Consider the following 72,089-nt stretch of genomic DNA (forward strand, 5'->3'; position numbering starts at 1 on the left):
AAGTGCAATAAAGAGGAGTGCAATATAATGAGGTATGTTTGTATATAAAAATCTGTTTTCTGTACACTATCAGTAAACAAATTGAAAAATAATATAAAAATATACTTAAAGTGATATTAAGAATAATCATATATTGAACGTAACAAATCTAATGAAAGTTAAGCAAGACCTGTAGACAGAAAAACATAAAATATTATAGAAAAAATATTGAAGAAGCTCTAAATAGATGGAGGGATACACCATGGTCATGTAGTGTAATGAGAGTTTCAATAATTTAAGCTGTCAATATTATTGAAATTGCATTGGGGTTTAAGGCAATCCCCATCGAAAATCTGACAGAGACAGAGACAGAGAGTAAATTAACAAAGTTAATCTCAAATTTATATGGAAATGAAAGGTCCAAAAATAGGCATTATCATTTTGAAGTACAAGAACAAATTGGAAAGATTTAAGCTACCAATTATCAAGAATTATAATAAATTATAGTTATTAAATAGTATAGTATTAAAAAATAAAAGGAGGAATTTTTACATGTGCTTATCCCACTTATTGAAATTGAGCAGGACCCTGTGGGATCCTCTTGGGTACAAAAACCTTTCTGTGTCTCCTTTTTCTTATTTGTAAGAAAAAGTCTTTCAGCCTCCTTTATCTTCCCTGAGTTTCAAAGAGCAGATTCATACAGTTACCAATTAGAGGAGTGAGGGAATGCAGAAAGAAACAAGATTGCAGTTATAGGGCACAGTCCTGGTTTCTCCTTCAGGGGATGTGGATAACAATTTGATATATATCTCTGAGTTCCTCTATAAGAAACAGGGAACCCCCACCCAGGAGGAGGATGGTAACTTCAGGCTGAGAACAAGCACATGGACCCAGACTGGTTTGAATTAGAAAGCCGATTCCCATAACTCCACCCTGTTACCTCACAATCACCAACAATCAGAGGAAGGTCACACACCATGAAGCCCTCCCCCAAAATTTTGCCTATAAAAACTCTTCCTGGAAAACTATTGGGGAGTTTGGGTGTTTTGAGCATAAACTTCCTGTTCTTCTTGCATGGCCTTTCTTTGCTCGAAACTCTGATGTTTCAGTACGTTTGGCCTCACAGTGAGTCAGACACATGAATTTGGGCTTGATGAAATTATGGCAAAGTAAACACCAAAATCCAAATGGAAAATAATTATGTTTTAATACACGTATCCACCTGGATATTTCTAAGGGGTAGGAGTTGGGGGCAGGGGGAATGAACCTTAATCACTACCTAATAGAATCCTTAAAAATCAGTTTTAGATGGATTGTCAATTTAAATGTGAAAGCTAAACAAAGAAAGCTTTTAATTGAAAACACAGAATATCTTCACTAAGATATAGCCTGAAAATTTATGTTCCCCAAAATTCATATGTTAAAATTCTAATGCCAAAGGTGATGGCATTAGGATGTGGGGCCTATGGGATATGATTAGGCCATGAGGATGGAGGCCTCATGAATAAGATGAATGCCATTATAAAAGAGGTGCAAGAGAGCTACCTGGCCCCTTCCACCATGAGAGGATACGAAGAGAAGTCTGAAACCCAGAGAAGACCCCTTACCCAACTACCCTAGCACTCTACTCCAATCTCAAACATGAGAAATAAATATCTGTTGTTTATAAGCTACCCAGTCTGTGGTGTTTTTTTTATATAGCACATATAATGTAAAACACTAGGAGCAGGTAAAGGTTATTTAATAGGACATGAAAAGCACAACTGTAAAGAAAGAGTTAATAAATTCCATGTACATTAACATGAGAACTTCTAAAAAATAAAAACTAAATTAGAACTTCTTTTTATCAAAGACCACACAAAAAAGTACAAAGGCAAGACACAGCATGGGGAAAGATACTTATGTACTGAGTTGTATGTTATATTTTAACCAAACATTTAAATTAAAAAAAAAAAAAACTATACCTTTAAAAGTTTTAAAAATATGCATATTGATATATGTTTAGACTAGAAAACAATAAATAAAACAACACAAGGTCTCAGTTCAAAATGGCAATGAAGGAAGATCCTAAACTCACTTACTCCCAAGGACACACTGAATCTATAGTTATATATGGAACAATTTCCAAAAAAAAAAAAAAAAAAGGAAAAACTAGCTTAGTGACTCATACATATCAGGCAAACAAGGAAGAAAAAAACACATCAAGCAGGTAGAAGAGGCTGAGAAACAATCTCATTATTAACCGCACCTCCTGCATGGTGCCACACACTTCGGAGGGAACCCAAAATCCAGAGCTTTTTCCTGAGGAGTAAAGGGCTTGATCCCACATCAGGCACTCCAAGTTTTAAGACCTCCACCTGAGAGATGAGCACCCAAAATATCAAGCTTTTTAAAGCCAGCAGGACTTATGTCCACAAGATCCACCTCTTGCCCAACTACCCTAGCACTCTATTCCAATCTCAGACTGGAACTAAATATCCGTTGTGTATAAGCTACCCAGCCTGTGGTGTTTTGTTATAATAGCCCAAATAGACTAAAACACTAGGAGCAGGAAAAGATTCTTTAATAGGTCATGAAAATCAACAATCTAAAGGGCTCGCACACACTCAGACTTACCTGCCACAGGGCCCAGCACAGAGGCAGCCTATTGAAAAGCACCCAGACTTCATGTGAAAGAAACATATTTGCTTATCTTAAAGCATTGGCCCGAAGGGCGGTATTTAATTACACACTTCTGGGGGCCTGCTATAATAATCTCTGGGACTGGAGACTAGCAGGTGTTATCTTTGCACTGTCCCTCTGCCTCCCTCAACCAACTTACCTGTATCTACCAAAAAGTAGCTAATACCCTCCTCTGGCACTCTGATATTTGTGGCTGCCACCAGGGAATACCTCTAGTTTACCTGGATCTGGTGCCTAGAGTGGTTTACACTCATGGATACCACAGGAATGTAAAAAATGGAGAAAGAGTTATATACCAGCTACCACTCTCAGAGCACAGCAAGAGACTAAAGAACCAGGAGTCCAGTCTTTCTGTGCAAAAGCCCTATTAGCTTAACTTCGTAGTGGTGGCCTGAGGGGCAGGTTTCTAATTAAACATACATAAATGGACTGATTTATAATCCTTTCCAGAGACCGTGGAGGGCAGGCATTATTTTTGCAATCTCCCTCTGCTGTGTTTCAGAGTGCCAGTATCCTAAAGAGAAGATTTTACACATGTCTGAAGACCTTGTTTTTATCAATATATCTGATGCCCAGGGTTTTGTGGCTGCTGCCCAGGGGACACCGTTTGATGTCCTGTCTCTGCTGGTCAGTAGAGCTTGTGTTCCTGGATTCCATGGGACTGTAACAATTGGAGAGACAGTTTTTCACCAGCTACCATCACCGGGGCACTGCATGGACAACAGACACAACTCCAGTCTTTCTGTGATAGAGGCCTATTTGCTTTGACCTGAGGGAGAGGCATCTGGTATGATATACATCTAGAGGCCTACAAAGGTGTTCTCAAGGAACAAGGATCAGTGGACATCATCTTTGCTATTTCCCTTTGTCTTTTATTAGCTTACTGGTGTCTACTGGAAAGGACCTTCTACCCTCCTCTGGCACCCTGATTTTTGCATCTGCCTCCCAGCAGATATCTCTAGGTAACCAAGCTCTGGTGGCCAGCAGGACTTACGTTTGCAGTCCCACAGGACTGCGTATATATGTATACTTTAAAACTTGCTTCCTGAGGGTCTGGCTTTCAATCAATCAGGCTTACCTAAGTGCTAACTGATATCCTCCCCTTTGGGACACTGACAGGTCTTGGCAGGAAGGTGAAAAATTCTTTACTAAAAACTATAAGACACTGATGAAGTAAATTGAAGGAGACACAAATAAATAGAAATATATTCCAAGTGCATAGATTGGAAAATTAATACTGTGAAAATATCCATACTACCCAAAGCAATGACAGGTTCAATGCATTCCCTATCAAAATTCCAATAAAATTTTGCACAGAAATAGAACAAACAATCCTAAAGTTTGTGTGGAACCAAAAAAGACACTGACTGCCAAAGCAATTTTGGAGAAAGAACAAAGCTTGAGACATCATGCTTCCAGATTTCAAAGTACATTACAAAACCATAGTAATAAAAAAGAGTATGGTATGGCATAAAAAAGAGACACATATATCAATGGAACAGAATAGAGAGCCCAGAAATAAACCCACACATACATGGTTAGTTAATTTATAACAAAGGAGCAAGAATATACAAAAGGGAAAGGACAGACACTTCAACGGTGTTGAGAAAACTGGGCATCCACATGCTAAAGAGTCAATCTGGACCACTATCACTAAACCATACACAAAAATTAACAAGTGGATTAAAGACGTGATGTAAGACCTGAAACCATAATACTCCTAGAAGAAAACATAGCCAGTTCGTCCTTAACATTGGTCTTGGCGTTGACTTTTTGAACCTGACACCAAAAACAAACACAACAAAAGCAAAAATAAACAAGTGAAACTACATCAAACTGAAAAGCTTCTCACAGCAAAGAAGACCATTAACAAAATGAAAAGCCAACCTACTGAATAGAAGGATACATTTGCAAGTCATATATTTGATGAGGGCTTGATATCCAAAAAACAAAGAACTCATAAAACACTGTAGCAATACTCAAATAATCCAATTAAAAAATGGGCAGGGGATCTGAATAGATATTTTTCCAAAGAAGACATATAGATGGCCAAAAGGTACATGAAAAGGTGCTCAACATCACTAATCATAAGGGAAATGCAAGTCTAAATCACAATGAGCTATCGTCTCATGCCTGATAGAATGGCTAGAATCAAAAAGGCAAGACATAAATGCTGGCAAGAATGTGGAGAAAAGGAAACCTTGTGCAGTGTGAGAGAAACCATAAATTGGTGCAGCCACTATGGAAAACAGTATTGTTCCTAAAAGAATAAATAAACTACCATAGGATCTAGCAATTTGAATTCTGAAGAAAAGAAAACAAAAACACAAACTCAAGGAGACAGCTGTATCCCCATGTTCATTGCAACATTATTTACAATAGGCAAGATATAGAAATAATCTAAGTGTTCACTGATGCACAAATGGATAAAGAAAATGTGGTATAATATACACAGCAAAGTATTATTCAGCCCTGAATAAGATGAAAATCTTGCCATTTGCAACAATGTGGATGAACCTCAAGGACGTTATGCTAAGTGAAATAAGTCAGAGAAAGACAAATACTGTATGCTCTCACTTATATGTAGAATCTAAGAAAACAAAACAAAACAAAATATAAAACTAAGTTTACAGATACAGACAATAGATAAGTGATTGTCAGAGGTGGGGCTGGGGATGGTTGAAATTGATAAAGAGGGTGAAAATGTAAAAACTTCCAGTCATAAAAAAATGTCATGGGAATGTAGTGTACAGCACAGTGACTGTAGCTAATAATTCTGTATTTCATATTTGAAAGTTGCTAAGAGATTAGATCTTAAAAGTTCTCATCACAAGAAAAAAAGTGTAACTATGTATGGTGATGGATATTAACTAGACTTACTGTAGTGATCATTTCACAATATATACAAATATCAAATCATGTACACTTAAAACTAACGTCATTTATAACTTAATTAAAAACACACACAAAAAATATTGTTAAAACCTTTATTTTAAACCACTGTTAAAATTTGCATGTTTCTTTATGTCTTATTTCTATATGCAGACTTTTGTAAAATTAAGATCCTACTGAATAAATAGATTTTCATTCCCCTTTTTCCATTTGATATTTCAGCATTATTTACTATCTGTAAATACTCTTAAACCCATCATCTAATAAATGTGTAATAATTTATCATATGGGAATACCCCCTTTAAATTTTATTGATGGTGGGGCATTTTATCACAGCTCTATAAAAATATAGAGTAAAAATATATAATACAAATAAGTAAATTCCTGATTATTAACATAAAATAAAATTCCAGGAGAAACCTGTGTTTGAGGATGTGCTATAGTATAATATAAGGATAATTTTACAATTTATAGAGTCACCCCCTAAAATTGTGCCAATTTAATTGCAACAGAAAAGAGGAACACTTTCAATGTTTGCTCATTTGGTAAGCATAAAATTATACCCTTTTTATATTATCGGTTGTATGTTTATTTTTGTTCTATAAGTTTATTCTTATATTTACTGCTTATTAATTAATTTGTAAATTATTTTCTGAAAAAGTTTGGCCATTTTTTTTTTTTTTTTTTTTTTTTTTAGTTTGGCCATTTTTAACTTGGATTGATCATCTATTTATTGTTCATTTGAATATACATTTATTTGTTGTATACATTACATATATATGCAATTTAATTTTTTTGCACATATATGCAATTTTCTATTTTATAAATGTATTTTCTTTTTAAGAAATTCTTCATTTTATGTATTCGAATTTATAACAGTTTTATTTTGTGTTCTTTTTCATTATTATGTGCCTAGAAAAATCTTTCATGTATGAGAATTAAGAATTTTTTATTAATATGGTTTTACCAATTTTATGATTTCCTAGTTTGTGTTTTGCTTGACATTGAATTAGTAATCTATTGCTGGATATCAAATTACCACAAACTTAGTGGCTTAAAACAAAACACATTATGTCACATTTTCTATTGGTTCAGAGTCCAGGCACAGCCTAACTGGGTTATCTGCTTAAGTGTCACAGAAATGCAATGAAGGTAATGGCTGGGCTGTGTTCTCATATGAAGGCTTGACTGCCTGTTATTATTTGCCTTATATATTGAGGTGTTCCTATGTTGGATCCATACATATGAATTGTTTTTGTGGGCATTTTTGGATCAGCTCAAGATGGTGGAGTAGAAGAATGTGAGCACACACCTTCTTACATAAACATCAAAATAACAACCAACTGCTGAAAAAATACTGACCAAAAAATGCTGGAACCCACTAAAAAGATACCGTATATCTAAAGGCAAAGAAGAAGCCACAATGAGATGGTGGGAGGGTTGCAATAGCAATAAAATCAAATCCAATACATGCCGGGTGGGAAACCATCAAACTAGAAAACAACTATACCACAGAATTTCTGCCACAGGAGTGAAAGTCCTGAGCCAAACATCAGGCTTCTCAGCCTGGGGGTCCAGCAACTGGAGGAGGAGTCCCCAGAGAATCTGACTTTCAGAGTCAGTGGGGTTTGATTGCAGGAATTCCACAGGACTGGGGGAAGTAGAAACTCCACTCTTGGAGGGTGCACACAAAGTTGCATGTGCACCAGGACCCAAGGGAAAAAAGCAGTGACCTCATAAGAGACAGGGCCAGATATACCTGCTAGTATTATTGGAGGGTCTCCTGCAAGGCAGGAGGTGGCTGTGGCTCAAGGCAGGGACAAAGACACTGGCAGTGCCAGATCTGGGGAGCACTCATTGGCATGAGCCCTCCCATAGGTTGCCATAAGCCCCACCCTACAGCTTGTAGGCTCCAGTGTTGGGACACCTCAGCCAAGCAACAAACAGGGCATGAACACAGCCCCATCCATCAGTGGACAATCTGCTAAAAGTCTTCCTGAGGACAGCTCTGTCCACCAGAGGGAGAAGAACCAGCTCAACCTACCAGTAGGAAGGAACCAGCCCCTCCCATCAGGAAGCCTGCACAAACCTCTTAGACAGCCTCATTCACTGGAAGGCAGATAGCAGAAGCAAGAAGTACTATAATCATGCAGCCTGCAGAACAGTAAACACAACCACAGAAACTTACACAAAAGGAAATGGCAGAAGAATATGTCCCTGACGTAGGAACAAGATAAAACCCCAGAAGAACAACTAAGTGAAGTAGAGATAGGCAACCTAGTGGAAAAAGAATTCAGAATAATGATAGTGAAGATGATCCAATATCTCAGAAAAAGAATGAAGGCAAGGATAGAGAAGGTGCAAGAAATGTTTAACAAAGACCTAGAAGAACTAAAGAACAAACAAAAAGAGATGAACAACACAATAACTGAAATGAAAAATATACTGGAAGGAATCAATAGCAAAATAACTGAGGCAGAAGAACAGATAAGTGACCTGGGAGACAGAATGGTGGACATTACTGCTGTGGAACAGAATTTTAAAAAAGACTGAAAAGAAAGAAAAACAGTCTAAGAAACCACTGGGACAACACTAAAGACACTGACATAGGAGTCCCAGAAGGAGAAGTGAGAGAGAAAGGACCTGAGAAAATATTTGAAGAAATAATAGCTGAAAACTTCCCTAACATGGGAAAGGAAACAGTCACCCAAGTCCAGGAAGTGAAGAAAGTCCCAGGCAGGATAAACCCAAAGAGGAATGCACCAAGATACATAGTAATCAGACTGACAAAAATTAAAGACAAAGAAAAAAATATTAAAAGCAACAAGGGAAAAGCAACAAATAACATACAAAGGAACTCCCATAAGGTTATCAGCTGATTTATCAGCAGAAACTCTGCAGGCCAGAAGGGAGTGAGTGGCATGATATATTTAAAGTGATGAAAGGGAAGAATCTAAAACCAAGAATATTCTACCAGCGAGGCTCTCATTCAGATTTGACAGAGAAATCAAAAGCTTTACAGAGAAGCAAAAGCTAAGAGAATTCAGCATCACCAGACCAGCTTTGCAACTAAAGCTAAAGAAACTTCTCTAAGTGGGAAGAAAAGGCCACAACTAAAATCAAGAAAATTATGAATGGGAAAGTGCACCATTAAAGGCAAACATACAGTAGAGGTAGAAAATCATCTGTACACGAATATGATATCAAAACCAGCAATTGTGAGAAGAGGAGGATATTGGAAATGCATTTGAAATGAAAAGACCAGCAACTTAAAACAATCTTGTTTATATACAGACTGCTATATCAAAACCTCATGGTAACCACAAATGGAAAATCTACAATAGATACGCACACAAAAAAGAAAAAGGAATCCAAACACAACACTAAAATTAATCATCGATTCACAGAGAGGAGAACAAAACAGGAAGGGAAGAAAAAGACCTACAAAGACAAATCCAAAGCAATTAACAGAATGGCAGTAACTATCTATCATACATATAGATAGTTACCGTAAAGGTAAGTGAATTAAATGCTACAAACGAAAGACATACACTGGCTAAGTGGATACAAAAACAAGACCCATATATGCATTGTCTACAAGAGACCCACTTCAGATCTAGGGACACATACAGACTGAAGGTAAGGGTATGGAAAATGTATTCCATGCAAATTGAAATCAACAGAAACCTGGAGTAGCAATATTCATATCAGACAAAATAGACTTTAAAATAAAGACTGTTATAAGAGACAAAAAATGACACTACATAATGATCAAAGGATAAACCCGAAAGAAGATATAACAATTGTAAATATATATGACCCAACATAGGAGCATCTCAATATATAAGGCAAATACTAACAGCCACAAAGGGAGAAATCGACAATAACACCATAATAGTGGGGGACTTTAACACCCCAGTTTCATCAATGGACAGATCATCCAGACAGAAAATCAACAAGAATACACAGGCTTTAAATGACACATTAGAGCAGATGGAATTAGTTGACATTTATTGAGCATTCCATCAAAAAGCAGCAGAATATACATTCTTCTCAAGTGCACATGGAGTATTCTCCAGGATTGACCACATGCTGAGCCATTAAGTTAGCCTCAGTAAATTTAAGAAAAATGAAATCATATCAAGCATCTTTTCTCACCACAATCCTATGAGAGTAGAAATCAACTACAGAAAAAAAAAAAAAAACTTCAAAAACCACAAACATATGGACGCTATATAATATGCTACTAAACAATCAATGGATCACTTAAGAAATCAAAGAGGAAATTTTAAAAATACCTAGAAACAAATGAAAATGAAAACACAATCATCCAAAACCTATGGGACACAGCAAAAGCAGTTCTAAGAGGGAAGTTTATAGCAATAAAATCTTACCACAGGAAACAAGAAAAATCTCAAATAAACAACCTAACTTTACACCTAAAGCAACTAGAGAAAGAAGAAGAAAAAAACCCCCAAAGTTAGCAGAAAGAGAGAAATCATAAAGATCAAAGGAGATATAAATGAAGAAGACAAAAAGAATCAATGAAATTCAAATCTGGTTCTTTGAAAAAATAAATAAAATTGACAAACTTTTAGCCAGACTGATCAAAAAAAAAGAAAAAAAAAAGGGGGGAGAGAGGGCTCAAATCAATAAAATTAGAAATGAAAAAGAATTTACAACTGACACCACAAAAACACAAAGGATCATAAGAGACTACTACAAGCAATTATATGCCAATAAAATGGACAACCTGAAAGAAACGGACAAATTCTTAGAAAGGTTCAGTCTCCCAAGACTGAACCAGGAAGAAATAGAAAATATGAACAGACCAATCACAAGTACTGAAATTGAAACTGATTTAAAAACTCCCACCAAACCAAAATTCAAGACCTGATGGCTCCACAGGGGAATACTATCAAACATTTAGAGAAAAGTTAACACCTACGCTTCCAAAACTATTCCAAAAAATTGCAGAGGAAGGAACACTCCAAACTCATCCTATGAGGCCACTATCACTCTGATTCCAAAACCAGAAAAATATACCACGAAAAAAGAAAATTATAGACCAATATCACTGATAAACATACATGCAAAAATCCTCAACAAAATACAAGCAATCTAAATCCAACAATACATTAAAAGGATCATACACCATGATCAAATGGGGTTTATCCCAGGGATGCAAGGATTTTTCAGTACCTGCAAATCAATCAGTGTGATACACCACATTAACAAACTGAGGAATAAAAACCATATAATCATCTCAATAGACGCAGAAAAAAGTTTTTGACAAATTTCAACACCCATTTGTGATAAAAACTGTAGAAAGTGGGCATAGAAGGAACATATCTCAAGATAATAAAGGTCATATATGACAAACCTACTGCTAACATCATACTCAATGGTGAAAAGTTGAAAGCATTTCTTCTAAAATCAGGGACAAGGATGTCCACTCTCGCCACTATTATTCAACATAGGTTTAGAAGTCTTAGCCACAGCAATCAGAGAAGAAAAAGAAATAAAATGAATCCAAATTGGAAAAGAAGAAGTAAAACTGTCACTGTTTACAGATGACTTGATACTATACATAGACAATCCTAAAGAAGCTACCAGAAAACTACTAGAGCTCATCAATGAATTCAGTAAAGTTGCAGGATACAAAATTAATTCACAGAAATCTGTTGCATTTCTATACACTAACAATGAAAGATCAGAAAGAGAAATTAAGGTAACAATCCCATTTATCATCATATCAAAAAGAATAAAATACCTAGGAATATACCAACCTAAGAAGACAAAAGACCTGTTCTCCAAAAACTATAAGATGCTGATGAAAGAAATCAAAGATGACACAAACAGATGGAAAGATATAGCATGTTCTTGGACTGGAAGAATCAACATTGTGAAAATGACTCTACTACCCAAGGCAATCTACAGATTCAATGAAATCCCTATCATCCCTATCAAATTACAAATGGCATTTTTCACAGAACTAGAATAAAAAATCTTAAAATTTGTATGCAGACACAAAAGATCTGAATAGCCAAAGCAATCTTGAGAAAGAAAAACAGAGTTGGAGGAACCAGGCTCTCTGACTTCAGCTATACTACAAAGATACAGTCATCAAAAGAGTATAGTACTGGCACAAAAGCAGAAATATAGATCAATGGAAGAGGATAGAAAGCCCTATCCTTTGTGTGGGATACACACAAGGATAATTTTGTGTGGGAAATAAACCCACACACCTGTGGTCAATTAATCTGCGACAAAGGAGGCAAGACTATAAAGTGGAGGAAAGACAGTCTCTTTAATAAAAGGTGTTGGAAAAACTGGAGAGCTACATGTAAAAAAAATGAAATTAGAACATCCTTTAACACCATACACAAAACAAGCTCAAAATGGATTAAAACCTAAATGTAAGCCCGTACATTATAAGACTCTTAGAGAAAAACATAGACAGAACACCCTTTGACATGAATCTCAGCAAGATCTTTTTCAATCTGTCTCCTAGAGTACTGGAAATAAAAACAAAAATAAAGAAATGGGACCTAATTAAACTTAAAAACTGTTGCACAGCAAAGGAAACCATAAACAAAATGAAAAGACAATCCACAGAATGGGAGAAAATATTTTCAAACAATGCTACAGACAAGGGATTAGTCTCCAAAATATACAAACAGCTCATGAAGCTTGGCCAAGAGGCACATTAAAAGATGTTCAACATCGCTAATTATTAGAGAAATGCAAATCAAAACTACAATGAGGTATCACCTCACTCCAGTCAGAATGCCCATCATGAAAAAAATCTGCAAACAATAAATGCTGGAGAGGGTGTGGAGAAAAGGGAACCATCCTACAATGTTGGTGGGAATGTAAATTGGTACAACCACTATGGAGAACAGTATGGAGGTTCCTTAAAAAAAAATAAAAATAGAAATACCATATGATCCAGCAATCCCACTTTTGGGCATATAGCCAGAGAAAAATATGTTTCAAAAAGATACATGGGCACTAATGTTCACTGCAGCAGTGTTTACAATAGCCAAGACATGGAAGCAACGTAAATGTCCATCGACAGAAGAATGGATAAAGAAGATGTGGTACATATATACAATGAAATATACCATTTGTAGCATCATGGATGGACCTTAAGATTATACTAAGTGAATTAAGTCAGACAGAGAAAGACAAATATCATATAATATCACTTATATGTGGAATCTAAAAAGTGATACAAATTAACTTATTTACAAAACTGAAGCAGACTCACAGACTTAGAGAAAGAATGTTTTTTAAAAAACACATTTAAAAAAAATTCTGCTACCTTATTATTGATGTAGAAAAGTATGTTTTTACAAATGGATATAAAGCTATAATGGACTTTGCTAATATTCATTAAAAATATTTTTTAAATCCTCATCAAACAAAAAAATCAGTGTTGCTGTTTTTGTAGCAGTTTTAATTAGCCTCAGTCCCTTATCTCTAAAAGGGGCACTAACACTATATGCCATGTCCATGCAAGACACCCTTGGAAAAACCAGGGCATGGCCAGCTGTGAAAAGTTGCAGATGCTGGATGTAACCTTATTGTGATCACTGCCAAAGGTCCTATCCAGTGCTAATTTTCCATAACTCCAAGATTATGTGGTCCAGCAGTAAACAAAGATTTTACTTACATTCTACATTTTTCTTTCTGTCTGATTCTTATTTTTGCTATGTCTGAAAGAAACTTTAGAGAAAAAATGCAGTGTGTGTGTGTTTCTTCTTTTCTTATACTACAGCAGTCCTCCCTTACCCAAGGTTTCACTTTCTGAGGTTTCAGTTACCTGTGGTCAATTGTAGTCTGAAAATTTTAAAAGGAAAATACCAGAAATAAGTAATTCATTTTTTTAAAAAGAGAGTATATTTAGAATGAGTCTACTATCAGATGGGTTCTTATATATAAAGTAAGAGAATTGTGATAGTAAAATTTCATGAGTCCTTCCCACACTCAGTGGGAGGAGATTACACAAAGGAAAGAATACCAGGAGGCAGGGATCATGGGTAACCTTAAAGTCTGGTCAACAGGTTTTTTTGTTTTTTGTTTTTTGTTTTTTTGGTCAACAGATTTTAATAAAATATTGAAGAACAGAGAACTTTCGACTTATGACACTTTCATGTTTTTGTCTTCTACAGCTGTTCCTCTTCACCTCTCTTGCACATTATGTTGGCCCCTAAATGCTTTTCCTCAATCTTCTTTCAATAAAATACAAGTTGTAAAAACAATGCCAGCTAATTCACAAGGAAAATTTCTCTTTTGAGATAATTTTCCTGAAATTGAGGTAAAATTCAGGTGATATCCTCCCACAAAAGCCTTATTTTAAGAAAATCTGCGTTTTTTCTCCTAAGTTAGAAGGCTTCTTTGAAATTTCTCATACCCAGCATTCTCAAATAAAGGTTTATGTTAGCAGTAAACTGGTTGATTTCTTCCATAATCCATTGGTAAATTAATTCCCCTCACATTTTTAATTAGTCAAATTTTGCTGATTTTTTTTTTCTAATTTATTGAGATACACCTCCAAAAATTTATTTTTGTTCAGTATTTCTAAAATGAAATAATCTAAGGCTGTGTATTTTTCTAGTATGACTTGAGACACTTCTCATAAAATTTGATATGATATTCATTATTCTATGAATAACTTAGAAGTATATATTTTATGCTCTTTATCCAATATAAGGGCACAATTTAATTTCTACTTAGTATTTTTTTCCCAGAAATGTCTTACTGATTTCTACTTTCATTTTATAACAGTAAGAAATAAAGCTCATGAAGTTATACATTTTGTTATATCTAACTGATGCTTATTGTGGGGACAAATATAGTCAATTTTTGTGTATAGATTTTAGAAGAGATATTCTTTGATGGTTTGGTTCAAAATTAAATATATATTTGTTAATTCAACCTTGAAAATTAAATAATTTTAATCATCTGTGGCTTTTTTTAAATAGTGGTGGTGTTTCAAATCTATATTTTATTTCTGTTACTTTCCATCATAATGAAATAATTATTTCCATCATAATGAAATAATTATTTTTAGAACTGTATTTTGATGTTTTGTATAAATATATATTTGTCTTCTATTGTTTTGTTTTATGTTTTCTTTATTTTCCCAGTTACCTAGCCACATTTTAGGGCTGTTTTTTTTACTGTAATAGAAATTATGTGCCTTTCTGGATTGACGTTTATTCTTTTGTTTATATTTCTTTCATATTTATGTTTTCTTCAGTTTGGTATAGTGAAAACTAGACATATGTGCTACATATTCCACTTTACCAGAATTACTGGATAGTGTTTATTTCTGTGATAATTTGAAACAAATATATATTGTTTTTATTTCTATTTGTGGTCACATTAATGTGTATTATGCTTTTTACTTCTCAATATTGATAATGAAACAAATTCTACCTTCTCAGTCGAGAAGAGGAACTTGACATTTTTCTTTCTTAACTTTCCTTTTTCTAAGACCAATTATTTTAAAATGTAATCTAACTATATAATACCTTCTTATTAACAAATGAGACCCATTTTTAACATATCAACTTTCTTAAGAACCTTGACATTGCCTTCTATTATACACTATTAAAAGAAGTGTTTAGGACTTCAGCTTTCAATTCATATAAAGAGCTTGGAAGTTTTTACTCTTGTCCTTACAACAAGAAAAACAACAACAAGAAAAAAATCTATACTAAAAATCAATGACTTTTCTTGGACTCATCAGAAAATTAAGGTTCCGAAGGAAACCACCACCAACCCTGACCTGCAGAGACAGGTGAATATAGAGAATCATAGCTGATATCAGCTTACCTGGAGAAGATGACCTTGGAGCTATAAACTTGTATGAAGACTTGAATGGTAACTTTAATAAATTGTGGGAGGTTGAGCATAGAGTAGCATGACAGTGAAAATCTTAGGGGCCACACTCAGCTTCCTTCTCATTTTGGTGGGTTTTACATCTGGGAAACCCACAAGGTTCTCAGTGAAGAGCCAAAGAAAATCCTGTTTCTACCAAGATAGGAAAAAATTAACTAATTTGTAATTCTCTCAGAGCATTTTCCATAACAGAGGACAACTGTCAGTGGAAGACTTTACCAGAGCCTTGTCTGACCTGGGAGAAGGGCAATTGCAATTCCCTGACACACTGTCTCACCTTTGTGGGGGAAAAACTTAGAAATAGCTGTGAAGGTCAGAGTCCAAGCATAAAAGCCCCCTAAAGGATGAAGATTTAATCATAAGATTATAGAACAGCTTCTTTTCCCCACATCCTGCCACCACATCACCATGAAATCAATAAAATAACAGTGGATCACAGCTGAAAGAGCTGCAATGTGTAGACTATTTAAGAAGGGATTCCTAGGGAAAAAACCAAAGATGACAGAGCAGAAAAAGAGAAGAACTTGAAAGAAAATTGTAGCCTCTGACACCTGTAGCATATCAGCCATTAAACATAGGCCAACTCCTAACCAGCTTAACAAAATCTCATACTAAAGACCTATTTATCTCTGCTTCTATTATCTGGTACATCATGTGCATATTTTAAAAATCAATAAACTAGTTGTAGTCTGACATATAAAGAGCTTAGGTGTATCATTACCAACCTGAGAAGAAGAAAGACTGAACAAACTGAATATATATAACTTTTCTTAGATCCATCAGAGAACTCAGGCCACAGATCAAATTACTGGCTGAAAAACTGGAGAGATGAATATAGACATTTAGAGCATATAGGGAGCAGAAACTCTACATGGAGCCTATTGTGAACATTTAAATAGTAATCACCTAATTTCCAGAGACTGAGTGTGGATTAGCGTGAGAGACAATAACATCTGGGGTTTCAACCTTAGGGGTGCTCCCACATGTTCATGATTTTCAATTCCAGGAGCCCCACCAGGTTCTCAGGGTGAAGATGAGAGGAAAATCCCCTCCTATTTCCTATGGGGTGAGGGGTAAATTTAATGATTTCAAATATACCCAGAGTGTTCTGTTCTCAATAATGAAGGCCTGACCTCAAAAGAAACCATTTTATGAAAGCTTAACCAATGTGAGTTGTACTAGAACCTAACCTACATAGGGGAAGGGAAATACCCAAATTCAGCCTCCTGTAGCTTTTCTGTCTCATCTAAGCTGCAGGTGGGGTTGGGGGATGGGAGTGGAGTGGGGGTTAATAAGTAATTGTGAAAGTCACAGCCTAGAGATATTAGACCATTACAGACTGAGACATATTTTAAGAATTATAGAATGTTTCCCATACCCCCAAAACTTACCACAATGTCTACAGGGCTTCTCGACAATAACAGGGTTTTAAAACTGAAAGAAAATGCAAGGCTCGGACTCAATCTTAAGAAGTAGTCTATGGGAAAGCAACCAAACAACAGGGGAAGAAAAAAGAAGGAAATGAGAAGAAATTTTAGTCTCTGATAACTACAGCTATAGCAAATGGTAAACTCAGCCTAACTCCTAGCCAGATAAACATAAAACTCACATTCAACGTCTTATTTACATTTCTTACTTAACTAAATGCATTTAAATGTTATCCATGTAACATGGCTTAATGGTCCACTTCTTTTTTTTTTTTTTTTTTTTTTTAAGGATATATAAGCAAGAATATTTACTGCATCATTATTCCCTGGTGATAAAAAATGGGAAATTAAAAAAATGTAAACCATTGAGAGACTGAAAATTGTACCATAACATGGAATATAACACAGCTATTAAAAAGAATCTTATTGGAAGGATATTCATGAGGTACTGGTGAATGGAAAAAAGATGTAGAAAAGTATATAGTCCCTAGCTATGTGTGTATATAAATTATTTTAATATGATTGAGTTAGGGTGGAGCAAAATACATGAGGAAGTGTTAGGTTGGTTAAATGGATTATCTATTCAGGGAAGTGAATTATTTGGAAAGGGAATGAAGACAAATATAAAGGGTAAAAAAATCACACTAAAACAAAACAAAAAACCTAGAAGTATAATGTTCTTGTGCATTCATGTAAGAGATTATAGTGTGTGTATATATATTATACTATATACTATATGTATATGAATGTGTGTGTGTGTGTTTATATATAGTTTATAAAAAAAGGTGACAAAAAAGTGGTGTGGGTATAAGTTATCCTCTGATGAGAATGGCATGCTATCAGAGTTTCCCCTATTTTCCCTTCCATGTTTTCAAAAAAAATTCTTATTAGTCATCAGTTTTATTCACAGCAGTGTACACATGTCAATCCCAATCACCCAATTCATCAAACAACCACCCCCATCACCCCATGGCTTTCCCCCCTTGGTGTCCATATGTTTGTTCTCTACATTTGTGTATCAATTTCTGCCCTGCAAACTGGTTCATCTGTACCATTTTTCTAGGCACCACATATATGCGTTAATAGACTATATTTGTTTTTCTCTTTCTGACTTACTTCACTCTGTATAACTGTCTCTAGATCCATCCACGTCCCAAAAAATGACCCAGTATACTTCCTTTTTATGGTTGAGTAATATTCCATTGTATATATGTACCACTACTTCTTTATCCATTCGTCTGGCGATGGACATTTAGGTTGCTTCCATGACCTGGATATTGTAAAGAGTGCTGCAATGAACATTGCATTGCATGTGTCTTTTTGAATTACGGTTTTCTCTGGATATACGCCCAGTAGTGGGATTGCTGGATCATATGGTAATTCTATTTTTAGTTTTTTAAGGAAGCTCCATACTGTTCTCCATAGTGGCTGTATAAATTTACATTCCCATCAACAGTGCAGGAGGGTTCCCTTTTCTCCACACCCTCTCCAGCATTTGTTGTTTGTAGATTTTCTGATGATGCCCATTCTAACTGGTGTGAGGTGATACCTCACTGTAGTTTTGATTTGCATTTCTCTAATAATTAGTGATGTTGGGCAGCTTTTCATGTGCTTCTTGGCCATCTGTATGTCTTCTTTGCAGAAAGGTCTATTTATGTCTTCAGCCTATTTTTGGATTGTGTTGTTTGTTTTTTAATATTGAGCTGCCATAAGCTGTTTATATATTTTGGAGATTAATCCTTTGTCTGTTGATTTGTTTGCAAATATTTTCTCCCATTCTGAGGGTTGTCTTTTCGTCTTGTTTATGGTTTCCTTTGCTGTGCAAAAGCTTTGAAGTTTCATTAGGTCCCATTTGTTTATTTATGTTTTTATTTCCATTACTCTAGGAGGTGGATCAAAAAAGATCTTGCTGTGATTTATGTCAAAGAGTGTTGTTCTTATGTTTTCCTCTAAGAGTTTTATAGTGTCCAGTCTTACATTTAGGTCTAAAATCCATTTTGATTTTATTTTTGTATATGGTGCTAGGGAGTGTTCTAATTTCATTCTTTTACATGTAGCTGTCCAGTTTTCCCAGCACCACTTATTGAAGAGACTGTCTTTTTGCCAGTGTATATCCTAGCCTCCTTTGTCATAGAATAGTTGACCATAGGTGTGTGGGTTTATCTCTGGGTTTTCTATCTTGTTCCATTGATCTATGTTTCTGTTTTTGTGCCAGTACCATATTGTCTTGATTACTGTAGCTTTGTAGTATAGTCTGATGTCAGGGGGTCTGATTCCTCCTGCTCCATTATTTTCCCTCAAGACTGCTTTGGCTATTTGGGGTCCTTTGTGTCTCTATACAAATTTTAAGATTTTTTGTTCTACTTCCGTAAAAAATGCCATTGGTAATTTGCTAGGAATTGCATTGAATCTGTAGATTGCTTTGGGTAGTATAGTCATTCTCACAATATTGATTCTTCCAAACCAAGAACATGGTATATCTCTCCATCTGTTGGTATCAACTTTAATTCCTTTCATCAGTGTCTTACAGTTCTCTGCATACAGGTCTTTTGTCTCCCTAGGTAGGTTTATTCCTACGTATTTTATTCTTTTTGTTGCAATGGTAAACGGGAGTGTTTCCTAAATTTCTCTTGCAGATTTTTCATCATTAGTATATAGGAATGCAAGAGATTTCTGTGCATTAATTTTGTATCCTGCAACTTTACCAAATTCATTGGTTAGCTCTAGTAGTTTTCTGGTGGCATCTTTAGGATTCTCTATGTATAGTATCATGTCATCTGCAGACAGTGACAGTTTTACTTCTTCTTTTCCAATTTGTATTCCATTAATTTCTTTTTCTTCTCTGATTGCCATGGCTAGGACTTCCAAAGCTATGTTGAATAATAGTGGTGAGAGTGGACATCCTTGTCTTGTTCCTGATCCTAGAGGAAATGCTTCCAGTTTTTCACCATTGAGAATGATGTTTGCTGTGGGTTTCTCGTATGTGGTCTTTATTATGTTGAGGTAGGTTCCCTCCATGCCCACTTTCTGGAGAGTTTTTATCATAAATGGGGGTTGAATTTTGTCAAAAGCCTTTTCTGCGTCTATTGAGATGATGGTTTTTATTCTTCAATTTGTTAATATGGTGTATCACATTGATTGATTTGCATATAGTGAAGAATCCTTGCATTCCTGGGATAAATCCCACTTGATCATGGTGTATGATGCTTTTAATGTGTTGTTGGATTCTGTTTGCTAGTATTTTGTTGAGGATTTTTGCATCTATATTCATGAGTGATATTGGTCTGTAATTTTCTTATTTTGTAGTATCTTTGTCTGCTTTTGGTATCAGGGTGATGGTGGCGTCATAGAATGAGTTTGGGAGTGTTCCTTGCCCAGCAATTTTTTGGAAGAGTTTAAGAAAGATGGGTGTTAACTCTTCTCTAAATGTGTGATAGAATTCACCTCTGAAGCCATGTGGTCCTGGAGTTATGTTTGTTGGAAGATTTTTATCACAGTTTCATTTTCATTAATTGTGATTGTTCTGTTCATATTTTCTCTTTCTTCCTGGTTCAGTCTTGGAAGGTTATACCTTTCTAAGAATTTGTCCATTTCTTCCAGATTGTCCATTCTATTGGCATAGAGTGCTTTTGTAGTCTCTTAGGATCCTTTGTATTTCTGCAGTGTCTGTTGTAACTTCTCCTTTTTCATTCTAATTTTATTGCTTTGAGTCCTCTCCCTCTTCTTCTTGATGAGTCTGGCTAATGGATTAACAATTTTGTTTGTCTTCTCAAAGAACCAGCTTTTAGTTTTATTGATCTTTGTTATTGTTTGTTTTTGTTTCTGTTTCATTTATTTCTGCTCTGATCTTTATGATTTCTTTCCTTCTGCTAACTTTGGATTTCGTTTGTTCTTCTTTCTCTGGTTCCTTTAGGTGTAAGGTTAGATTGTTTACTTGAAATTTTTCTTGTTTTTTGAGGTAGGTGTGTATAGCTATACACTTCCCTCTTAGAACTGCTTTTGCTACATCCCATAGGTTTTGGATCGTCGTGATTTCATTGCCATTTGTCTCTAGGTAGTTTTTGATTTCCCCTTTGATTTCTTCAGTTACTAGTAATGTATTGTTTAGCCTCCATGTGTTTGTGTTTCTTTACGTTTTTTTCCCTGTAATACATTTCTAATCTCATAGAGTGGTGGTCAGAAAAGATGCTTGATATGATTTCAATTTTCTTAAATTTACTGAGGCTTGATTTTTTTTTTTTTTTTTTTTTTGGATCGGGATCATTTTTATTATTGGAATTCAGTAAGAAGGCTCTCTTGGAAATAGAGAACGCAAAAATTAAAAGTACAAATACACACTGGTAAAAACTCAACAGTTAAAAAACATTTCAATTAGAGCATGGGCAAAAAATATGAATGAACGTTTCACCAAAGAGGATATACAGATGTCAAATAAGCACATGAGAAGATATTTAACATCATTTGACATCAGGTAAATACACATTAAAGCCACAATGAGGTATCACTATATATCTTTCAGAATGCATTAAATAAAAAATAGTGACAATATCAAATGCTGATGAAGATGCAGAAAAACTAGATCACTCATACAGTGCTGGTGAGAAAGTAAAATGACACATCATTATGGAAAACAGTTTAATAGTTTCTTATAAAACTAAATATACAACTACCATATATGTAATCCAGCAATTGCACTCTTGTGCATTTACCCCAGAAATATGAAAATGTTATGTTCAAAGAAAAATCTGTACATGAATTTTCATAGCTGCTTTATTCTTTTTTTAAAATTTTTTTCCCACTGTAACAGCTCCTTTACTTTGCAGTGAAAATTGATTTGTATATTCCTTGCCTCTGAGTCCTTGTGGGATTTTTTTTTTTAATTCAAACAGAAAGTCACAAAAATTATAATCATCCTCATCAGTTCACTCAGTCCCATGTAATTTTTTTTTTCATCTTGATCTTTTGTTAGCCCTTTTATGAGTTCATCAGGGTTTCATCAGAGTTCTGAAAATGCTTATTCATTTAGTTCAGAAGTACAGTCAGTTACCAGAAACCTGTACTTGTCAGTCTTTTCCATGAATTCCTTGAAGATGAAACCATTTTATAGGAACATATTTGCAAAAGCATCAGAGTACACCCAGAACTGTCTGTAAATGACAAAAGACTTAAAAATGACCACGGTTAAAGATTTGATGAAAGTTCATAATAATGCAATTGACAAGAAAATTTAGTTATTTCTGAGATATACATTTTAAAGTAATAACTAGAATTATGACATAACATTACACAAGAACACATAAGATTTTTAGAAATTTCATGTAATGTCTGAAACATTTATATTAACATATTTCCATACAAATAACCCAATGAAAGTTTAGTATTTGTTGTTTTGTTTGTTTGTTATTTTATACTGCAGGTTCTTATTAGTCATCAATTTTATACACATCCGTGTATACGTGTCAATCCCAATCGCCCAATTCAGCACACCACCATCCCCACCCCACCACAGTTTTCCCCCCTTGGTGTCCATATGTCTGTTCTCTACATCTGTGTCTCAACTTCTCCCTGCAAACCGGCTCATCTGTACCATTTTCTAGGTTGCACATACATGCGTTAATATACGATATTTGTTTTTCTCTTTCTGACTTACTTCACTCTGTATGACAGTCTCTAGATCCATCCATGTCTCAACAAATGAGTCAATTTCGTTCCTTTTTATGGCCGAGTAATATTCCACTGTATATATGTACCACTACTTCTTTATCCATTCATCTGGCGATGGGCATTTAGGTTGCTTCCATGACACCTGGCTATTGTAAATAGTGCTGCAATGAACATTGAGGTGCATGTGTCTTTTTTTTTTTTTTTTTTTTTTTTTTTTACATGGATGACCACGACAATAGCAACAATGATTGCAATTACCAAACATGAAACACACTCATACTATGTCATAATATTGACATTCAGTCCAGTAATCCTCCACTGTAACAGCTCCTTTACTTTGCAGTGAAAATTGATTTGTATATTCTTTGCCTCTGAGTCCTTGTGGGATTTTTTTTTTTTTTAATTCAGACAGAAAGTCACAAAAATTATACTCATCCTCATCAGTTCACTCAGTCCCATGTAATTAATTTTTTTTTCATCTTGATCTTTTGTTAGCACTTTTATGAATTCATCAGATTTTCATTAGAGTTCTGAAAATGCTTATTCATTCAGTTCAGCAGTACAGTCAGTTACCAGAAACCTGTACTTGTCAGAGTCTTTTCCATGAATTTCTTGAAGATGAAACCCTTTTATAGGAACATATTTGCAAAATCATCAGAGTACACCCAGAACTGTCTGTAAATGACAGAAGACTTAAAAATGACCATGGTTAAAGATTTGATGAAAGTTCATAATAATGCAGTTGACAAGAAAATTAGTTATTTCTGAGATATACATTTTAAAGTAATAACTAGGATTATTACTTATAACCTTATACCAGAACATATAAGATTTTTAGAAGTTTCCTGTAATGTCTGAAACATTTATATTAACATATTTCCATACATATTTCCATACAAATACAAATATAAGATTTTTAGAAATTTCATGTAATGTCTGAAACATTTATATTAACATATTTCCATACATATTTCCATACAAATACAAATATAAGATTTTTAGAAATTTCATGTAATGTCTGAAACATTTATATTAACATATTTCCATACAAATAACCCAATGAAAGTTTAGTATTAGTTGTTTTGTTTGTTTTTTTATACTGCAGGTTCTTATTAGGCATCAGTTTTATACACATCAGTGTATACATGTCAATCCCAATCGCCCAATTCAGCACACCACCATCCCCACCTCACCGCAGTTTTCCCCCCTTGGTGTCCATATGTCCATTCTCTACATCTGTGTCTCAACTTCTGCCCTGCAAACTGGCTCATCTGTACCATTTTTCTAGGTTCCACATACATGCATTAATATACGATATTTGTTTTTCTCTTTCTGACTTACTTCACTCTGTATGACAGTCTCTAGATCCATCCACGTCTCAACAAATGACTCAATTTCGTTCCTGCATGTGTCTTTTTGAATTATGGTTTTCTCTGGGTATATGCCCAGTAGTGGGATTGCTGGATCATATGGTAAATCTATTTTTAGTTTTTTAAGGAACCTCCATACTGTTTCCATAGTGGCTGTATCAATTTACATTCCCACCAACAGTGCAAGAGGGTTCCCTTTTCTCCACACCCTCTCCAGCATTTGTTGTTTGTAGATTTTCTGATGATGCCCATTCTAACTGGTGTGAGGTGATACCTCATTGTAGTTTTGATTCCTATTTCTCTAATAATTAGTGATGTTGAGCCTCTTTTCATGTGATTCTTGGCTATCTGTATGTCTTCATTGGAGAAATGTCTATTTAGGTCTTCTGCCCATTTTTGGATTGGGTTGTTTGTTTCTTTAATATTGAGCTGAATGAGCTGTTTATATATTTTGGAGATTAATCCTTTGTCCGTTGATTCATTTGCAAATACTTTCTCCCATTCTGAGGGATGTCTTTTCGTCTTGTTTATGGTTTCCTTTGCTGTGCAAAAGCTTTGAAGTTTCATTAGGTCCCATTTGTTTATTTATGTTTTTATTTCTATTACTCTAGGAGGTGGATCAAAAAACATCTTGCTGTGGTTTATGTCAAAGAGTGTTCTTCCTATGTTTTCCTCTAAGAGTTTTGTAGTGTCTGGTCTTACATTTAGGTCTGAATCCATTTTGAGTTTATTTTTGTGTATGGTGTTAGGGAGTGTTCTAATTTCATTCTTTTACATGTAGCTGTCCAGTTTTCCCAGCACCACTTATTGAAGAGACTGTCTTTTCGCCATTGTATATCTTTGCCTCCTTTGTCATATATGAGTTGACCATAGGTGCGTGGGTTTATCTCTGGGTTTTCTATCTTGTTCCATTGATCTATGTTTCTGTTTTTGTGCCAGTACCATATTGTCTTGATTACTGTAGCTTTGTAGTATAGTCTGAAGACAGGCAGTCTGATTCTTGCAGCTCCGTTATTTTCCCTCAAGACTGCTTTGGCTATTTGGGGTCTTTTTTGTCTCCATACACATTTTAAGATGATTTGTTCTAGTTCTGTAAAAAAATGTCATTGGTAATTTGATAGGGATTGCATTGAATCTGTAGATTGCTTAGGGTAATATAGTCATTTTCACAATATTGATTCTTCCAAACCAAGAACATGGTATATCTCTCCATCTGTTGGTATCATCTTTAATTTCTTTCATCAGTACCTTATAGTTTTCTGCATATAGGTCTTTTTTCTCCCTAGGTAGGTTTATTCCTAGGTATTTTATCCTTTTTGTTGCAATGGTAAATGGGAGTGTTTCCTTAATTTCTCTTGCAGATTTTTCATCATTAGTGTATAGGAATGCAAGAGATTCCTGTGCATTAATTTTGTATCCTGCAACTTTACCAAATTCATTGATTAGCTCTAGTAGTTTTCTGGTGGCATCTTTAGGATTCTCTATGTATAGTATCATGTCATCTGCAAACAGTGACAGTTTTACTTCTTCTTTTCCAATTTGTATTCCTTTTATTTCTTTTTCTTCTCTGATTGCTGTGGCTAGGACTTCCAAAGCTATGTTGAATAATAGTGGTGAGAGTGGACATCTTTGTCTTGTTCCTGATCTTAGAGGAAATGCTTCCAGTTTTTCACCTTTGAGAATGATGTTTGCTGTGGGTTTCTCGTATATGTCCTTTATTATTTTGAGGTAGGTTCCCTCCATGCCCACTTTCTGGAGAGTTTTTATCATAAATGGGTGTTGAATTTTGTCCAAAGCTTTTTCTGCATCTATTGAGATGATCATATGGTTTTTACTCTTCAGTTTGTTAATATGGTGTATCACATTGATTGATTTGCATATATTGAAGAATTCTTGCATCCCTGGGATAAATCCCACTTGATCATGGTATATGATCCTTTTAATGTGTTGTTGGATTCTGTTTGCTAGTATTTTGTTGAGGATTCTTGCATCTATGTTCATGAGTGATATCGGTCTGTAATTTTCTTTTTTGTGGTATCTTTGTCTGGTTTTGGTATCAGGGTGATGGTGGCCTCGTAGAATGAGTTTGGAAGTGTTCCTTCCTTTGCAATTTTTTGGAAGAGTTTAAGTAGGACGGGTGTTAACTCTTCTCTAAATGTGTGATAGAATTCACCTGTGAAGCCAACTTGTCCTGGACTTTTGTTTGTTGGAAGACTTTAAATCACAGTTTCAATTTGATTAATTGTGATTGTTCTGTTCATATTTTCTCTTTCTTCCTGTTTCAGTCTTGGAAGGTTATACCTTTCTAAGAATTTGTCCATTTCTTCCAGGTTGTCCCTTTTATGGCATAGAGTTGCTTGTAATAGTCTCTTCGGATGCTTTGTACTTCTGTGGTGTCAGTTGTAACTTCTCCTTTTTCATTTCTAATTTTATTGATTTGAGTCCCTTCCCTCTTTTTCTTAATGAGTCTGGCTAATGGCTTATCAATTTTGTTTATCTTCTCAAAGAACCAGTGTTTAGTTTTATTGATCTTTGCTATTGTTTTCTTTGTTTCTATTTCATTTATTTCTGCTCTGATCTTTATGATTTCTTTCCTTCTGCTAAGTTTGGGTTTCATTTGTTCTGCTTTCTCTAGTTTCTTTAGGTGTAAAGTTAGATTGTTTACTTGAGAGTTTTCTTTTTTCTTGAGGTAGGCTTTATAGCTGTAAACTTCCCTCTTAGAACTGCTCTTGCTGCATCCCATAGGTTTTGGATCATCGTGTTTTCATTGTCATTTGTCTCTAGGTATTTTTTGATTTCCTCTTTGATTTCTTCAGTGATCTCTTGGTTATTTAGTAACGTATTGTTTACCCTCCATGTGTTTGTGTTTTTTACGTTTTTTGCCCTGTAATTCATTTCTAATCTCATAGTGTTGTGGTCAGAAAAGATGCTTGATATGATTTCAATTTTCTTAAATTTATTGAGGCTTGATTTGTGACCCAAGTTGTGATCTATCCTGGAGAATATTCCGTGCGCACTTGAGAAGAAAGTGTAATATGCTGCTTTTGGAGGGAATGTCGTATAAATACAAATTAAATCTATCTGGTCTATTGTGTCATTTAAAGCTTCTGTTTCCTTATTTATTTTCATTTTTGATGATCTGTCCATTGGTGTAAGTGAGGTCTTAAAGTCCCCCACTATTATTGTGTTACTGTTAATTTTCTCTTTTATAGCTGTTAGCAGTTGCCTTATGTATTGAGGTGCTCCTATGTTGGGTGCATATATATTTATAATTGTTATATCTTCTTCTTGGATTGATCCCTGGATCATTATGTAGTGTCCTTCCTTGTCTCTTGTAACATTCTTTATTTTAAAGTCTATTTTATCTGATATGAGTATAGCTACTCCAGCTTTCTTTTGATTTCCATTTGCAGGGAATATCTTTTTCCATCCCTTCACTTTCAGTCTATATGTGTCCTTAGGTCTGAAGTGGGTCTCTTGTAGACAGCATATATATGAGTCTTGTTTTTGTATCTATTCAGCAAGCCTGTGTCTTTTGGTTGGAGCATTTAATCCATTCACGTTTAAGGCAGTTATCGATATATATGTTCCTATGACCATTTTTTTAATTGTTTTTGGTTCGTTTTTGTAGGTCCTTTTCTTCTCTTGTGTTTTTCACTTAGAGAAGCTACTTTAGCATTTGTTGTAGAGCTGGTTTGGTGGGGCTGAATTCTCTTAGCTATTGCTTGTCTGTAAATCTTTTGATTTATCCATCAAATCTGAATGAGATCCTTGCCAGGTAGAGTCATCTTTGTTGTAGGTTCTTCCTTTTCGTCACTTTAAGTATATCATGTCACTCCCTTCTGACTTGTAGAGTTTCTGCTGAGGAATCAGCTGTTAGCATTATGGGAGTTCCTTGTATATTATTTGTCATTTTTCCCTTGCTGCTTTCAATAATTTTTCTTTGTCTTTAATTTTGGCCAATTTGATTACTATGTGTCTCGGCGTGTTTCTCTTTGGGTTTATCCTGTATGGGACTCACTGCACTTACTGGACTTGGGTGGTTATTTCCTTTCCCATGTTAGGGAAGGTTTCGACTATAATCTCTTCAAATATTTTCTCTGGTCCTTTCTCTCTCTCTTCTCATTCTGGGACCCCTATAATGCAAATGTTGTTGCGTTTAATGTTGTCCCAGAGGTCTCTTAGGCTGTCTTCATTTCTTTTCATTCTTTTTTCTTTATTCTGTTCCACAGCAGTGAATTCCACCATTCTATCTTCCAGGTCACTTATCTATTCTTCTGGCTCAGTTATTCTGCTATTGATTCCTTCTAGTGTAGTTTTCATTTCACTTATTCTATTGTTCATCTCTTTTTGTTTGTTCTTTAATTCTTCTAGGTCTTTGTTAAACATTTCTTGCATCTTCTCGATCTTTGCCTCCATTTTTTTTCCGAGGTCTTGGATCATCTTCACTATCATTATTCTGAATTCTTTTTCTGGAAGGTTGTCTATCTCCACTTCATTTAGTTGTTTTTCTGGAGTTTTTATCTTGTTCCTTCATCTGATACATAGCCCTCTGCCTTTTCATGTTGTCCAACTTTCTGTGATGTGGTTTTTGTTCCACAGGCTGTAGGACTGTAATTCTTCTTGCTTCTCGGTCCACTTGTTTTTTATTGCTGATAAATATTACAGTGTTGGATATATTACAGTTTAACTACCCACATATTGAAGTACATCCTGGTTCCTTCTAGTTTTCAGTTATCATAAACACAACATTAATGTGCAGTTTTTGTATGGATATAAGTTTTCAAATCAGTTATGTAACTACCTAAGTTTACAGTTAATGAATTATATGGTAAAACTGTTTGCTTTATGAAACTGCCACACTGTCTTTCAAAGTAGGTATACCACTGTGTTTCTCTACCAGCAATGAAAAAAAAAAAAAAGGTTTTTTTGCTCCACTTTCTGGCCAGCATTTGTTATTGTCAGTTTTGTTTGATTATCGCCATTCTAATAGTGTGTACTTGTATCTCATCATTGCTTAAATTTGCAAATCTGTAGTGATATAAAATGTTGAGCATATTTTTATATGCTTATTTGCCACTTTTATATCTTCTTAGATGAGGTTTCTCTTCAGATCTTTTGCCCATTTTTAAAAATTAGGTTGTTTTCTTACTGTTATGTTTTAAGTGGTTTTTGTATATCTTGGATACATATCCGATGTGTGTTTTGCAAATATTTTTTCTCAGTCACTGACTTGTCTTTTTATTTTCTTACACTGTTTCTTTCAGGGCAGAAGTTTTAAATTTTAATATAAACATTATTATTTTTTATTCATGGGCTTTATTTGTGGTGCAACATCTAAAAATTCAATGACAAAATTGAGACCACCTAGATTTTCTTATATATTTTATTATAGAAATTTTAGTTTTGGTTTCAACATACAGGTCTATGATCCATTCTGAGTTAATTATTTATGTAGGGTATAATTTCTACTAGGTACATTTAAAAAGGATATGAACATCCATTTGTCCAACACCACTTGTGGAGAGACTATCCTTTTACAATTAAATTTATTTTGATCTTCTGTGAAAAATCTCTACATTTTGACTATATATGTTTGGATTTATTTCTGGGCTCTCTTATTTTGTTCCATTTATATATTTGTCTATTCTTTTACCAATACCCTACTGTCTTGAGTTTTGTAGCCTTATGGTAAGTCTTGTAATTGTGTGTGTGTGTCCTCCAACTGGGTTCTGTTTCTTAAGTACTTGTGTTGGTGTGTATTTTGCCTTTTGGTATTCCTTATCTTTTTTTTTTTGATAGCCTGGCAGATATCAAGTAAAAGGAACTGCTGTAAATAGGCTTTTATTAATGTGGTTGTGAAATGTAGCAGAGGAGGATAAGCATTCTATATTCTTATGAATAGATCTCAGTCTTTAATTAGGCTATACTTCTGGATTTTGAACTTCACAAGTATTTCTTCATTTTTTTTCTCCCCACTTAGGTAGGAGAAGATGGCTAAGGAGAGCAGGAGGTGGACATTTTCTTTTCCCCAGGACAGTTCGACTCTGATAATACCCCATCAGATTAGGCTCTGGTTAACTGTTTTCCCCTGGGAGCAGACCTTGTTAAGAAGAAAGAGTGCTCTGACATATTTCAAAATGGCTTATTTTCCCATCCCCTTACTAGAAGAACAAAGGAATCTTTTTCTCTGATATTTAAACTAATCCAGTTCCTAGAAGTAAATCTCACAATTATCTGGGGGCCCCCCACTATGAGTGGGACACTTGGAGCTTTTAATTCACAGAGCTATCCACAATGAGACTCCAGCAACTTGTCAATTTTATTTCAGTTTTTTCTACCATAGCACTGTAAGACAGAGCAGAAACTTCCAAGTTCCTTACATGTAGAACTGGAAGCTGGAAGTCTTACATTAGATTTTTAAGCAAGTTTAACTGATGGCTGAAGCCATCATTCCTGAACTTTATGTGCCAAATAAAAAACGTTTTTTTTTAATTATTAAATTTTGCCCAAGGACAAACTGGTGAAACCCCACACAAATTAACCACCTGCAATTGGTAATATGCATCAAGAGTAGGCAAAATTATTAACAATACTTTCTATCTCTTTAGGTCCTATTTTTGCTCACTATTTTTGCTAATTAGGTTACAAAATTTCAAAATAATTATATATGTTATTTTTGCATCTAAATTTCAGTGTCTGGGGCAAAACTATATCCTCCTGCTCTAGAATTGTTGTCCCTTGGCTTCAAAAATATACTTAAGTTCTCTTGTCTTCAGTCATCAAGATTCAATTGTTGTCAGCATTTACAGTAGAGGCAGATACATTATTTCCACTATATTTTTATCTGATATAGATTAAAGATAAAATGTAACACACAACCAACTAATCTGAGAATTTGATTTGCTATGTAAAATAAGGAGAAATTCTTAAAGAGGAAAGAAAAAGAGTGTAGCCATTAAACAATTTAACATAAAAACAGAACTATATTTTCTGGGAAAGTATGTGTGAATCTCTTATAAACATGCAAATTTTAATTATTTGAACTCAATTATCATATAGAAACACAAAAATCATGCAATTTTGTCACAAAAATAATTTTAAAATTTAGTAGTTAGCCAGATAATTTGAAAAATATCATGTAATCAATAAAAATTTCCTATTCTCAGAATTTTGTTGTTTTTATTTCTTAAAAAGAAAATGAATACTTGCATTGCTTCTCCATACTTGGATTAACAATAACCTCATTCAACAATCCTCATCAAAACAGATACTGTCTGTTTTAAGAGGAGAAAGAAGGTGAAACCTAACAATTATAGTTATTTATCAATGGCTTCACTTTTCAAAAACATTTGAGTCAACGACAAAAAAAAAAAGCACAATGTGAAAGTTAAGTTGTATTGGGGTCAATATGAGGACTATAGCTCAGGAGACAGCATTTCAGATAGCTCTGAGAAACTGCTCCAAAGAGGTAGGGGAGGAAGGTCAGTGTTATATATGATTTTAGTGAAGGGGGTACATGCAGTCAAGCACACATTTTGGCAGAGGCTTGTTGCTAGTCATGAGGAACAGATGCCACCATTAATAATTTTAGCACTGTCTAGATATGAGGAGATGCAAGAATTGGGCTCATAAAATTTTCTTCTGAAAATATCTAGCTATCAAAAGACCTGTTATGTCAGCTTTTCCCAGAGCACAGAGTGCCTCATTCCTGATCTCCACATGAACTCCTTTCAGGGTGTGCTTAAGGTCAGTGGCGGCAACGATTTGTGACTTAATCCACGTAGAGGTAGATGTCAAGTGAGTGCCAATTTTTAGTTGGCAAGGTCCCCTCATGGTCATAAATTTGACTGTGGTTTGGGAGGCATTTCATAACCATTTGGTCCCACAGTGCTAAGAATGCTCATTCCCAGGGCTGGAGAAGATTTTGTTGATAGGCTACTCAATGTGTTATTATTGAACTAGGCCTTATTAACAGTAGCCAAAAATCTCTGGACCACCTGTCTTACTAGTCTCTTATGGTCCAGAAAAATATTCCCTCTGGCTGCATCTTCCCATATCTAGAGTTACACTATTACAATCATTGATCTCATATAGAACTATATATTTTTGTTGGAAGCTCAGTCACACATTTGGTAATGCAAAAAAGAACAATCTTATAAAACAGGCAAAATACAAATAACAGCTAGCAGTATTGGTAAAGTCATAAGTAAGAATTATGCCAAGAAGTTTAATTAAGTGTGGTCTGGTATATCTCTAGTCATCTGACTTACTCTGTTCTGTGCCAATCCTTATCTTTCAGGGAAATTATATATTGGCACTGTCCATAAGGCTCCCAGCCCAATATCCTAGTGTTACTAGGCTGATTATCCTTAGTATAATTTAATTGTTCCCAACATAAGGAGGGGCCTTAAAACTTCAATGACCATAGCTTGGTGTTAACTACATAAATCTATCTCATATTGTGGGAGTTTTATTCCTTGGCTGAAGTGTTGCTCTGATTAAGCTTGAGTAACTTTAGTAGAAAATTCATATTTATGGCCAGGGTCAGAGCAGGTATTATTATTATTTTTTTGAATTTTATTTTATTTATTTTTTTATACAGCAGATACTTATTAGTCATCAATTTTATACACATCAGTGTATAAATGTCAATCCCACTTGCCCAATTCATCACACCATCCCCCCTGCGGCTTTCCCCCCTTGGTGTCCATACGTTTGTTCTCTACATCAGTGTCTCAATTTCTGCCCTGCAAACCAGTTCATCTGTACCATTTTTCTAGGTTCCACATACATGCGTTAATATACAATTTTGTTTTTCTCTTTCTGACTTACTTCACTGTATGACAGTCTCTATATCCATCTACGTCTCAAGAAATGACCCAATATCATCCCTTTTTATGGCCGAGTAATATTCCATTGCATATATGTACCACTACTTCTTTATCCATTTGTCTATCAATGGGCATTTAGGTTGTTTCCATGACCTGGATATTGTAAAGAGTGCTGCAATGAACATTGTGGTGCATGTATCTTTTTGAATTATGGTTTTCTCTGGGTATACGCCCAGTAGTGGGATTGCTGGATCATATGGTAATTCTATTTTTAGTTTCTTAAGGAACCTCCATACTGTTATCCATATTGGCTATATAAATTTACATTCCCATCAACAGTGCAAGAGGGTTCCCTTCTCTCCACACCCTCTCCAGCATTTGTTGTTTGTAGATTTTCTGATGATGCCCATTCTAACTGGTGTGAGGTGATACCTCATTGTAGTTTTGATTTGCATTTCTCTAATAATTAGTGGTGTTGGGCAGCTTTTCATGTGCTTCTTGGCCATCTGTATGTCTTCTTTGCAGAAATGTCTATTTATGTCTTCAGCCCATTTTTGGATTGTGTTGTTTGTTTTTTAATATTGAGCTGCATGAGCTGTTTATATATTTTGGAGATTAATCCTTTGTCTGTTGATTTGTTTGCAAATATTTTCTCCCATTCTGAGGGTTGTCTTTTCGTCTTGTTTATGGTTTCCTTTGCTGTGCAAAAGCTTTGAAGTCTCATTAAGTCCCATTTGTTTATTTTTGTTTTTATTTCCATTACTCTAGGAGGTGGATCAAAAAAGATCTTGCAGTGATTTATGTCAAAGAGTGTTGTTCTTATGTTTTCCTCTAAGAGTTTTATAGTGTCCAGTCTTACATTTCGGTCTCGAATCCATTTTGAGTTTAATTTTTTGTATGGTGTTAGGGAGTGTTTTAATATCATTCTTTTACATGTAGCTGTCCAGTTTTCCCAAAACCACTTATAGAGCAGGTATTATTAATTGGGCAGGTGAGGGGATCCCACTGAGTAATATCAATATTGGCCTGAACAGGACTATAATTTCTTTCTTCTAGAACAAATTTCCTAAGAGCCAACCAATTAAAGCCTTGGAGTGAAGAAATTCACCAAGGTAACTCAGAAGTACTAGACACAGGCACTTTGTCAAAAACCCAACAATTGGATTGATTTTTAAAACTAGCATAGGATCATGTCCATGATAGAAAACATTTGATTCATATTTAAAAGTCCAAGAAGTCAAGAAAACATTATAAATGATCATACAGATTAGGTCTAGCATCTTGTGCCAGCTGTATACTTCTGATGTCATCTTCTAATCCTGGTGTCAGTATGGTTTCTCCTCTGTTTGAGCATTGTTTTAAGGTGATTTTGGGGTCAGCCATCCTTTCTACAGGCCAGCCCAGCCAGTCCTTTGTAAGTGGAAATTAATCTAGGAGTCAATTCCCTTCACTATCTCTGAGCTTGAGCTATTTAAGAGTACCTGCTAAGGGTCCTTCCATCTAGGTTGGAGATAGTCCTTTAAATTATGTTTCTTCCAGTATGCATAATCCCCTGGTTGCAAGTTGTGGGTCATCTGATCTTCATCCAAAGACAGATTACTGAGATAAACTTCAGAAACAAACTTAGAGTACCCTTTTAATAATTCGATTAAACTTTACATTGATATAACATAACAGTAAGGAGCTATCTGGAAAGTGAGTCTCAGTTAATACAGGCCTTCATTATCAAAACTGGAATTTAATATTCACTGAAACAATCTTTTTCTCTCTGAAATTACCCTCATTTCTACCAAATATAGTCAAATTAAGACTAATTTGTTTGCAAAATAAATCTGGTCTCAATAAACTTGGTCTGATGATTTATATAAGCGTAATTGATCATATAGGTTTTTAAAAATTGGCTGTGCTGAAATTTTTATAAGGAGTCTCAGACTGAACTTTTAAAAAATCGTCTCAGAGCTAGGAAGGTCATGGTAAGGACTTGTCACAGATTTTGCCTTACAGATTTAGGTGAATTCCCCCCTTTTCAAGGTCCACAAAATACCTTGAGATTCTTGTACCTGTTAGGAGGTGGCCTTCCTAATTTATCTGATAAAGCTGATGGTAATCTAAGAGTTTCCAATCTCTGGAGAGATCAGATAGAGAGAAAAGATAAATGTTTCAATTCTGCCTACAAAGGTATAATTTACCAAATTACTGTTAAGTCATAATTAGCTTGAGGAGAAGGGTTTCTTTATACCTGGAAAACACATTAAAAGCCAGTAATATTTCAGATAGAAGCCATAAAAATTATAACAATATTCACCAATTCACTCAGTCCTATGTAACTAATCCTTTTTTGTTAAAGTTTTATGAAGCAATCAGGTTTCAATTAGAATTCTTTAATTTCTTACCCAGTTCAGCTTATGGTCTGAAAATTCTTTCTATAAATCTTGAAGAGGTAGCATTTTTCAAAGTCTTCACACTAAAACTGTAAGTGTCTATGAATGAGAAAAAGACTGAAGAAAGCACAGTTAAGGGCTTTCCTTGTGGAGCAGTGGTTAAGAATCCGCTTGCCACTGCAGGGGACACAGGTCTGAGCCCTGGTCTGGGAAGATCCCACATGCTGCAGAGCAACTAAGCCAGTGCACCACAACTACTGAGCCTGCACTCTAGATCCCATGAGCAACAACTACTGAACCCACATGCCACAACTACTGAAGCCTGAGTGCCTAGAGCCTGTGCTCCACAACAAGAGAAGGCACCTCAATGAGAAGCCTGTGCACCACAGGAAGAGTAGCCCCCGCTAGCCGCAACTAGAGAAAGCCCATGCAGCAACAAAGACCCAATGCAGCCAAAAGTAAATAAACAAATAGATAATTTTTTTGAAAAAAGGCACAGTTAAAAAAATAGCTGATTACAATACAATTGACAAAGAAACTTGGTTACTGCCTTGACATACAACACTTTAAGATAATAACTAGAATTATGACTGATAATATTTTATCAGAACATATCAGAATTTTAAGAATTCCACATAATTTCTAGAATATCTATATTAATAATATTTACCATACAATATAACCCTAGAAGATTTATTACTCATTTGGCAATACTTCCCATGTAATTTAACATACCAAATGACCATAATTAGTTTAATAGCTCTCCTTGGGATGTTTCAGGGGCCCTTTGAAGCATCCCAAAGTTAGCTAGAGGTCAAAGGAATTTCATTAGAATTTGATTTGGGAAGTTTTGTCAAAATATCAAAACTGCTTTAAAACACTTAGTCAGATAAGATCATAGGTTACTGTGAAACAATAATTATTCACTTAGCCAAAGTGATGATAAAGTATTTCAAAGGCAAATACAGAATTTATCTCTTAAAAGGTAAAGGAAATGTTATCAAATGCAGCTCAACATTTTAAGAAAACTTGTCCTCTTAACAAAGAGAAAGGCCAAATCAAGTTTTGCACCAGCTTACTTTTAAAATTCATTTACTCAGTTAAATTTATTCTACACTTAGTCAATCCTGACCACACACAAAAGTCTCTTCTCAGGGTCCAATTCCCAAAAAGTTCCATCATTTCTAAATCCATGATAGTTTGTCCCTTATTTTTTTTCAATCCAGAACCAACCAGCTCTAAGACAAACTTACTTTCTTTTCCCTTAATAAAGTGCATTTCCATTCCTCATACCTTCTTTACTGAAAAAAAAAAAAAAATTTCTTACTTTCCTACTGTATAATGAAATATTTCCTTTATTATTTCTATTAACTTTAATTACGTTTAAATTAGAATCCTCAACTCTTAAAAACCTTAATTTCTAGTGAAAACTAAGAAGTAAGCAATTATGAATGTTTACATTTACCTTCTTAGATTGGTGAACATAAATACCAGTGTTAATTTCTAAAAACATTTGCTTTCGTATATAGAACATCTCAGGGTGGCACCAAACATATTCATTAATAGTTCTAAATACCTTTAGATTCTCTGTTTATTATTTGATGTCGCAGTAACTTATTTTATTTGGGAATGTCCTAGCTATTCAATAAACTTCCATCACTTAATTTAGCACAACTCTAAATTTCAAGTTGTCAAACCTCTGGAGACATTATTATTAAGTAGATGTTCCTAAAATATAAACATTCCTAAAAAGTTTACCCAAAAGCTCTTATCTCACTTATGTATAATTCACTTATAAAAATTTCATCATACCAAGTTATTTTTCTTGTTGACAATTTGCAACAGATGTAACAAGATTTTATTTGACATATTAAACTTAAGTGCAATAAAATGTTGATGACTCTAAAGACATGTCTGTGTTAATTAGAACAACAAAGTTAAACTAACTTTAATATCAGATATTAATTTAATACTAAATATTTGTTTTTCTCTTAAGCTAGCTTTCTCTAACAACTGAATCTGCAATAAAAGAGCTCATTTTGGCCATTTCTAGGGCAAAAATTTCCTTTAAGTTCCAATTAATTAGGTACTTGCTTATATAAGTTTTGTACATACATAAACCTGGCTGGGGTGTTAGTCAGAGGCTGGCTTTCTGACACCCTCCATTTCCATGTTTGAGAGGCTCTATTTCCCATTTTAAAGTTGAATTTTTCAGGGATAAAATTTACTAATGAAATTGTGTGGTTGGCCAGTGTGCTGCTTGTGAGCTTAATTCTTCTAGGCATCACTCTATAGACATTTCAGCCCTTTTACATGACTCGGTTTCTCCCTTTGGTCATCTAAGACCACAGTGAGTGCTCAGATCACTGAATGATCAATTCTTATGCATGATCCCCAGAGGAGCAAATCTTTTAATTAATGAGTAGTTTTCCCTATGGGACAACTGCATTGTATGAAGATTCTGCCTCCACCACTCCCATAAATTTCTCAATTGTCTAAGAAAGCCATAACTGACTGGGAGGAGATTTGTCCTTTTTCTTTGGAGCAAATATTCTCATGTAATATCTTCACTTTTATCCTGAAAAATTCTATTAGGGCAGCCAAATTGAGGAAAAGCATAAGATCAGCCTCTTACCTAACCATTCAGCCTGGACCACTCAGCCTTTTACAAATGAGCAAATGCCAATATCTTTCACCTGGGTGGGTGTTTCCCTAGTATCTTTCAAACAGCTGCCCACCCCCAGTATCTTGTAACTGGGGGGCCAGGTACCTGTTACACACCATCAAATAAAACTCAGGATCATCAACCAATATGGGGGATCTGAGAATCAGGAGAGACTCACCCAAATTCGTCTGGATTCTCAAAGGAGGTGGATGGGCACAAGAGGCCTCTGCTGGTACCAAGGCTCTGGTTCCTTGTAGAGTTCAGGCAAAGGACAGAAGTGTGCTCTGGATCTCTTTCTTTGGTCACCATGACTGTTGACTGAAAAAACTGCACAATGTGAGAGTTGTGAATTAAGAATTGTTGGGGTCAAAATGAGTACTATAGCACAGGAGACAACATATCAGATAGCTCTGAGAAACCACTCCAAAGAGATAGAGGGAAAGTCAGTGTTATATATGATTTTAGTGAAGGAGGTACATGCAGTCAGGTGCACATTTTGGCAGAGGCTTGCTGCTAGTCATGAGGAACAGATGTCACCATTAATGATTTTAGTGCTGTCTAGATATGAGGAGATGCAAGAACTGGGCTCAAAAAATCTCTCCTGAAAATATCTAGTTCTCAAAAAGGTCTGTTCTGCCAGTTTTTCCCAGAGCACAGAGTGCCTCATTCCTGATCTCCACCCTGAAATCCTTCCAGGGTGTGTTGAAGGTCAGTGGCTGCAGTGATTTGTGACAGTCTATGTAGAGGCAGATGGCAAGTGCCAATTTTTAGTTGGCAGAGTGTTTGAGTATTGGGTATTTAAAGACTTGATACTTAATTTAACTTTTAAGGGAAGCATATTTCATGTCTCTTTAGTAGAGAGAAATCCCTGTTTTGCCAAAGAATTGTCTTTAATTTTCTGCTGATTAGGTATGTTGAAATAAAAATATGGCACTCATTTTTGGTAACTGTAAAAAATCTAGAATTTTCAGAACTTGTATTCAGCAAACTTTACCTTTTGAAAGCTATATTCTATTTTACCTAATCATATTAGGATATGAAATAAAATTTATTTTATACAGAGACTAAGCATGCTCTAATAAAAAAGCGATAATATTATTGTATAATTTTAAAGTAACAATAAAATAATTATCTTCTCAGCATATTATCATAATAATACAGCTGAAATAACATAAAATAATATTTTAAAGTACTTAACTTTATTTTTTGAATCCTTAAACAGCAAAAATCATTTCTTAATAAATAATAAAATATGACCACAGTAGAACTGTTTGTCCATAGCAAGCAATATATAAAGTAAAATGCAAAATAGTGTACGAATTAAGTTTTAGTCGACAATAAAACTAGTTTTCTGCTTAGGTGTAAATGGATTTCACACTCTAGAAAACTGAATTATTATTTTAAATTATACAGAGTTAGCTTTAGAATTTTCATAAGATTATGCTTTCAGAACTGATTAATGATAGAAAATTATCTTTCTGAAACATAGCACTTTTGCATTTAGTAAGGTTTCTAATGTATTGGTAATTTCTTAGTTTTTAAAATTATTTGTGGTCATACTCTGGGAACTGTTTTCATTTCTTTTAAATGGCATATTATTATCTTGATTATTTTCTTAAGACATATGTTTCTGACATACAACTGAAAAGTTAATTTCATATCATGAGATTCCCACTCATATAATGTCAAAATACAAGAAACTTAACTTTATAGTTATTTTTATTTTTGTAGCAGTTATAATGAAAATGTCAAAAAATCTGGTAATAACCTAGCAGCATAATTATCTGTCAATGAACCTGCATTTTCATTTTTTCATCCCATTCTACAGTTCATTTTCTCTTCATCTTAAATAAAAAAAAATTCAGTTTGCTGATTAATGAACTCAGCTAGTTGCCTGCATCCAATTTTGTTCAATTTCTCCATCATGAGTACATTTATGTCTTGAATTTAACTTTGTATGCCACATTTTTGCAAAGTTCCTGTTTTTATTTCATTCCTGTTTTGGTCCATGGCAGAGCTAATTATCTATCCTTTAGCAATAGCTGTAAAAATATTAACAGGTTGATTTATCCAAGATGGAAACTAAATTCTCAAAGTTTTAATTTTTCTCATTAAATTAAAGAATGCATAATGTGCTCCAGCAGTAGTAATTAAAACATTTAAATTTTAAAATGATACAATAAATTTAAAATTATTGACACCATTAAGCTAAACAAAACCACATTTCAATGATGGAAAATCTGTTAAAATAATAAAAACAGTCTAATGGTAAGATTTATACACCTCAATAACTCTATGTCATAACTATTTTCTGCAAGCATATCCAAGAATATATGTGGACCATAGTGATTTTATTAAATTGTTTTGTCTTTGTCATACATAGTGCTATATTTTAAGAAAACATTTTTCCAAAAGATATATAATAAAGAGAATAATCCTTCATGAGAGCAGAGTACTGTATTATCCTATAATTAAACCCCTATGAGTTGATCACAAACCATAATTATATCATTATTATTTGGGGCTGGAGAAGATCAGAGATAAACAAATTGTCCCTATACCATCAATTCTACAATTGTGATCAAAGAAATTTTTTTAATCTTATTTTATTTTATTTTTGGCTGCATTGGGTCCTCGTTGCTGCATGCGGGCTTTCTCTAGTTGCAGCAAGAGGGGGCTACTCTTCATTGCAGTGCCTGGACTTCTCATTGCGGTGGCTCCTCTTGTTGCAGAGAACAGACTCTAGGTGCACAGGCTTCAGTAGTTATGGCTCACAGGCTCTAGAGCGCAAGCTCAGTAGTTTTGGTACACGGGCCTAGTTGCTCCAAAGCATGTGGGATCCTCACGGACCAGGGCTCAAACCCGTGAGATCTCAGTGAGAACAGTAAGAGTATAGGCAATTGAGCAATGACTCACTTTCTCCCCAGCCCCCTTCTCATCAACAAAGCTCCACAGTGCAAAGGTTATATTCTAGACTAATGCAAGTGAGAAGTTAGGGAGTCCCTTCTGCGACCCAGCTCCACTTTAAGGGTGAAGACTCTATCCCAGGCTAAGCAGGTCAAATACTAAAGTTCCAATCATCCTCCATTCACTTTGCTCATTGGACAGAGGTTCAACTTACAAAAAGGAAAGCAAGAAAAATCAGAAGCTACGACCCCACCTAATGCCCAACTCACAAAGCAGGAGAGTCACTTCAAGACAAGTGGGACAAAATAAAGATAGTTCTTTAAATTTACAGTTGACATACATTTTATTATTTTTATTTATTTTTTTAAATATCTTTATTGGAGTATAACTGCTTTACAATGTTGTGTTAGTTTCTGTTGTACAACAAAGTGAATCAGCTATATGCATACATATATCCCCATATCCCCTCTCTCTTGAGCCTCCCTCTCACCGTCCCTCTCCCACCCCTCTACGTGGTTACAAAGCATCGAGCTGATCTTCCTGGGCTATGCAGCAGTTTCCCACTGGCCATCCATTTTACATTTGGTAGTGTATATATGTCAATGCTACTCTCTCACGTCGATCCAGATTCCCCTCTCCACCTGTGTCCTCAAGTCCTTTCTCTACATCTGCGTCTTTATTCCTGCCCTGCCACTAGGTTCATGAGTACCATTTTTTTACATTCCATATATATGCGTTAGCATGCGATATTTGTTTTTCTCTTTCCGACTTACTTCACTCTGCATGACAGACTCTAGGTCCATCCACCTCACTACAAATAACTCAATTTTATTTCTTTTTATGGTTGAGTAATATTCCATTGTATATATGTGCCACATCTCTTTATCCATTCATTTGTTGATGGACATTTGGGTTGCTTCCATGTCCTGGCTGTTGCAAATAGTGCTGCAATGAACATTGGGGTGCATGTGTCTTTTTGAATTATGGTTTTCTCAGGGTGTATGCCTAGTAGTGAGATTGCTGGGTCATATGGTAGTTCTATTTTTAGTTTTTTAAGGAACCTCCATACTGTTCTCCATAGTGGCTCTATCAATTTACATTCCTACCAACAGTGCAATAGGGTTCTCTTTTCTCCAAACCCTCTCCATCATTTATTGTTTGTAGATTTTTTGATGATGGCCATTCTGACTGGTGTGAGGTGACACTTCATTGTGGTTTTTATTTGCATTTCTCTAATGATTAGTGATGTTGAGCACCTTTTCATGTGTTTGTTAGTAATATGTATGTCTACTTTGGGGAAATGTCTGTTTAGGTCTTCCATCCATTTTTGGATTGGGTTGTTTGTTTGTTTTTTTTTGTTATTGAGCTGCATGAGCTGCTTGTATGACATAAATTTTAAAATAAAAGATTCGGCTATTAATTTAAATCCTTAATCATATTTCCAAAAACTTGTAACTGAGAAAATTTGATTTTGCTCCAAGTCTTATATGATAAAGAGGAAAATTGTTTCATTTGAAACAAATATGCTTTCTTAGTTATCTCATTGTGCATTGTAGATATATCCGATATTCAAATGTGCCTATTTTCAAATCCATTTTTATGGATAAAATAGTGCCAACTATTAGATCAGGAGGATATCAATACTAGATATCCTTGAGTTCAACATATATAGATTTACAAATATAGCAGAGGCTCTCACCTAACGGGTTAGTTACCAGGAGTTGGGGGGGTGGAAGTGGGGATACCTATAGCCAAGTGATTATTTTCAAAGGGAAATGCCTATCTACTTTTTACTACCTCCCTTCTAATGTATTGGTGCATTGATCTGCTTATATTTTTGAGAGTTTTTGTGTCTTGATATTAGCCTAGCATTTTTTTCTATAATGTTTTTGTCAGATTTGGTGTCAGATTTATGTTGACTTCCTAAACACATTGGACAATGTTCATTCCCCCTCGATTTTCTGAAAGAGTTTGTGTAAATTTGGCATTATTTCTTCCTTAAGTGTTTGATGGAATTCACCTTTGAAACCATCTGGACCTGGAATTGTGTTTGGAGATTTTCTTTTTAACAAAGTCAACAACCTTAACAGATATAGGATTCTTTTAATTTTTTTCATGTGTGCCCATTTGGGTAAGCTGGGTATTTTAAGGAATGTGTCCATTTCATCCAAGTTATGGATTTATTGTCATAATGTCTAAATATTACTTATTATTATTTTGATGTCTGTAGAATCTGTGGTGATAGCTGCTCTGTCATTTCAAATATTGGTAATTAATTTTTTTTTCTCTCTCTCTCTCTCCCCTGCTCCCTTTCCCTATCTCTCTCTATCTCCACTCAGTTTGGAATATCCTATAAAAAATGTCATCTCTTGTAAGGTTTTGGCCTGTTTTCCAGCATCCTAAATATTTAATGTGTCTCTGATTTCTCTGCACTGTTAGTCATCCTTTATGCTTATATTTAGACTTTAATTTCTGGAGTGATTAGTCTTACCTAGCAGTTTTCTTAAGAATATTGAGGACCCCTAAAAGCTTTTGTTTATTTGAGTTATATTTATTGACCCTATAATATTAATAATTAAACTGAAGAATTATTAAAGCACAAAAATATGCAAGGACACATACCATTAGGCATCTGAATGGCTATGTCATCATAGGGTAATGTGACCTCCAGAGAACTAGATAGTAAGTTTTGATTGGATAAATTTGAAAAAGACAGGTAACATCTTAGTACTGTTGTAATCTCCTAAAAAGTTCTCAGGAACAAACAAGAGTTCCCAGATCATACTTTAAGAACCACAAGCCTAGGAAGAAAGACTCTTCTAAAGTAATTTCATGTGAGAACCAGTTTTTGTTAAGTTTTATCCAAATGGACATGCCATCTTTGGTCTGCACATTCTTTGTTTAAATTTGTAAGTATAAAATATATAACTTCTAATGGTTATCATCTAGAGATATGCTAATCATTTGGCAATATCTTTTGCATTGTTTATTTTTTTATCATTTTTAACATTGTGTATGTCTTGCCTCTTCAAATATAATTTATTGATTATACAACAGCATCTCATATCTCTTTAATAAAAAGCTCTCTAGTTCATATGTACTGCAAAATTTAACAATTTATGGACTGATTCTTATCCTGGGCCATATTCTCTGGGGATATCTAACAATCACTGTAGAAATGTGCATTAGCTTTTTCCATAAAGATTCATGAATTCTATAAAATTTTCTGAAAAGAAGCCATGAAATATAAAACTATGCCTTATAATATCGTTCTCTATTCTTCTTGTCTATATTACTTTAATAACACCATTGGCAGTCCTTATGATTTTATGAAACACAAACTTCATGCCATATGTAGTTTGTCAATTTTTGAAGAAAATTGTTTATATGATTTTCTACTTAATAATACCAATACCTTTAATCAGACTATAAAAAATAGATTTGTTTCTGTGATGAGAACACTCAGTACCCATATTTTTATTCCTAATATCATTTCTTCAGTAAAAGGAACCAGGGTTCCTTGGAGGAATTGCTGATTCTAGGGCTGGAGCTTGGAATATCCAAGATGAGGCTCGAGCATCTTATAGTGACAGAAAGTAAGGACATGCTCAAACACACACATACACATGTACACAAATGGTTGTTTGTCAAGGGGACACACTGGAAAGAGTTCGCTTTGGACAAAGTTGGAACAATTTAAGCAACAAAGTAATTAAATTTATATTAAATTATAATCCAAGATATAAAATTAGTATCAATGAATCTGTACTCATATAAATGACTGAATAAATAAGTAGATGAAGGAGAATAGATAAATCTCCCATAAAGAAGAATTCCAAATAATTTATTTGGCACCTACCCCTCACAAGTGTGAAACATAAGTCTCTTCCCCTTAAGTGTGAGCTTCATATAGTGATTTCTTTCCAAAAATCATAGTATGGAAAAGAGGAAAGAGAGTACATTTAGAGTAAGAGGAAGCTAAAAAATACAATCTCAGTCAGGTTATCAAGTTTAATGTCAACAATGACAAGTCATTTCGATACCATATACCTTTGATGTGATGTGAGAATGGTACTTTGTCTGTCTTTGTAGTTTTCCTCCTCAAAATCCCTAAACCCTGTGGAACCATGAGAAAAATATCACACAAATCCAAATTAAAAGACAGACTGTAAAATACCTGACCAGTACTCTTCAAAACTGTCAGGTCATCAAAAACAAAGATAGTCTGAGAAATTGTCTTAGTCTACAGAAGTCTAAGGGGACATGATGACTATATATAAAATGATGTCCTGCATGGGATCCTAGAACAGAAAAAGAAAGCACATCAGGGGAAAATAAACTAAGAAAACCTGAATAAAGAATGGTCTTTAATTAATAATAATGTATCAATATTAGTTTATTAGTTGTGACAAATGTATCATACTGTGAAAGAAGTTAACAGTAGTGAAACTGGGGATGGGGTATATTGGAACTCTACCGTTTTCACAAATTTTCTGTAAACTAAAGCTATCCTAAAATAGTCTACTCAATTTCATTTTGCTTATATTCTTTATTATCAATTGATTAGATGTGTTTTTCTCTAAGGTTATTTATAAAATTAAATCCTATGCAAAACACCCTGAACCCTTTAAGACATTGAATATGTAATGCAAGGAACATTCCCCAAAATTTAATGTTATTTTCTCTAAAGGAAAATTATACATAGGGCACTTTTAAAGGTCACTTAGTATATTTGAGAGTTGATTACGTTATATCTTTTCTCTTGGATCTAATTTTTTTACTCCTATGCTTTTAAAACTTCCCTGTGCCACAGTCTTACTTTTGTATGTGCAAAGCAACATATGCAGGTTACTGTGCAATGGGTGGAAGCAAGTTCCTTTTTATTCATCCTTTTCAAAAGCAAAGAGCAAACAAGATTATTTGGCTGAGCCCCAGTTCTTGTTTTTCATTTCCATTTCAACTTAGTTTTATTTACGACTTGCCAAACTTTAATATTTCTTTTTGGTTTCAAAGTGAATTCCACTTTTTATTCATTCTTAGGATTCAAAGAGTACAAACACTAACAATTTTTGTACATTGCTAATGGGGCTTTAGGATGAGGAGCAAATCTTTTCAGGTAGGAACATTTAAAATTTGAGTGAACTCTGATAAGCAGCCGAAATGTGTTTACAAAAGTTTCCCCTGGAGGAGCTCTCACCTTGAGATTAATGGCTTAAAATAGCATTATCACAGTAATAATATCTTCTTCATAGAATTGTTGAAATAGTTAAATATGGTATTTTTTATAATTTATTTATAATTTAGATGTTAGTTAATATATTGCTTAGGATGCTTTAGTAAAAACATCATTTCTTTCTTGCATATATTCATTAAAATACCAACCAGTCCAAGGCCTAGTCTTTTCAAAAAAATATAAAGAAACTGAAGATGTCATGAGACACAATTAATATTCCCCACCTAATTTGTAAATTTGTATTTGAGAAAATAGTCCTCAAATAAATGAATGTTTAGTTATATCAGTGAAAGGTGAACAAGTATTTTTTTAACCAAAAGAGTACAAACCAAAACAAAACAAAAACAAAAAACAATGTATTCATTTTTGGAAAAATTATTAATTCTTAATAATGATTAATAATTACAATTATTCTTAGCATTTACTCATTATTTTAATTAGGGCAATTATCATTTGCCTACCATTCTGACATTATTTCAGAACTTCTGCTTGGTGCTGATAATTCAAAGTTTAAAAAGACGGATGTTGTCCTTTTCTTTGATTTATTATCTAGCCGGTATCAAAGAACATGAACAATTAATTTTAAGTGACTATGTAAGTGGATGGATATTTGGATCTGAAATTAAAAAGAGAATGTAATGTAAATGTAAACTGAATTGGAATATAATTTGGCAGGTGAATTGATAATAACCACTAAGGGAGTAGATGTAATTATCTAGGGAAATAATAATTAAGAAAGAAAAAAGTTTAAGACAAATTCCTCAGAAACTTCAATACTTAATGTCTGTATAGAAGAAGGCAACAGATCAGCCAGAGAGGTTATGGTTAAACCAAGTGAATGTGGAACAATGGAAGTGGAGGAAAGAGCTTGTTTCAAGGAGAACGTGATCAACTGTGTTCAATGTGTCTGAGAGGTAAAGCAGCTAAGAGCCCCCCCAAAAAATCCACTGGGGGGGGGTCTTTCAGGTCCTTAATGATAATAGAATTGATGAAGTAATGAGGTGGAATCTAGATTAAGGTTAATGAGTGAGAGGGGTGAGGAATTGGAGCTTATGAATGTAGATTTTGTTTTCTGTCGTGAATTTGGTTAAGAAAGGTTTAAGACAGAATTTTTGCTTTAAGGTGGGACAGAGTTGAATATATTTAATGGCTTAAAAATGTAAGAGAGACAGCTTATCAAGGACAAATTTCTGAGAATTTAGGAGGTGGAGTCTAGAGCAAAATTGACTTAAGATAAGCGAAGTAGTTCTAGATTTTGATAGGAGGCGAGATAAGAAATGCTCCAGAGGTAGAGAGATGTGGAAACGTGATGACGGAAAACTGACTAAATATTGCGATGATAGCTTTTATTTTATCTGCTAAGTAGAAACATGATCATGTTGAACTCGTCAGCCAGGGGATAGGAACAGTCAGAAGTTAGAAGGAAGACTGAACCTACCTACAGACTGAAGAGAGTAGGAGAATGGTCTGCCTAGTGTCAAACAGCAATCAGTATCAAGGCTGCAAAGAACAAAGACCTTTATTTGGGGGGTTTTAGGAATTGCAATTTGGGAGACACAGATTTGGGTAAAACTGAAAGATAGTTCCTGAGAAGAAAAAGAGCCAGGGGCTTATAAAAGCAAATCCACGAAGTTGTTAAAATTGTCTTGCTAGAATTATAATTGGCTCTGAGGCAAAAAGGGAAATATTTGTCCTTAATGGATAGGTTGTCATGAGTTAGTTATCGTAAGGGTCAGATTAATATCTTGAGTTTCTGTAACATTGCACAGATGTTCTGGGTGCCGATGCTAAGATAACGAGTGGTCAAAAGTTCAGATTTCATCCTGACTGAGAAGTGTATAAATCCCACTTCTGCAATGGTCTCCCAGTTCCATTTCAGAGAGCTTTTCTAGCAATACTGACTCCATTTTGATTTTCCCTTCACACTAGAGAAGTCTAATAAGAATTAAAGTCATGATGATGGTTCAATTGAATTCAGGCATGAGAGTTTTAGTATAATCTTTCTGGTTGTATGATTTTCCCCAGTAGCCCTTAGTATTCTGGGTGCAGGCAGTAAAAAGGCAGAGAGTAAGTTCCAAGCCAAAATGGAGTTCTGCCAAATTAATATTTTAGAAAGACAAGGGAGCAAAGAAGTTTAAAAGGATACCAAAAGATTGATGAGCAATACTTGCCCCTTCCCCCAAGTTTTTGAGTGGTTACTACATATCTCCATACTAGGCATTGGTATACAGAGAAGAGTTAGGGTCCCTTCCTTTAGCTATCCCACATTCCAGTTTAATACACAGGTACTAATAGAATTAATTATAACATTAATTATTAAGTTGTGTCATAAAAATATGCATCAAGTACATTGCCAGCACAGAAGAGGTTTTCTTAACCAAAGTGGGGAGGAGGTATTGATTTAGGGCTTATGTAAAGGTAACCAAACTGTGAGGTTAAGACCTACAGATGCAAAGTCTGCCCAAGACTTCTGATCCCATCTGCAAGGAGTTGGGGGTTCAACTACAAAGTTAGAGGAAAGAGCCAGTACAAAATCACTTCCATTTCTGACACCAATTGCAAGTTTGGGAATTTCTCAAAACCATACTTGGTAATTCACTAAGCAAAATAATAGAATTTATAAAATTTATTGTACTCATGGTACAATAAATAAATTACATTTATTATAAAGAAAAGATACATTAAAATCAGCCAAGGGAAAAGATGCATGGGGCAGAGCCTAGGAAGATTTAAAATGGGAAGCTTCTATTGTCCTCAGAACATGTTACATATGCAGCATTGATGTGTAACAATACCCATCATGGTATATTGCCAACCCAGGAAGTTCATCAAAACTTTGGCATCCAGAGCTATTGTAGGGCATGATTCATTGGTTGAACTCAGTTTCTAGGTCAGCTAATACCCTGTGACCCAAAGTCCCCACTCTAAGTCATGTGGAGGATCTTTCTAGCTTGGCCAGCCCATACCCTAATACTGCTAGGTAGAGCTGGCCCCACCCTAAGTCTTATTATCATAAACTCTCAAATATGATCTCAGGGACTGATGATGAATAACAAAGACACTTCTAATACTAGGGAAACTTAGAGGTTACCCCTCATGAACTCTCTTTGGGCAAGGGCAAATTCCTTACTACATAGGTCTGATTCTGAAACCATTTAACTCAGATTGGAACTTGAACCCCTGTGCCCAGGGGTTCAAACCCAGACTAAGCCCAGATTGGGACTTGAACCCACAGTCTTTTAACTGAGATCATACACCTGGTCTCAGGACTTAATGAAGCTCAGGTTCTTGATGTCTCATTGCAGAAAGAATTTGGTGAGACACAAAGTGATAAGTAAGAAGTGGATTTATTTAGAGAGAAACACACTCCACAGACAGAGTGTGGGCCACCTCAGAAGGCAAGAGCGGGACCAGGGTATGGGGTTGTCAGCTTTTATAGGGGTGGATAATTTCATAGGCTAATTAGTGGGAGGAGTATTCTAGCCATTTTCGGAGAGGGGTGGGGATTTCCAGGAATTGGGCCACCACCCACTTTTTGACCTTTATGGTTGGCCTTGGAACTGTCGTGGTGCCTGTGGGTGTGTCATTTAGCTTGCTGATGTATTACAATGAGCGTATACTGAGGCTCAAGGTCTAATGGAAGTCAACTCATCTGCCATCTTGGACCTATTTGATTCTAGTCAGATTATGTTGTGTCCTATGGCTATGTCATTCTTTTAAAGGTTGTGCCCTGCCCCCTTCTCTTCTGTGTCAGTTCCCTAGAAGCAACTGAGACTGAGATGGTAATTCAATTAAGAGTGATTTCTTAAAGTAATGCTCCCAGAGGAAATGAGAAATGGAGTGAGGGAAGGAAGAGAGAAGGGGAAAGATCCAAGGAAGGAAGTGATTAAGGCCAAATATTAGACTCGAACTGACTGTGGTAGCAAGAGGCTCTAGAGAAACACTGTCCAATAGAAATATAATGTGAATCACATATGTCTGAAATTTAGAACAACTTTTATTTTAGGCTAGGAGCTTCTCTTCTCATATGTGCTAAAAATATGACTTGCCCTTAGCTTAGGAATAAATAAAAATAAGTGTATGATCAGGGGGCTTCCCTGGTGGTGCAGTGGTTGAGAATCTGCCTGCCAATGCAGGGGACACGGGTTCGAGCCCTGGCCTGGGAAGATCCCACATGCCGCAGAGCAACTAGGCCCGTGAGCCACAATTGCTGAGCCTGCGCGTCTGGAGCCTGTGCTCCGCAACAAGAGAGGCCGCGACAGTGAGAGGCCTGCGCACCGCGATGAAGAGTGGCCCCCGCTTGCCACAACTAGAGAAAGCCCTCGCACAAAAACAAAGACCCAACACAGCCATAAATAAATAAATAAATAAATAAATAAATAAATAATTTAAAAAAAGAGTGTGATCAGAAACCTCTCCTTAACTCTTGGAGACTTTGCAGATTCCATTACTAAGTTATTAGCTGTCCAGCAAAGATTCTTAGACCAATCAGTCTGGAATTTCTTGGTCAACATTAGTGAAGTAATTTGCATATAAGACCCCATGTCCTTCTCCTTAAGGGAAAGTGACAGCATGAAACAATAATTTCCTTTATTTTGCTAATAACCTCCGTGTCCCTCCTCTTCGTTATAAAAGCCTTCCATTCTGTACAGTTCCTCGAAGCACCTCTCTATTTACTAGATACTTGACTCATGAATTATTGAATAAAGCCAATTATATCTTCATATTTACTTGGTTGCATAGATGAAAATTCAATTAACTATCAAGTTAAGAAGAAAAAAAGGAATTTTATTCAAGCCAAACTAAAGATTATAACCCTGGAAGCAGATTCTCAGAAAGTTCTGAGAATTGTTTTGCCTGTTAGAAGTTGAAGGCATAGTCATATACATTTTTGAGACAAAGGATCCTCCATCAAAATTACATACTGATATTTTACATAAAGGTCACCAAAGATACATAGTTCAGGTAAGCTCGTACAAAGTGAGCAGCAAGTCATCATGGCCCCCAATATAGCTGGAAAAGAACACTATTCTTTTTTTTTTTTTTTTTTTTTTTTTACAGGACAGTGGATTTTTTTTTTTTTTTTTAAGGATTTTCTTTTATTTATTTATTTATTTATTTATTTTTGGCTGTGTTGGGTCTTCGGTTCGTGCGAGGGCTTTCTCCAGTTGCGGCAAGCGGGGGCCACTCTTCATCGCGGTGCGGGGACCGCTCTTCATCGCGGTGCGCGGGCCTTTCTCTATCGCGGCCCCTCCCGTTGCGGGGCACAGGCTCCAGACGCGCAGGCTCAGCAATTGTGGCTCACGGGCCCAGCTGCTCCGTGGCATGTGGGATCTTCCCAGGTCAGGGCTCGAACCCGTGTCCCCTGCATTAGCAGGCAGATTCTCAACCACTGCGCCACCAGGGAAGCCCAACACTATTCTTTTAAGAAGTTACACTGTTAGCATCAGAAGAAAAAAGTGATATCTTTACAGTTGAGCAGACATTCCTATCTTTGAGGAGTTCTGATTAATGTGTAATGCAGATACACACTACACATCTGGGAGGGAGAAGGCCCAAACAAACACCCAGACAGAATTTTATGTTTAATTTTTTTCTTGTCCTGCCTTAAAATATAAATTTTATTTCATCAGTTGAATTTTGTTTTTTAATATGTGTAACAAAATTTTCTAGTACGCACAATAAAAAAGTAAAAAGGAATAGCGGAAATAATTTTAAGAATAGTTGTAAAATATTAACATTTAAACGTGATCAAAAATATTAATGTGATATTTTACATTTTTTTGGTACTGCCTTTGAAATCTGATGTGTATTTTACACTTAAACACATCAAAATTCAAATTAGCCATATGTCAATTACCCAATAGTCATGTGTGTTTAGTGGCTACCATGTTGAACATTGCATTATAGAATAATAGATATCTAGTAGTAATCTAGTATAGATTACTAGAGTATAAATTCCCCCTCAGAGTTTGTCCTACCTGGAGGCAAGTGAACTGGCTTTTCACAGCAGTCAGTCATAGACTATGAATGATGTAAGCTCCCAAGCACCTCCAGCTCCCTATTGCCCAATACCAGTGTTTTAAAGGAAGTTGAAAGTGCAGATAAAAGCAGAGCAAACAGAGCTGTAAGATTTATACAAAGAACCAGAAACCTGGATGGAGCACTACATATCTAACATAAGGGTTCATCATGAAAACATAGATGTTTGAATTGGTCTTGAGGAAAAGCAGATAGAAGGAGCAGAGGGAAAGAACTATTGTTAGACTAAGAACACACATCAAAAAAATCATTGAAGCTAGTGGTCAGCACAGAAACCATCAAATATTTCAAGTATAGGTGAAGGTTAATGCATAAGGAGGAAATAACACAAATGAACGCTGCTTATATGAGGAGAGGTCAAACTCTTATGTCTTGCAAATCATTGGAAAGAGTCTAGATATAATACTGAAGCTAAAAGGGGTCATTAAAGGATGTTAAGGAGGAAAATTATTGAGCAATAATATTAATAATCATACAGACACCAGATATTTATTATAGATATATTTAATTGCTCAAACAGGCATACAACTTTTAAGTACACCTCTTTTTTTATTTGGTAGCATAATCTTAAAGAGGAACAGTTGTGAATGGTCTCAGTCTGGCTTTCACAGCTAGTTGCAGTGAAATACCACATCTGCTATGTTGCATTTGACTGCAACTAAGAAGATGTACTTTACACGTCTCATTCATTAAGAAAAATGTATTACCTCTGATAAGAGAACCTTTAAGGTAAGGTGACCCCATTGTGGTTAATTTGGCTCTAGTTCAATTCTGTTAAACCAGTTCACCAGAATCCAATTTTCCAAATTTATAATTTTCACAATTATTAGTAAGGTTTGGAGGAAATTTTATAAGATGAAATAGACTTAACAACTTTTGGAAAATGTACTATTTCTTCTTCCTTTCCTTGTCCTCATTATATGCAGTTTTACTTAGGTTAGTGAACAGGGTCAAATTGGAATAGTTAACAATATATATTTTCTTCATTTCGTAAATAAAATCTAAGTAACAGGATTTCTGATGTTTTGCATGTGAAACAATGAAATCTTGACATGTATCAATTTGAACTTCAAAGAAACAAGATCCCTCTCCTCTTGCTTTTCCTGTCCACTTCCCCTACTCAACATCTTTTTTTACAAAAGGGACTGAATTGGAAGACACTGGTGAACTTATAGTTTTAAAATATGTTTTAAAGCTTTTTGCAATGTCTTTGGCATATACAAGGGTAATATCTTCCCTTATGACATAGGAAATGTGCAGTATTTTAACCTCTGTTTCATTCTAATTTACCTTTGGAGACCTCAAATGCTTTAATGATTTGGGGAAGAGAGTGGGGACAGGTTAGAGTAGGGGCAGGTTGAAGTGTGTGGGTTGAGGCTGTAAAATCAATTGGGATTCTTAGTATCATTCACATGAGAAGTAACAAGGGCCTGAATGAAGGCGGTAGCAGCGAAATTTGGAGAAGAGTAGGTGGGTGTGAAAGATATCTAGAAATTAGAATTAATGGGAGGAGTTAGTGAAGGAGCTGTATGTGTTTCAGAATCGTGTTTCTTGGTGGATACAGTTCCACTCATAGAATAAAGAACATAAGGAGAAAAGGATGAAGAAAAAGATGTATGTGTAAGGAATATAACAAAGGAGACAACTTTGATTGCTGAATTTGAGATATTCATTCATTCAGCAAATATTTATTCAACTCCTGCTCTTTGTCAGGCACTGTGATAGAGCATGAGGATACACCAGTGAAAAATATCAATGACACATCTATGTCCTTTGAGAAAGTACATGGGCTATCTCAATGCGATGTCTATTACACAGTTGTATAAAGAAGGCTAGACCCCTCCGGAATATAGAAAACAGATTTAGGTTGGAAATAACAAATTAGGAAGTATTTTTTTATAGATGAGCATAATCAGAGAGAATACATGGTTCCAAATATCAACCTGTTGGGCACACCAGTATAGAGATGAACTACAGAAAATGACTCCTTAAAAACACAGAAATGAAATTCACTTTGTCAAAATTGTAAGTTAAGTTTTCATTCTAACAACAATTCATTACAATAGAGATTTTAAATAACTTTTATGTATTTATGTATTTATTTATGTATTTACTTATTTATTTACTTATTTGTATTATATATAAACTTGGCCCTCTGTATTCACCGACTTCAAGTTGCAGATTCAAACAACCCTGGGTGGAAATTGGAGAATGGAAATTTAAGGGTGCAAAACCATGAGTAGGGACAGACAACTATATTTAGCTTTCCTCAGTTAACCTCAGTTGCACAGAATTGAATAAAACACAATCCAGATCTATGGCACTCTTATGATTGATTCATGCAGTGTGCTTCCTTATATATTAGTTTGTCAATTGGTTTTAAAAACAATCTCATCCACAAAAATTGAGAACATGGAGATAATCTCCATTTTATTAGATAGTTCCTTCACTCAACCCTTTTCTATCTCCTCCCACCTATAGTAAGCATTATTTTGGAGTCTGTGCTCATCATTATATCTATAGGCATATCTTGGAAATATTGGGGTTTGGTTCCAGACCACTGCAATAAAAGGAATATCACAATAAATTGAGTCCCATGAGTTTTCTAATTTCTCAGTGCATATGAAAATTATGTTTACACTATGCTGTTCTCTAAGTGTGCAATAGAATTACATCTAAAAAACAATGTACATATCTTAATTTAAAAATACTTTATTGCTAAGAAATTCTAACCATCATCTGAGCCTTCAGTGAATCGTAATCTTTTTGTAATAGAAACATCAATGGTAGCCAATCTCAGATCACCATAACAAATATAATAATAATAAAAAGTCTGAAATATTGTGAGAATTACCAAAATGTAGACATAGAGACATGAAGTGAGCAAATACTGTTGGAAAAATGCACTGACAGACTTGTTAATTGCAGGTTTGTCACAAATCTTCAATTTGTAAAAAAAAAAAAAAAAAAAAAACAAAAACCACCATGACCACCAACAAAAAACCCCACAGTATTTGTAAAGTACAATAAAACAAAGTTCAGTAAAACAAGGTAGGCCATATATGTTTTCCTGGAAAGTACAGGTGTATTACAAGAATATTTAAAAAACACAATATTTGCTCTTTTAATCGCTTTTAAGTATAGAAATTTAAATTTATAAATTGTTTTAGTTGTTTTTAAATTTATAAAAGGATATGTTTTTATATAACTTTCTGGGAACTTTAAAAAAATCTAATACCACTGACTCATCCCTACTGTTGAGTTTGTTGTAATTTATACATTTTAACTGCTATATACTTCATTATATGAATATAATCATTTATGACATTTTGGTGGTTTCAAGGATTTGGCATTTGTGAGTACTGCTGCCATTGACTTTCTTGTCTATCTCTCCTCATTTCTCGGGCTGGTTCTGAGCAAAATTTCTCACTTATGCATGTGTGGCTGAATCACACTGACTCCACTTTGTCAGCTCCATCTTAGGCTGCAGTCCTAAACTCTCCCCTTTCTGCATGACTGAGCTTTAGCCTACTCACAAGGAATGCGCCCAAACCAGATAAGTTCCCTAACAACTTTTACCCTTGCTCTCATCTGATATTAAAACTGGGAGAATACCTTTTGCTATTGAGATGGTTAATGGTCCACAAGGAATAATGGTCATGAGACCCCCAGTTTCCATCTGTGCAGACATGCTGTGCTTCTCCCTTAGTAGTCAGATTCTGCCTTTAGATTTGGCCCCTTTAAATCCCCTTATACTTCTTTCAGCAGCACAGGAGTGCGGCTGCAAATGCCTCTGAATCCTCTGCTGATCCTGCCTGTATGTAAGTTACACACAATAAACTTTATAATTGCACTTTATGGAGTTGTCTGCTTCGTTTTTCAGTCTCAAAGTTCCATCCCAGTTTGGAGTATGTTATCCAATATCCCTGCCACCCAACAATGCATTAGGTGCAACTGCTTGACCGCAGTGTACGACTTTTCAACTATGTTGTGAAAAGATTGAACCAATTTAAAATCCCTTCAGATATATAAAAATCAGATCCATATAATTTCAACTTTGGTAGTGTCAAATATTTTAATTTTATAATATAGTATTAATAGTATTGATACGGTGTTGCAAATATTTTCTCTGTCTCTGTTTGTAAATTTTCTTATCATCTTTGAGACAAACAAAATTTACTAGTTTCAATACAGACAACTTAATATTTTTTACTCAATACACTTTACATTTATTTTACATCTATATTGGAATATAATTGCTTTACAATGTTGTGTTAGTTTGTGCTGTATAACAAAGTGAATCAGCTATATGTACACATATATCCCCATATCCCCTCCCTCTTGCACCTCCCTCCCACCCTCCCTATCCCACCCCTCTAGGTGGTAACAAAGAACCGAGCTGATCTCCCTGTGCGATGCAGCTGCTTCCCATTGCAATCTATTTTGCATTTGGTAGTGTATATATGTCAATGCTACTCTCTCACTTTGTCCCAGCTTCCCCTCCAGCGCCCATGTCCTCAAGTCAATTCTCTATGTCAGCATCTTTATTCCTGACCTGCCCCTAGATCCATCAGGCACATTTTATTCTTCTTTAGATTCCATATATATGTGTTAGAATACAGTATTTGTTTTTCTCTTTCTCACTTACTTCACTCTGCATTACAGACTCTAAGTCCATCCACCTCACTACAAGTAACTTAATTTTAATTCTTTTTATGGCTGAGTAATATTCCATTGTATATATGTGCCACATCTCTTTATCCATTCATTTGTCAATGGACATTTATGTTGCTTCCATGTCCTGGCTATTGTAAATGGAGCTGCAATGAACATTGTGGTACATGACTTTTTTTGAATTATGGTTTTCTCAGGGTATATGCCCAGTAGTGGGATTGCTGGGTCATATGGTAGTTCTGTTTTTAGGTTTTTTTTGTTTTTTTGTTTTTTTTTTTCTGTTTTTAGTTTTTAAAGGAACCTACATACTGTTCTCCATAGTGGCTGTATCAATTTACATTCCCACCAACAGTGCAAGAGGGTTTCCTTTTCTCCACACCCTCTCCAGCATTTATTGTTTGTAGATATTTTGATGATAGCCATTCTGACTGGTGTGAGGTGATACCTCATTGTGGTTTTGATTTGCATTTCTCTAATGATTAGTGAAGCTGAGCATATGTTTGTTGGCAGTCTGTATATGTTCCTTGGAGAAATGTCTATTTAGGTCTTCTGCCCATTTTTGGATTGGGTTGTTTGTTTTCTTGATATTGAGCTGCATGACCTGCTTGTATATTTTGGAGATAAATCCTTTGTCAGTTGCCTCATTTGCAAATATTTTCTCGCATTCTGAGGGTTGTCTTTTGGTCTTGTTTATGTTTTCCTTTGCTGTGCAAAAGCTTTTAAGTTTCATTAGCCCCCCCCCCCCCCTTTTATTATTTTTTTTTCCTCTATTCTAGGAGGTGGGTCAAAAAGGATCTTGCTGTGATTTATGTCATAGACTGTTCTGCCTATGTTTTCCTCTAAGAGTTTTAGAGTGTCTGGCTTTATATTTAGGTCTTTAATCCATTTTGAGTTTATTTTTGTGTATGGTGTTAGGAAGTGTTCTAATTTCATTCTTTTACATGGTGCTGTCCAGTTTTCCCAGCACCACTTATTGAAGCAGCTGTCTTTTCTCCATTGTATATACTTGCCCCTTTTGTCAAAGATAAGGTGACCATATGTGAATGGTTTTATCTCTCTCTGGGCTTTCTATCTTGTTCCATTGATCTATATTTCTGTTTTAGTACCAGTACTATACTGTCTTGATTACTGTAGCTTTGTAGTATAGTCTGAAGTCAGGGAGCCTGATTCTACCAGCTCCGTTTTCCTCCTCAAGATTGCCTTGGCTATTCGGGGCCTTTTGTGTTTCCATACAAATTGTGCAATTTTTTCTTCTAGTTCTGAGGAATACCCTTGGTTGTTTGATAGAGATTGCATTGAATCTGTAGATTACTTTGGGTAGTATAGTCATTTACACAATGTTGATATTTCTAATCAAAGAACATCGTATATCTCTCCATCTGTTCATATCGTCTTTGATTTATTTCATCAGTGTCTTATACTTTTCTGCATACAGGTTTTTTGTCTCCCTAGGTAGGTTTATTCCTAGGTATTTTATTCTTTTTGTTGCAATGGTAAATGGGAGTGTTTCCTTAATTTCTCTTTCAGATATTTCATCATTAGTGTATAGGAATGCAAGAGATTTCTGTGCATTAAATTTTTATCCTGCTACATTGCCAAATTCATTGATTAGATATAGTAGTTTTCTGGTAGCATTTTTAGGATTCTCTGTGTATAAGATGATGCCATCTGAAAACTGTGGCAGTTTTACTTCTTCTTTTCCTATTCGGATTCCTTTTTTTTTCCTCTGGTTGCTGTGCCTAAAACTTCCAAATCTATGTTGAATAATAGCAGTGAGGGTGGGCATCCTTGTCTTATTCCTGATCTTAGAGAAAATATTTTCAGTTTTTCACCATTGAGAATGATGTTAGCTGTGGGTTTCTCATATATGGCCTTCACTTTATTGAGGTAGCTTCCCTCTATGCCCACTTTCCGGAGAATTTTTATCATAAATCATGTTGAATTTTGTCAAAAGCATTTCCTCCATCTATTGAGAATATATTATTGTTGTTATCATTCATTTTGTTAATATGGTGGATCACATTGATTGATTTGCATATATTGGAGAATCCTTGCATTGCTGGGATAAAACCCACTTGTTCATGGTGTATGATCCTTTTAATGTGCAGAGAGATTCTCTTTGCTAGTATTTTGTTGAGGGTTTTCATCTATGTTCATCAGTGATATTATCCTGTAGTTTTTTTGTGACATATTTGTCTGGTTTTGGTATCAGGGCGACGGTGGTCTCATAGAATGAATTTTGAAGTGTTCCTCCTTCTGCTATATTTTGGAAGAGTTTGAGAAGGATAGGTGTTATCTCTTCTCTAAATATTTGATAGAATTCACCTGTGAAGCCATCTGCTCCTGGGCTTTTGTTTGTTGGAAGAGTTTAATCACATTTCCAATTTCAGTGCTTGTCATTGTTCTGTTCATATTTTCTATTTCTTCCTGGTTCAGTTCCAGGAGGTTGTGCTTTTCTATCAATTTGTCCATTTCTTCCAGATTGTCCATTTTATTGGCATAGAGCTCCTTGTAGTAATCTCTCATGATCCTTTGTACTTCTGTAGTGTCAGTTGTTACTTCCTCTTTTTTTATTTCTAGTTCTGTTGAATTCAGTCTTCTCCCTTTTATTTTCTTGATGAGTCTGGCTAATGGTTTATCAGTCTTGTCTATTTTCTCAAAGAATAATCTTTTAGTTTTATTGATCTTTGCATTGTTTCCTTCACTTTTTTTCTCATTTATTTCTAATCTAATCTGCTCTTTATGATTTCTTTCCTTCTGCTAACTTTGGGATTTGTTCTTCTTTCTCTAAATGCTTTAGGTATAAGGTTAGATTTTTTTTTTAATTTTTGAATTCTATTTTATTTATTTGTTTATACAGCCGGTTCTTATTAGTCATCAAATTGATACACATCAGTGTATACAAGTGAATCCCAATCACCCAATTCATCATACCACCACCCCCACCACCCCATCACTTTCCAACTTGGTGTCCATACGTTTGTTCTCTACATCTGTGTCTCAATTTCTGACCTGCAAACCAGTTCATCTTTACCATTTTTCCAGGCTCCACATATATGTGTTAATATACAATATTTGTTTTTCTCTTTCTGACTTACTTCACTCTGTATGACAGTCTCTAGACCCATTCACGTCTCAACAAAGGACCCAATTTCATTCCTTTTTTCGGCTGAGTAATATTCCATTGTGTATATGTACCACTTATTTTTTATCCATTCATCTGTAGATGGGCATTTAGGTTGCTTCCATGTCCTGGCTATTGTAAATAGTGCTGCAATGAACATTGGAGTGCATGTGTCTATTTGAATTATGGTTTTCTCTGAGTAGATGCACAGTAGTGGGATTGCTGGATCATATGGTAATTCTATTTTTAGCTTTTTAAGGAACCTCCATACTGTTCTCCATAGTGGCTGTATCTATTTACATTTTCACCCACAGTGCAAGAGGTTTCCCTTCTCTCCACACCCTCTCCAGCATTTGTTGTTTATAGATTTTCTGATGATGCCCATTCTAACTGGTGTGAGGTGATAACTCATTGTAGTTTTGATTTGCATTTCTGTAGTAATTAGTGATGTTGAGCAGCTTTTCATGTGCTTCTTGGCCATCTGTATGTCTTCTTTGGAGAAAAGTCTATTTAGGTCTTCTGCCCATTTTTGGATTGGGTTGTTTGGTTTTTTTTAATATTGAACTGCATGAGCTGTTTATATATTTTGGAGATTAATCCTTTGTCCGTTGCTTCGTTTGCAAATATTTTCTCCCGTTCTGAGGGTTGTCTATTCATGTTGTTTATGGTTTCCTTTGCTGTGGAAAAGCTTTGAAGTTTCATTAGGTCCCATTTGTTTGTTGTTTGTTTGTTTGTTTGTTTTTATTTCCATACTCTAGGAGGTGGATCAGAAAAGATCTTGCTGTGATTTATGTCAAAGAGTGTTCTTCCTATGTTTTCCTCTGAGAGTTTTATAGTGGCCGGTCTTACATTTAGGTCTCTAATCCATTTTGAGTTTATTTTTGTGTATGGTGTTAGGGAGTGTTCTAATTTCATTCTTTTACATGTAGCTGTCCAGTTTTTCCAGTACCACTTTTTGAAGAGACTGTCTTTTCTCCATTGTATATCCTTGCCTCCTTTGTCATAGATTAGTTGACCATAGGTGGGTGGGTTTATCTCTGGGCTTTCTATCTTGTTCCATTGATCTATGTTTCTATTCTTGTGCTAGAACCATATTGTGTTGATTACTGTAGCTTTGTAGTATAGTCTGAAGTCAGGGAGTCTAATTCCTCCAGCTCCGCTTTTGTCCTCAAGACTGCTTGGGCTATTCAGGGTCTTTTGTGTCTCCATACAAATTTTAAGATATTTTGTTCTAGTTCTGTAAAAAATGCCATTGGTAATTTGATAAGTATTGCATTGAATCTGTAGATAGCTTTGGGTAGTTTAGTCATTTTCACAATATTGATTTTTCCAATCCAAGAACATGATATATCTCTCCATCTGTTGGTATCATCCTTAATTTCTTTCATCAGTACCTTATAGTTTTGTGCATACAGGTCTTTTGTCTCCCTAGGTAGGTTTATTCCTAGGTATTTTATTCTTTTTGTTGCAATGGTAAATGGGAGTGTTTCCTTAATTTCTCTTGCAGATTTTTCATCATTAGTATATAGGAATGCAAGAGATTTCTGTGCATTAATTTTGTATCCAGCTACTTTACCAAATTCACTGATTAGCTCTAGTAGTTTTCTGGTAACATCTTTAGGATTCTCTATGTATAGTATCATGTCATTTGCAAAGAGTGACAGTTTTACTTCTTCTTTTCTAATTTGTATTCCTTTTATTTCTTTTTCTTCTCTGATTGCCATGGCTAGGACTTCCAAAACTATGTTGAATAACAGTGGTGAGAGTGGGCATCCTTCTCTTATTCTTGATTTTAGAGGAAATGGTTTCAGTTTTTCACCATTGAGAATGACGTTTGCTGTGGGTTTGTTGTATATGGCCTTCATTATGTTGAGGTAGGTTCCCTCTATGCCTACTTTCTGGAGGGTTTTTATCATAAATGGGTGTTGAATTTTGTCCAAAGCTTTTTCTGCATCTATTGAGATGATCATATGGTTTTTATTATTCAGTTTTTTAATATGATGTATCACATTGATTGTTTTGTGTATATTGAAGAATACTTGCATCCTTGAGAGAAATCCCACTTGATCATAGTGTATGATCGTTTTAATGTTCTGTTGGATTCTGTTTGCTAGTATTTTGTTGAGGATTTTTGCATGTATATTCATCAGTGATATTGGTCTGTAATTTTCTTTTTTGTAGTGTCTTTGTCTGGTTTTGGTATCAGGGTGATGGTGGCGTCATAGAATGAGTTTGGGAGTGTTCCTTCCTCCAGAATTTTTTGGAAGAGTTTGAGAAGGATGGGTGTTAGCTCTTCTCTAAATGTTTGATAGAATTCACCTGTGAAGCCATCTGGTCCTGGACTTTAGTTTCTTGGAAGATTTTTAATCACAGTTTCAATTTCATTACTTGTAGGTCGTCTGTTCATATTTTCTATTTCTCCCTGGTTCAGTCTTGGAAGATTATACCTTTCTAAGAATCTGACCATTTCTTCCAGGTTGTCCATTTCATTGGCATAGAGTTGCATGTAGTAGTTTCTTAGGATGCTTTGTATTTCTACTGTGTCTATTGTAACTTCTCCTTTTTCATTTCTACTTTTATTGATTTGAGTCCTCTCCCTGTTTTTCTTGATGAGTCTGGCTAATGGTTTATCAATTTTGTTTATCTTCTCAGAGAAACATCTTTTAGTTTTATTGATCTTTTCAATTGTTTTCTTTGTTTCTATTTCATTTATTTCTGCTCTGATATTTATGATTTCTTTCCTTCTGCTAACTTTGGGTTTTGTTTGTTCTTCTTTCCCTAGTTCCTTTAAGTGTAAGGTTAGATTGTTTATTTGAGATTTTTCTTGTTTCTTGAGGTAGGCTTGTATAGCTATAAACTTCCCACTTAGAACTGCTTTTGCTGCATCCCATATTTTTAGATTGTAGTGTTTTCATTGTCATTTGTCTCTAGGTATTTTTTGATTTCCTCTTTGATTTCTTCAGTGATCTCTTGGTTATTTAGTAACATATTGTTTAGCCTCCATGTGTTTGTGTTTTTTACATTGTTTTCCCTGTAATTCACTTGTAATCTCATAGCATTGTAGTCAGAAAAGATGCTGGATATGATTTCAATTTTCTTAAATTTATTGAGGCTTGATTTGTGACCCAAGATGTGATCTATCCTGGAGAATGTTCCATGCGCACTTGAGAAGAAAGTGTAATCTGCTGTTTTTGGATGGAATGTTCCAAAAATATCAATTAAATCTATCTGGTGTATTGTGTCATTTAAAGCTTGTGTTTCCTTATTAATTTTCTATTTGGATGATGTGTCTATTGATGTAAGTGAGGTGTTAAAGTCCCCCATTATTATTGTGTTACTGTCAATTTCCTCTTTAATAGCTGTTAGCAGTTGCCTTATGTATTGAGGTGCTCCTATGTTTGGTGCATATCTATTTATAATTGTTATATCTTCTTCTTCAATTGATCCCCTGATCATTATGTACTGTTCTTCCTTGTCTCTTGTAGCATTTTTTATTTTAAAGTCTGTTTTATCTGATATGAGTATTGCTACCTTAGGTTTCTTTTGATTTCATTTGCATGGAATATCTTTTTCCATCCCTTCACTTTCAGTCTATATGTGTCCCTAGGTCTGAAGTGGGTCTCTTGTAGACAGCATATATATGGGTCTTGTTTTTGTATCCATTCTGCAAGCCTGTGTCTTTTGGTTGGAGCATTTAATCCATTCACGTTTAAGGTATTTATCAATATGTATGTTCCTATGACCATTTTCTTAATTGTTTTGGGTTTGTTTTTGTAGGTCCTTTTCTTCTCTTGTGTTTTCCACTTAGAGAAGTTCCTTTAGTATTTGTTGTAGAGCTCGTTTGGTGTTGCTGAATTCTCTTAGCTTTTGCTTCTCTGTAAAGCTTTTGATTTCTCCATCGAATATGAATGAGATCCTTGCTGGGTAGAGTCATCTTTGTTGTAGGTTCTTCCCTTTCATCACTTTAAGTATATCATGGCACTCCCTTCTGGCTTGTAGAGATTCTGCTGAGAAATCAGCTGTTAACCTTATGGGATTTCACTTGTATGTTATTTGTCATCATTTTTCATTTGCTGCTTTCAATAATTTTTCTTTGTCTTTAATTTTTGCCAATTTGATTACCATGTGTCTTGGCATGTTTCTCCTTGCATTTATCCTGTATCGGACTCACTGCCCTTCCTGGACTTGGGTGGCTATTTCCTTTCCCATGTTAGGGAAGTTTTCGAGTATAATGTCTTCAAATATTTTCTCTGGTCCTTTCTCTCTCTCTTCTCCTTCTGGGACCTGTATAATGCAAATGTTGTTGCATTTAATATTGTCCCAGTAGTCTCTTAGGCTGTCTTCATTTCTTTTCATTCTTTTTTCTTTATTCTGTTCTGCAGCAGTGAATTCCAGCATTCTGTCTTCCAGGTTACTTCTCCATTCCTCTGTCTCAGTTATTCTGCTATTGATTCCTTACAGTGTAGTTTTCATTTCAGTTATTGTATTGTTCATCTCTGTTTGTTTGTTCTGTAATTCTTCTAGGTCTTTGTTAAACATTTCTTGCCTCATCTCGATCTTTGACTGCATTCTTTTTCCGAGGTCCTGGATCAACTTCACTATCATTATTCTGAATTCTTTTTCTGGAAGGTTGCCTATCTCTACTTCATTTAGTTGTTTTTCTGGGGTTTTATCTTGTTCCTTCATCTGGTACATAGCCTTGTGCTTTTCATCTTGTCTATCTTTCTGTGAATGTGGTTTTTGTTCCACAAGCTGCAGGATTTTAGTTCTTCTTCCTTGGTTAGGTTGTTTATTTGAGATTTTTCTTGATTCTTGAGGTAGGATTGTATTGTTATAAACTTCCCTCTTAAAACTGCTTTTGCTGCAACCCATAGGTTTTCGGTCGTCGTGTTTTCATTGTCATTTGTCTCTTGGTATTTTTTGATTTCCTCTTTGAGTTCTTCAGTGATCTCTTTGTTATTTAGTAGCATATTGTTTAGCCTCCATGTGTGTGTATATTTTACAGTTTTTCTCCTGTAATTTAGATATAGTCTCATAGTGTTTTGGTCTGAAAAGATACTTGATACGATTTCTATTTTCTTAAATTTACCAAGGCTTGATTTGTGACCCAAGAAATATTCTACCCTGGAGAGCACTTGAGAAGAATATGTATTCTGTTGTTTTTGGATGGAATGTCCTATAAATATCAATTAAGCCCATCTTGTTTATTGTTTCATTTAAATCTTGGGTTTCCTTTTTTTATTTTCATTTTTGATGATCTGTCCACTGTTGAAAGTGTGGTGTTAAAATCCCCTGCTATGATTGTGTTACTGTCGATTTCCCCTTTTATGGCTGTTAGTATTTGCCTTATAGATTAATGTTCCCCTATGTTGCTTGCATAAATATTTACAATTGTTATATCTTCTTCTTGGCTTCATCCCTTGATCATTATGCAGTGTCCTTCTTTGTCTCTTGTTATAGTCTTTATTTTAAAGTCTTTTTTGTCTGATATGAGAATTGCTACTCCAGCTGCTTTTTGATTTCCACTTGCATGGAATATCTTTTTCCATCCCCTCACTTTCAGTCTCTATGTGTCCCTAGGTCTGAATTGGGTCTCTCATAGACAGCATATATAAGGGTATTGTTTTTTTCGTTTTTTTGTTTTTTTTTTTTTTTTTTTTTCAAGTGGGGACCACTCTTCATCACGCTGCGCGGGCCTCTCACTATCGTGGCCTCTCTTGCTGCGGAGCAGAGGCTCCAGACACGCAGGCTCAGTAATTTGTGGCTCACGGGCCCAGCCGCTCCGCGGCATGTGGGATCCTCCCAGACCAGGGCTCGAACCCGTGTCCCCTGCATTGGCAGGCAGACTCCCAACCACTGCGCCACCAGGGAAGCCCAAGGGTATTGTTTTTGTATCCATTGAGCCAGTCTGTGTCTTTTGATTGGAGCACTTCATCAATTTACATTTAAGGTAATTATTGATATGTGTGTTCCTATTACTATTTTCCTAACTGTTTTGTTTTTGTTTTTTAGGTCTTTTCCTTCTCTTGTATTCCCCACCGAGAGAAGTTCCTTTAGCATTTGTTGTAAAGCAGTTTTGATGGTGATGAATTCTCTTAAATTTGCTTGTCTGGAAAGGTTTTAATTTCTCTGTTGAATCTGAATGAGATGTTTGCTGTGTAGAGTAATCTTGGTTTTAGTTTTTTCTATTTCATTGTTTTAAGTATGTCCTGCCACTCCCTTCTGGCTTACTGAAAGATCAGCTGTTAACCTTATGAGGATTCCTTTGTATGTTATTTGCTGCTTTTACCTTGTTGCTTTTAATATTTTTTCTTTGTATTTAATTTTTAATAGTTTGATTAATATGTGTCTTGTCATGTTTCTCCTTTGATTTAACCTGTATGGGACTCTCTGTTCTTCCTGGACTTGATTGACTATTTCTTTTCTAATGTTAAGGAAGTTTTCAACTGTAATCTTTTCAAATATTTTCTCAGACACTTTCTTTTTTCTCTTCTTCTTCTGAGACCCCTGTAATTCAAATGTTGGTGCATTTAATGTTGTCCTAGAGGTCTCTGAGGCTGTCCTCAATTCTTTTCCTTCTTTTTTCTTTATTATGTCCTGCAACAGTTATTTACACTATTCTATCTTCCAACTCACTTATCCGTTCTTCTTCCTCAGTTACTCTGCTGTTGATTCCTTCTAGAGTATTTTAAAATTCATTTATTGTGTTGTTCATCATTGCTTGTTTGCTCTTTATTTCTTCTATGTCCTTGTTAAACGTTTCTTCTCTTCTCTCCATTTTTTTTCTGAGATTTTGGGCTATTTTTACTATCATACGTCTGAATTCTTTTTCCAGTAGACTGCCTATTTCCTTTTCATTTGTTTGGTCTGGTGGGTTTTTACCTTGCTCCTTCAACTGCTGCATATATCTCTGTCTTCTCATTTTGTTTAACTTACTGTGTTTTGGTCTCCTTTTTGCAACTTGCATGTTTGTAGTTCCTCTTAGTTCTCGTGTCTGCCCTCACTGGGTGAGGTTTGTTCAGTGGCTTGTGTAGGTTTCCTGGTGGAGGGCGACTGGTGACTGTTTTCTGGTGGGCTGTGTTGGATCTTGTCCCTCTGGTGGGCAAGGCTGTGTCAGGTGGTGTGTTTGGGGTGTCTGTGAATTTAGTATGATTTTAGGCAGCCTCTCTGCTAATGGGTGGGGTTGTGTTCCTGTCTTTCTAGCTGGTTTGTATGGGGCATCAAGCAATGGAGCTTGCTGGCCATTGGATGGAGCTGGGTCTTAGTGTTGAGATGGAGATCTCTGGGAGAGCACTCACTGATTAAAATTACATGGGGCTGTGAGGTCTCTGGTGACCCAAAGTCTGGAACTCAGCTCTCCCACCTTGGAGGCTCAGACCTGACAGCTGGCCAGAGCACCAAGACCTCATCAGCTGCATGACACCGAAGAAAAGGAAGAGAAAACAAAGAAAAAAATAACGAAATAACAAAATAATTGAACAGACAGAACCCCAAAACAAATGGTAAAAGAAAACTAAACATAAAAAATCACACAAAGAAACATACACACACACACACTCAAAAAAAGAGAAAAAAAAAAAAAAAAGAAAGAGAAACCAAACCAGTAAACAAACCCACCAATGAAAACCAGCACTAAAATTAAACTAAGATAAACATAAAACCAAAAACAGTTCAGACTCAAAAAGCAAACCCCAAGCCTACAGTTTCTCTCAAAGTTTACTGCTTCTATTTTAGGAATGTTCATTGTCTATTCACATATTCCACTGATGCAGGGTTTATCAAGCTGATTGCAGGTATTTAATCCACTACTCCTGAGGCTGCATGGAGAAAGTTCCCTTTCTCTTCTTTGTTCACACTGCTCCTGCGGTTCAGCTTTGGTTTTGGCCCTGCCTTTGTGTGTAGGCCACTGTCAGGCATCTGTTCCCCACCAAGACAGGAGGGGGTTAAAACAGTGGCTGATTAGAGCTCACTTGCTCACTCAGTCCTGGGAGAGAGAGGGGTACAGCAGTAATAATTGGAATGTGGGGTGTGCCTGCAGCTACAGAGGCTGGCATGATGTTGCAACAGCCTGAGGCACACCATGTGTTCTCCTGGGGAAGTTAGCCATGGATCGTGGGACCCTGGCAGTGAAGTGCTGCTCAGGCTTCTGGGGGGGGGTGTGGGTAGTGACCTTTGCTTGCACATATGATTCTTGGTGGCAAGGCGGCTGTGGTAGTGGTCCACACCTTCCTCTGGGGTCCGAGATGATAGCCGCAGCTCACACCTGTCTCTGGACCTCACTTAGGTGGTGCTCTGTCATCTGTGGCCAACAGAGCAGGAAGCCCCTCTCCTTGCACACCCCAAAACAGTAGCCTCTTGCCTCTCTGGCAGGTTCAGACTTTTCCCTGACTCCCTCTCAGCAAGCTGTGATGCACTAGCCCCTTTTAGGCTGTCTTCACGCAGCCAAACCCCGTCCTCTCCCTGAGATCTGACGTCCAAAGCCTGAGCCTCAGCTCCCAGCCCCCACCCACCCCAGCGGTTGAGCAGACAAGTGACTCAGGCTGGTGAGTGCTGGTTTCACTGATCCTCTGTGCAGGAATCTCTCTGCTTTGCCCTCTGCACCCCTGTTATTGTGCTCTCCTCTGTGGCTCCAAAGCTTCCCCCCACAATCCCTGCCAGTGAAGGGGCTTCCTAGTGTGTGGAAACTTTTCTTCCTTCACAGCTCCATCTCAGAGCACATGTCCCATTCCTATTCTTTTGTCTCTGTTTTTTTTCTTTTTTCTTTTGCCCTACCCAGGTACGTGGGGAGTTTCTTGTCTTTTGGGAAGTCTGAGGTCTTCTGCCAGTGTTCAGTAGGAGTTGTTCCACAGGTAGATGTATTTTTGATGTATTTGTGGGGAGGAAGGTGATATCCACGTCTTACTCTTCTGCCATCTTTGAAGGTCTCTGACATAAAGTCATTTTTAAATTAAAAAATATATATCAAACATTCTCTCAAATATCCTCATATTGCCTATGATATATCAAAAATATTACATGTACTATAGCAGGAACACTAGAATTAATCCTTCAAGAACATTGCTTCTTTTATAACATCACATAGTTCTTTTTCAAACAATTACAGTAAAATCTTGTGAACCACATAACCTCAGAAATTGACTGTTAACCTCAATAATAGCACACTGCTAGAGTCATCACATATAATCTTCAAAGTGAGCTTACATTATTGTTTTGGTGCCCTTAAAATCAAATAATGAAGATGATCCAGATCTCCTAAGTAGGCAACATGCTTTTTATTTATCAAAATATTCATAAACTGTGGTCACATTCATATTTTCTATTATTGCCTTTATTTCACTTATTGGAAGACCTCTTTATTATTTTTTAAAAAAATTTTCACTCTGGGAAATGTGTAATCTAAATAAGAAATGAGGATATGGCACATGTGAGTATGATTTAGATTGAGATCATTAATTTAGGTATTTACCTATAAAAAGCAGCCTAGTTTTCAACGTTTAATTTTTAGCACATAAAGGTCATGTTCAAAGTTTAAAATTTTTTATGGTTATGATAGCAGGTTAAGGAAAATCTAAATATTATCTATTTAGAATCTCTGTAAGATAGAGGCAGGCTCATTCACTTAAATGATGGTCAAATAGAAAAAAAAAAAAAAAGTCCTGCTAACTCAAGGGAAAAGTTATAATATATACTTCCAAAAACACAGAGATGAAAACAACACATAAAAAATAAAAGAATGCAATCATACAGTTTATTAATATCTTAAAAATAACAAATATACAGAGATCAAATATAAACCAAGGCCTCTGAATTGTCAGAAGGAGAAAATGCAAATATATCTATAACATATTAATTAAAAAGATACCTTATTACAGAATATAAACACACTTCCTTTTCCTTCTCTCATTTTGTGTCTGTTATAAAGATAAACATATAATAAACGCAGCAGGGGAAAAAATGTGCCATAATTTTCCATTCCTGAGAGAGAAGCAATCTGTAGTTTTTAAAATACTGATCAACTAATAAACATATATTACCCAAGAATCAAATTGCTGTGTTTCTCATATTAGAAACAAATAGAAAATAAAAAACACATTTCCTATTGTCCAAAAGCTTAAAGATTTGTGGAAGCACTTCATATTCTTTATATTCTAATAAAGGCAAATGAGAAATAAAGATAATCATATCATAGGGTATGTATAGGTATACATACACCTTCTTCCCTATAATCAGTTATATATATATATATATAGTTATGATATATATATATAGCTATATATATATATATATATATATATATATATATATATATATATAAACACATACATACATATGGCAGCTAGATTAGGAATACCCTCATGGAGAAAGTGGCACTTAAAATGAATCTTGAAAGACAGACAAATTATTTTATAAGAAGGGCGTAAGACTTTTTTTTTGATATTGAGCTGCATGGGCTGTTTGTATATTTTGGAGATTAATCCCTCATTGGCTGTTTCCCTTGTTAATATTTTATTTCATTCTGAGGGTTGTCTTTTCATTTTGTGTATGGTTTCCTTTGCTGTGCAAAAGTCTTTAAGTTTAATTTAGTCCCATTTTGTTATTTTTTTAATTTTTTTTTATTTAAACATCTTTATTGGAGTATAATTGCTTTACAATGTTGTGTTAGCTTCTGCTGTATAACAAAGTGAATCAGCTATATGCATACATATATCCCTATATCCACTCCTTCTTGCATCTCCCTCCCACTCCCCCATCCCACCCCTCTGGGTGAGCACAAAGCACTGAGTTGATCTCCCTGTGCTATGTGGCTGCTTCTCACTAGCTATCTATTTTACCTTTGGTAGGGTATATATGTCCATACCACTCTCTCACTTCATCCCAGCTTACCCTTCTCCCTCTCCATGTCATCAAGCCCATTTTCTATGTCTGTGTCTTTATTCCTGTCCTGCCCCTAGGTTCTTCAGAAACTTTTTTTTTTTTTTTAGATTCCATATGTATGTGTTATCATATGGTATTTGTGTTACTCTTTCTGACTTACTTCACTCTGTGTGACAGACTCGAGGTCCATCCACCTAACTTCAAATAACTGAATATCCTTTCAATTTATGGCTGAGTAATACACCATTGTATATATGTTCCACATCTTCTTTATCCATTCATATGTCGATGGACACTTAGGTGGCTTCCTATCCTGACTATTGTAAATAGTGCTGCAATGAACATTTTGGTACATGAGTCTTTTTGAATTATGGTATTCTCAGGGTATATGCCTGGTAGTAGGTCATCTGGTAGTTCTGTTTTTAGTTTTTTAAGGAACCTCCATATTGTTCTCCATAGTGGCTGTATCAATTTACACTCCCACCAACAGTGCAAGAAGGTTCCCTTTTCTCCACACCCTCTCCAACATTTATTGTTTGTAGATTTTTTGATGATGGCCATTCTGACTGGTGTGAGGTGATACCTCACTGTGGTTTTGATTTGCATTTCTCTAATGATTAGTGAAGCTGAGCATTCTTTCATATGTTTGTTGGCAATCTGTATATCTTCTTTGGAGAACTGTCTGTTTAGGACTTCTGCCCAATTTTGGATTAGGTTGTTTGTTTTTTTGATACTGAGCTGCATGACCTGCTTGTATATTTTGGAGGTAAATCCTTTGTCAGTTGTTTGTTTGCAAATATTTTCTCCCATTCTGAGGGTTGTCTTTTCATCTTGTTTATGGTTTCCTTTGCTGTGCAAAAGCGTTTAAGTTTCATTATGTCCCATTTGTTTATTTTTGTTTTTATTTCCATTTCTCTAGGAGGTGGGTCAAAAAGGATCTTGCTGTGATTTATGTCATAGACTGTTCTGCCTATGTTTTCCTCTAAGAGTTTTAGAGTGTTTGGCCTTACATTTAGGTCCTTAATCCATTTAGAGTTTATTTTTGTGTATGGTGTTAGGGAGTGTTCTAATTTCATTCTTTTTCATGGAGCTGTCCAGTTTTCCCAGCACCACTTATTGAAGAGATTGTCTTTTCTCCATTGTATATCCTTGCCTCCTTTGTCAAAGATAAGGTGACCGTGGGTTTATCTCTGGGATTTCTAACATTTTCCCTTGACCTATATTTCTGTTTCTGTGCCAGTACCATACTGTCTTGATTTCTGTAGCTTTGTAGTATAGTCTGAAGTCAGGGAGCCTGATTCCTCCAGCTGTTTTTCTTTATCAAGATTGCTTTGGCTATTCGGGATCTTTTGTGTTTCCATACAAATTGTGCAATTGTTTTTCTATTTCTGTGAAAAAATGCCATTGTCAGTTTGATAGGGATTGCGT

This window comes from Balaenoptera acutorostrata, chromosome 17 (genome assembly GCF_949987535.1).
Source record: "Balaenoptera acutorostrata chromosome 17, mBalAcu1.1, whole genome shotgun sequence".
Lineage (NCBI taxonomy): Eukaryota > Metazoa > Chordata > Mammalia > Artiodactyla > Balaenopteridae > Balaenoptera > Balaenoptera acutorostrata.